At 45.6% G+C, this 72,089-nt stretch overlaps 1 protein-coding gene across 1 annotated transcript; it reads right to left on the bottom strand.

Annotated features, from left to right (window-relative positions):
- Positions 1-15,826: 15,826 nt before the first annotated feature.
- On the bottom strand, positions 15,827-54,500 carry FAM98A (family with sequence similarity 98 member A). The gene is made up of 8 exons (XM_040429547.1): positions 54,324-54,500; positions 48,116-48,264; positions 45,863-45,997; positions 42,186-42,367; positions 40,953-41,033; positions 31,438-31,554; positions 28,947-29,114; positions 15,827-17,525 (listed from the first exon to the last, which is right to left on the bottom strand). The coding sequence occupies exons 1-8, from the start codon at positions 54,374-54,376 to the stop codon at positions 16,641-16,643; spliced, it is 1,770 nt and encodes a 589-aa protein (XP_040285481.1). The 5' UTR covers positions 54,377-54,500; the 3' UTR covers positions 15,827-16,640.
- Positions 54,501-72,089: the final 17,589 nt, after the last annotated feature.

Genomic DNA, 72,089 nt, shown 5'->3' with positions numbered 1-72,089 from the left:
AGAGCGGCGCCCAGGGATCCCCCTGCACTTACTGTTATCCCCGGGCGCCGCTCCGTTCTCCGGTTATAGGCTCCGGTAAAGTCACAGTTAGGCTCCACCCATTTGAGCCTGCCGGCGTCTCTTTCTCCTATGCTGTAGCGCTGGCCAATCGCAGCGCTCAGCTCTTAGCCATGCTATGAGCTGAGCGCTGCGATTGGCCAGCGCTACAACATAGGAGAAAGAGACGCCGGCAGGCTCAAATGGGTGGAGCCTAACTGTGACTTTACCGGAGCCTATAACCGGAGAACGGAGCGGCGCCCGGGGATAACAGTAAGTGCAGGGGGATCCCTGGGCGCCGCTCTCCATGTATGTATATTCAGTTTACTTACTTGATTCAGATGAAAGGTCCTCTTTAAATCTGTTGCTGTGATCTGGGTTAGATTTGGCCCACTGAAGTGCAAACAAACTTATTTTATTTCGTGTCACTACATAACCGTTTTGGTGATGCTCATTCACCATGTCTGCTACATGTTTTTCAAGTTCTGGCCAATGTGGGGTGCCTCTTCTAAATTGACACTTACCCCATGGCATACTATTTTATGCTTTTTCATTTGCTTTCCAGTCCCGAGCCATCTTTTCTGTGACTTCATATTGTCTTGTAGCAGCACAGTTATTATGTTCCATCGCAAAGTTTACAACTTTAAGTTTGAGACTGGCTTCATATTTCTTTCTTTCTGCTGGTAGAGCCATGATGGGGTATTGACTTTTAGCCATTTGTATACTATACTGTATGTACTGGTGCTGTACTGTATGAACCGGTACACATACTGGTGCTGTACTGTCTTCACCACCACATGTATCTGCTCCCCAGATAGACTCAGTTTTTTCACCACAGATAAGATGCATACCAAACTTCATTAGAGATCTGCCATTCGAACATTAGAATTGGCTAAAGTGCTGATGCTCCTGCTTCCCTAAGAATCGCCAATTCAACCCAGTATACAACAACCAGCCAATCACAGCAAGCGATGTACCGGTATTTTCTGTGCACACTGCATACAAAGCCTGCTTGGATTGGGTGGGTCAGCTCTCCCTGCCTGCCCAGTCCTCCCTTTCTTCAAGATGATCTGAGTGGTAGTACGCAATGTGATACTGTCAGCATGAGAAAACCACTGAGAGCAGGAAGAGGGGGCTGCTTCAGGAGCGGCTGGCCGGGATGCAGCGCATGGTGGCTCAGCTAGAGGGCGCCTGTCCCTGAAGCTGGAGAAGGACAGCTTCTCCAGTCCGGGTAGGAAGTAAGTTTCAGCACGCCGTATACCGGCATATAAGATGACACCCGGCGTATAAGACGACCCCCGACTTTTGAGAAGATTTTCATGTGTTAAAAAGTAGTCGTATACGCAGGAATGTTTTAAAAATACGCACATAGGAATACCAAAGTAATTCACTGAAGTCTCATGCCTCTGGACGAAGTTTCGCCCCAAGGAGGTAAAACATTTTATTTTATTTTTTATTTATTTTTTTGGTTTTAAAATATTTATTGTGAAATGATGAGCAGAGAAAATATAGAGAAGAAAACATTCCCCACAAGAGGGTACACTCATCACATATTTCAGTAATTGTCTGCAGTTACAGAAAAGTACCTACAATGGGGGGCAAGAGGATGGGAAGGAAAGGGAAGGGGGGGGGGGATGGGGGGGGGGGGTAACCTTCCTACTAGAGAAGATGCAATCTGGAAGCTTGTCATTTGAACGTTAAGAAGAAAACCCTCCGAATTTTTTCTATGGCGACCAGGTGGCCTCAAACATATAAGTTCTCTTGGATTCCCACCCTGCTATCTGTTCCATCCTATATATGGCGTCACATTTCGTTATCCATTGAGAACAAGAGGGGGTTCGTTTGACTTTTTCAATTGTACGCAATCAGAGCTCTAGCAGCCGCTAAGAGTTGGCCTAACAGAGAAGTGATTTGTCTGTTGCATTTGATATCTCCCAATAATCCCAATAAACATCTTTTTTCTGAAGGTAAGACCTGTGTGTTGCTTATTTTTGAGCATAATGAACATACTTGTTGCCAGAAGATGGTGATGCTAGGGCAAGACCACCAGATGTGGAGGAATGTACCTTCAGCACTAAGACACCTTCAGAACATAGGGTCACACTCAGGTTAAATGAGGTGTAGCCTTTGAGGTGTATAGTACCACCTAGAGGTCACTTTTTATACGTTTTCCCAAAGCTTTAAGCATCTGGATACTTTAGGTGCGTTGGAGCAAAGTTGTGAGATTTCTCTATTTGAGAATTGAGTGACTAGGTCTTTTTCCCACTTAAGGATGAAGCTATATGTGTCGGGTCTGGCCTGGGAGACCAGCAAGGAGTATATTTGTTCCACTTTCTTTTCGGGGGATGCTTTAGCTAGGATCATTTTTTCAAATTGTGTTTTGGAAGCGTTGGGCAAAGCTTTTCTCTTCCCTAGATATTGTTTGATGCACATTTTATGGATAAAAGTTAATGATTGCAGTTTAGGATGTGAGTCCCTGCTTTCTATGAGAAACCCTGCAGGGTCCAACAGGTCAACTACCGAAAGGGACAGGTCTAGAGTATCCTCTGGCAAGGTGGAGCTGAAGGCCCTCCCAGAACCCCATAAAATATCTCTCACCTGAAGCGCAGGTGAAATTTCCTGGGTGGAGAGTAATATTTTAAGCAGATCAGAATGCCATAATTTCATGGTGGTTTTCGCCATGTTGCTTAGTGAGTTAGTCTGCTGAATCGTGTCACTGGGTGGTGAAAGCAGGAAGGTTCTCAGAGGGGGTCTCATATCTCCTGATTCTGCTAGGATATCTAGTCTATCATCTGTGCACCTGATCCATTCTAAGCACTGCATCCCTTGTACCGCCCTATAGTAGACTGACATATCGGGCAGGCCCATCCATCCAAGCCTATTTGGTTGAATCAATGTTGAGTGAGGGAGACGCGGGTGAGATTTTTTTCCAGTGGAATCTTGAAAAGCATTGCCTTAGTTATGTGAAGAAGGCCCTTGTAAGGGAATGGGTAATGCTGACATGTGGTACAGAATTTTGGGTATTAATATGGACTTAATTAAGGTACGTCTTCCGAATCAAGAGGTAAAGGGGGTACTCCATGAATCTATGGTGGCTGTAATGTTCTTGGGAAGTTTTCGGAAGTTTTCCTCATACAAGTCGTTAGGATCTGAGGTTATGTTTACCCCTAAAAATGTAATTGATCGCATTGACCAATGGTACTGGTATTGTGATTCCAGGATCAATTGTGTGCTATGGTTAATAGTGACATTCAGAACTTGAGATTTAGTGGGATTGATAAGGAAGTTCGATAAATCCCCGAACCTCTGGAACAAATCCTGAATAGCCAGGAGCGCTTCTACAGGATTGGTTATAATAACCAAGAGGTCGTCAGCGAATGCCGCAAGTTGGTGATAAGTGTTTCTCACTTTTAGACCTTGAATCTTTTCCTCCTGGTGGATTGCCTGAAATAGACACTCCACCACCAGGATAAAGAGCAGAGGTGATAAGGGGCATCCCTGTCTTGTACCATTACCTATTGTAAAGCAGGGGGATAGAGTACCGTTGACCATTACTCTAGCTGTAGGGGATTCATACATAGCCATTATAGCTCTTATAAATTGGGAAGGTATTCTAAACTTTACCAGAGCTAGTTGCATAAAAAGCCAATCAATGCGATCAAACGCTTTCTCTGCGTCAGTTCCTAAAAGAACTAGAGGAATGGATTTCTCCCTGGCATGATGTATGAGATTCACTAGCCGAGTAGTATTCATTCGTCATTCCCTGCCAGCCACAAAACCCACCTGTTCTGTGTTGATAAGCCGGGGCAAAAAGGGCTGTAATCTTAATGCCAGTATTTTAGCATACAGCTTTAAATCCGCATTTAATAACGAGATGGGTCTGTAGCTGGCACAGGAAGATGGGTCTTTGCCCTCTTTCGGCAAAATGGTAATCAGGGCCGCTAACATCTGTGGTGGAAGCGAGTTGCCATTATACACCTCATTGTACACTTTAAGCAATTTAGGTAGTAATATCAAGGAGAATGTGTTGTAGTAACTAGAAGTTAAACCGTCGGGTCCGGGGCATTTATGATTGGGGACCGTTCTAAGAGCTTTATTTATTTCTTGCAGCGTAAAGGGTTTAGCAAAGAGCGTGGCCTGATCTCGTGAGAGAACTGGCAGTTGCAACTGGGACAGCCATTTCTCTGTTTTGTCTGATCTCTTTTCATTCTCTTTCGGGCTTCCCCGTTCCCTGAGATTGTATAGAGAGCTATAGAAATTGCTAAATTGTTTTGCTATAAAGTCTGTGGACATAAGTGACCGGGAAGATGAATCCTTAATAGAGTGTATGTATGATTTACCTTTACGCTTTTTTTTAGACTGGCCATCATAAACTCCGAGGCTTTATCCCCATGCGCATAATATTTAAATATTGCTGATAGATATAATTTGGCAACACGGGCGTTTAGTATATTCTTTAGCTTAGCTCTCAATCTATTTAGACTATCCAACACTTCAGGGGAAACTTGCTTTTTGTGTAATAGTTCCAGTTTTTGTATTCGGTCCTGTAGTGATAGTATTAAGGATTCCGTTTTTTTTTTTTATATGCGAATTTAGGGCAATGGAATGGCCTCTCACTACCGCCTTGTGCGCCTCCCAGACCAGACCCGAAGACATACCCACCGTATGAAGTACTCTTCAATGTGGTTTTGTATAGTATGAATATTCTCTTGTGCACTCAGTAGGGTTTCATCCAACCTCCATGTAAAGTGTGTCCATGTAAAGTGTGTTTTAGGAAGTGATTTCACTTTTATAGTTAAGTACACAGGGACATGATCTGATAGCAATATATTGCCTATTAAAGCCTGGGAGCATTTACCTAAAAGCAGCGGGGGGACAAATAGGTAATCCAAACGTTGGTATGAGACATGAGCCACTGAATAATATGTGTAGTCTTTTGATGTAGGGTTCTGTAGGATTGATAAGGTATTCTCCATCCAGACACCCTGCGCTACATTAGGCGTATATAAATTACCCAATGTTATTTTTTGAGTGGCTAAGGTCCCTTTTAGAAATAAGTAACGCCCCTCCTCATCTTGGAGAGTTGAATGCACCACCAGCGGAATATTTTTATGAATTGCTATAGAAACACCTCTCGAGGCTCCAGAAGAGGATGTACAGGGTGGGCCATTTATATGGATACACCTTAATAAAATGGGAATGGTTGGGGATATTAACTTCCTGTTTGTGGCACATTAGTATATGTGAGGGGGGAAACTTTTCAAGATGGGTAGTGACCATGGCGGCCATTTTGAAGTCGGCCATTTTGAATCCAAATTTTGTTTTTTCAATAGGAAGAGGGTCATGTGACACATCAAACTTATTGGGAATTTCACACGAAAAACAATGGTGTGCTTGGTTTTAAGGTAACTTTATTCTTACACGAGTTATTTACAAGTTTCTCTTTGTTTACAGCCATTGACATGTCACCGAGGTTAACATGTGAGGGGCAGATAGAAATTGTATTGATGTCTGGTGAAAGCAGTAACCGGGTCATTGCAGCAGATTTCAATGCAAGACACCCTACGAGACCACCCATCTCCCATGCTACAGTTAGCAAACTGCTTGCTAAGTTTCGTGAAACTGGTTCAGTGTTGGATTTGCCAAAATGTGGACGCATGAAATCTGTCTCTAATGAAGAATCATCAGTGGCTGTCCTAGCTTCATTCAGCAAGAGCCCACAGGGTAGCACTAGCCGCATGTCACTGGAGAGTGGTATTAGTCGAACATCCCTTCGGCGGATATTAGCTACTCACAAATGGCACCCTTACAAACTCAAGCTACTGCAGCATCTCAACGAGGATGACCCAGATCGGCGCACTGAATTTGCAGAATGGGCAAAACAAAAATTGGAACAGGACCCTCAGTTTACGGAGAAGATTTTGTTCAGTGATGAGGAAAACTTTTATGTGAATGGTGAAGTTAACAAACAAAACCACCACTATTGGTCTGACACGAACCCACATTGGATAGATCCCTCCAAGACTGTTGGAACAAAAAAAATGATGGTATGGTGTGGTATATGGGGTACAAAGATAGTGGGGCCATTCTTCATCAATGGAAACCTCAAGGCCACTGGATATGCGAAATTGCTACATGATGATGTGTTTCCCTCTTTATGCACTGAAGCTGGCACGTTCCCTGAGTTTTTCCAGCAAGATGGTGCACCACTACATTATGGGTGTCAGGTCCGAGCATTCCTAGATGAACAGTTTCCTGGAAAGTGGATTGGTCGTCATGGGCCAGTTGAATGGCCCCCAAGGTCTCCCGATCTGACCCCCTTAGACTTTTATCTTTGGGGTCATCTGAAGGCAATTGTCTATGCTGTGAAGATACGAGATGTGCAGCACCTGAAACTACGGATACTGGAAGCCTATGCTAGCATTTCTCCTGCGGTGTTGCTATTAGTGTGTGAAGAGTGGGAGAAGAGGGTTGCATTGACAATCCAACACAATGGGCAGCACATTGAACACATTTTATAAGTGGTCAGAAACTTGTAAATAACTCATGAAAGAATAAAGTTACGATAAAACCAAGCACATCATTATCTTGTGAAATTCCCAAAAAGTTTGATGTGTCACATGACCCTCTTCCTATTGAAAAAACAAAAGTTGGATTCAAAATGGCCGACTTCAAAATGGCCACCATGGTCACCACCCATCTTGAAAAGTTTCCCCCCTCACATATACTAATGTGCCACAAACAGGAAGTTAATATCACCAACCATTCCCATTTTATTAAGGTGTATCCATATAAATGGCCCATCCTGTACTATGAAACCACTGGTTATATATCATGTGGGACATTCTCTTTTCTGAAGTGAGTTTCTTGCAGAAATGCAATGCTCACTTTCTGCTCATTAAGGAGCTGACAGATTTGGGTTGGCTTGGGTGGTGCATTCAATCCCCTAACATATTAAGTGCATAGTTTTATCTCTGCCATAGTAATTCAAGATTGGGAGCTAGCTTCCAGATAACATTAGGTCTATCCTGTCTTATGTCAGTGCTAGTAGTAGGTAGAAGGGGAGGAAGGAGGGGGAGGGAGGGTACAATACGTGCATTACATGTTAACATCTTTAAGTCTAGACTTGTTAAAGCGTTGATGACCTGTAGCATGAAACCAACACTGCATTTCCGAGACATAAATGCTATCATGTTCATCTAGCGGGGTGAAGAGGACTAAATACCGGGTCCTTTGTGTGGAGAACGAGTAGATAGATATAAATGAGGATAACTGAGCTGTAAACCATCTAAATATGACAGTGTGAATTATCCAACTACCGCTAAGGGCTATTAGAGGCGGAATACAGAAAACACATCCTGCCGTAATAGAAAAGCCGTCCCAAAATTAACGTGTGAGACTAAACTTGGGTAACTTAACTCTCAACTGTCCAAGTGACTGGGCGACTTACGGAACTTCAGGTCCGATCCAGACAATGTCGAGTCGGTAGTACACCTACAACGGGGGATTGTCCCACTTCTGGTAATAGTCGGATCACTCAATTTCCAATCTTGGGTTGTTCGGCAGGGGGTCACCCGACTTCCTCCCCCTGCGACGATCCCTCAAATGACTAGTGGGTATCCACAGGTCCACTCCTGGCAAGTCCGGAAGGTCTGTCAGGTCTTTTGCCGAGTTCCAGTCAGGAATGTCCAAGGAGGCGATTTCCAGAACATCACATACCAGAAGTATGTCAGCTGGTGAACGCACTGTTATTTTCCGACCCAGGGCATTTATCAGTAGCCCAAAAGGGTGAAGCCAGCGATATGTTATATTTAGGGTTGAGCGAACCCAAACTGTAAAGTTCAGTAAAAGTTGGGGTTCGGTGTTCGGGTAATATCAATATACCATCGGATCGGAGTTTTCTCTAATCCGATGGTATATTTTAACTTGAAGTGTCCCCATCACCATGGGAACGCCTCTATGTTAGAATATACCATCGGATTTGAGTTAGATAGTGAAAACTCAGATCCGACAGTATATTCTAACACAGAGTCGTTCCCATAGTGATGGGAACGCTTCAAGTTAGAATATACTGAGAACTGTGGACATAACGACCCCCTGCTTCCTGGCAACACCTGATCTCTTACAGGGGGCTGTGATCCGCACAATTAACCCCTCAGGTGCCGCACCTGAGGGGTTAATTGTGCAGATCACAGCCCTCTGTAAGAGATCAGGTGTTGCCAGGAAGCAGGGGGCCAGACCCCCCTCCCTCCTCAGTATTAAAATCATTGGTGGCCAGTGCGGCCCCTCCCTCCTCAGTATTAAAATCATTGGTGGCCAGTGCGGCCCCCCCCTCCTCATTAAAATCATTGGTGGCTAGTGCGGCCCCCCCACCCCCTATTAAAATCATTGGTGGCTAGTGCCGCCCCCCCCACCCTCTATTAAGATCATTGGTGACTAGTGCGGCTCACCCACCCCCTATTAAAATCATTGGTGTCCAGTGCGGCCTCCTCTCCCCCCCCTAATTAAAATCATTGGTTAACAACCTCCCTCCCCCCATCATTGGTGGCAGCGGAGCGGCAGTTCCGATCGGAGTCCCAGTTTAATCGCAGTAGCGTCCTGGCTGCCATGGTTACTTAGCACTTTTAGCAGCATTATACTTACATGCGCTGTCTGTGGCCGGTGCTCCTCCTACTGGTAAGTGAAAGGTCTGTGCAGCGCATTGCTTATAGCTGGTAAGTATAATGCTGCTAAAAGTGCTAAGTAACCATGGCAGCCAGAACTGCAGTAGCGTCCTGGCTGCCATGGTAACCGATCGGAGCCCCAGCGATCAAACTAGGACTCCGATCGAAACTGCCGCTCCGCTGCCAACCAATGATTTTAATTAAGGAGGGGGAGAGGACACCACCAATGAATTTAATAAGGGGGGGGGGCGCACTAACCACCAATGATTTTAATAGGGTGGGGGGGCCGCACTGGCAACCAATGATTTTAATACTGGGGAGGGAGGGGGCCGCACTGGCCACCAATGATTTTAATACTGGGGAGGGAGGGGGGTCTGGCCCCTGCTGCCTGGCAGCACCCGATCTCTTACAGGGGGCTAATTGTGTGGATCACAGCCCCCTGTAAGAGATTGGGTGCTGCCAGGCAGCAGAGGGCAGTTATGTACACAGTTCTTAGTATATTCTAACTTGAAGCGTCCCCATCACCATGGAAACGCCTCTGTGTTAGAATATACTGTCGGATCTGAGTTTTCACGATCGTGAAAACTCAGATCTGAAAAGCTAATACTATTATTTTCCGTTATAACCATGTTATAACGAAAAATAATAAAGTGAAGTTCGGGTTCCCATTGACAATGGGGTTCGGGTCCAAGTTCAGATCAAGTTCGAGTCCCGAACCCAAACTTTTTTTTTAAAGGTCGGCCGAACTCCCCGAACATCTAGGTGTTCGCTCAACTCTAGTTATATTCTTTCCCCTCAAAATGTCCAAGAGCGGCTTTAACATCCTACATTTTTGGAGGGTAATAGGAGACAGATCTTGAAATATTAGCACTTCTGTATCTCCGAAGGGGATGGATTTTTTGGCTCTAGACGCCCTCATTATTTGATCTTTAGCCAGGAAGCTGGACAATCGGCAGATCACATCTCTCGGGGGTTACCTCTGTTAGGGTAGGGGGGCGCAGGGCCCTATACACTCTGTCCATGGTGAGATCTCCCACAGAGTCGGAGCCTACAAGCATTGTGAAAAGTTCAGTTACTGAACCACGCAGGGCATCCGGCCCTATTGCTTCTGGCAGGCCTTTCAGCCTTAAGTTGTTGCGGAGCCCACGGTTATCTTGATCTTCCACCATATCGTATAGGTGATTGATATGTGCCTGGGTTCTGTCCAGGCTACTAGCCACTGCCGAACTGTGATTTATAATGGATTCTTGTTGGCCCTCCACCACATCCACTCTTTCCTTCATTTGCCTGAGGTCACGCTTAAAGTCCTGCAGGTCTTTGCGGAGAGGAGCTATTGTGTTCACCAGGAGATCTTTCATGAACTTTCTGGAGATTGGCAAGTTCTCTCCCTCATGTTCACTTTCTCTGTCTGAGTCTGCGGACATCTCCGAAGCTGCAGGGATTTCCGCTCTATGCGCCATCTTGGAAATCTGTTTTCCCTCGGCGGCGCTCTGCTTTCGGACAAATGTGTCCATTTCCCCATGTCCGGTATCAGGTTTGTTCGGTCCTAGAATGTCTTTGGACCTGTCTCTCAGGGTTTTGCCCATTTTCTGGTTTGTTGAGGTATCAAATTAAGCTTGTTTCCACTAGACCTAGAGCAGAGCTCACAGCGGCATGTGTGTCTCGCTCTGCTGCCAATTTCCGCCCCCCGAGGCAAAACATTTTAATGCTGTATGAAAAGAGCATTAAAGCTTAGCGAATCGAGCTTCGGATTATAGATCTAGACTACTACCTACCCATTGAAATGAATGGATCTGTGTTCAGTCCGGATGCTGACCAATGTCAAACTGAACTCTATCGGGATACAAACTGCAAAGAAAAAGGGGGTCAGTCAGCACATTCCAATGCGCAGGGGCACGTTGCTATGCTACTGTCAAACAAAACATGCAATGCAACAGCTCTCTGCAAACCAAATAAAGTACAAAAATGCATAATAATTGCTAGTGCTATACCTATAAATTAGAGATGCTTGGCAAATACATTTTGTACAAAATTATTTGATCCCGTCTGCCGCACGTCAAGGCGATCTCTGTAAGACGGGTTCCTAACACTAAATTCTACCTGTTATGTGCCATGACGGCTATCATACAATTCAGGGAGTGTAGGTTCCACATGCATGCTGGGCCTGCTTTAATTTCTGTCATCTTTGGTCCCAAAATGGCCTCCATTATATCCAAGGAATACAGGTACCAACATGCATGCCGGGCCCACTCCACACCACTCCTGGTGCCAAATGGCCACCAAAGAATGCAATGAGAGTCCACACTATATCTCTCCTGGCTTCCAGTGAATGAGTGAGAGCAGGCCAAGCTATATACTCACACTAATTAAAATCAGCCTATGGGGGCAGACGAGTTGGTCAGGAGTGCACGACTGAGCTGTCAGCCACACGTCCAGTACAAACTGCAAAGAAAAAGGGGGTCAGTCAGCACATGCCAATACGCAGGGGCACGTTGCTGTGGCTGAAAACTGTATTTGTACTAAATGTATTTGCCAAGCATCTCTAATTTATAAGTATAGCACTAGCAATTATTATGCATTTTTGTACTTTATTTGGATTGCAGAGAGCTGTTGCATTCCATGTTTTGTTTTACAGTGTATCAGGATACAAACATCGCCCGTGTGAAATGAGCCTAATACCACTGCCCCTTTACTCCTGATCATTGTTGCACCAGATTCTACAATCATTTTTAACTCTCTTGTTTAATATATTACCATGGAATAATGAAAAGAAATAAAGAGCAATCATTCAGGAACTTTATTGCTCATCCTTCATACAAATCAGCATTCTTTGACAAGGCTTTTTTCACAGCTTCGCAATGCCTTATATACAAAGAAAATCCAGCAAAAAGCATTATGTAGCTCTTGATAAAGGCTTATTAAAGATTACAAACCCACACAGGCTTTGAATCCTGCAGCATTTGTCGAGAAATTATACAGGCATAACCCCCTTTTCCCGAGTAATAGTGCATTTCTTTAGGGGGGAAAAAAAACAATTAAAAAGATGTTAAAAAAAACCTCAAAAAAAATTAATAGGAATAAGGCCTCTTTCACATGGGCGTGTGCGCCCCGTGGTCGTGCTGCGGCCCGCAATGCACGAGCACAGTCCGTGGGGCAGCCGCATCGGATCGCGAACCCATTCACTTGAATGGGTTCGCGATCCGGCCGTTCCGCAAAAAGATAGGACATGTTCTATCTTTTTGCGGAACGGAAGTACGGGACGAAACCCCACGGAAGCACTCCATAGTGCTTCCGTAGGGTTCCGTTCTTCCGTTCCGCATCTCCGGATTTGCGGACCCATTCAAGTGAATGGGTCCTCATCCGTGATGCGGAATGCCCACGGAACGGCACCCGTGTATTGCGGATCCGCAAATGCGGTCCGCAATACGACCACGGGGCGCACATGCCCGTGTGAAAGAGGCCTAAGTGGGATGAGACTGAGCACAAACTTCAAAGTAAGAGGTCTAATGAGAGAGATTTTCAAGTAATATTACCCAACATAAACTGAAATGAGCATTGTGTTAAATTTGAATTATTTGAAATATTTGATAACTGCACTTAAAGAGGCACTCCCACACAATTTTTTATTCTCTGGTTCGTTAGAAAAGGTACATGATGTAAACTGTAGTGAAGGTAATCTTCTTATCATTGACTGTATTTGTGAGTTATAACCTCCTTTCTGATCCTCAGCTGTGTCATTTGACCAGCACTCCGACTCTCCAACTGACAAAGCATTTTATGTGTGGACAGGAAGTCAGTTTCTCTGTTCATTCCTATTATAGTCACATGGAGGCTCCCACAGCACACTGCACTGTCAGCTGGAGAGTCAGAGTGCTGGTCACATAACACAGCTAAGGACCACAAAGAAGTGGAATACTCACAGATATAGTCACCGGTAAGAAGACTACCTTCACTACAATTTACATCATGTATGTTTCTAATAGGCCAGAGAATAAAAAGTTGTGGGAGTGCTTCTTTAAAAGTTTGAAACTGTTAATCCCAGATATGCCATGCTAAAGCAGCATTGTCCTCTATGGTTAAAACAGAATGCGTTTTAGTGATGTTTTCTGGACTGCCTTTCTACCCGGGTAGAGCTCATGTAATAATGTTTGTACCATCAGAAAAGACGTCACCACAGTGATATTCTATACAGAAGTGCATTAGTAAGGAGTTACCCTTTATTGGACGCTGTAGCACAACCTGCATAATACACGCGCACACCTGCATAATTGTGAGTGAAGATGAGGCACATGTGTAAATTTTATGGAAAATTAAATTAAAGGGGTCATTCACTGCGTTATAAAAGGGCGAAATGAGTTAAAAAAAAAATAAAAAAAAGAAGAACTAACTAAAATATGCATCACTTACCAGTCCCCCGCTGTGACCGTTCAGACGCTTACTGGGTCCCCGGGTCTATACTTCCTGGTGCCTCTCGACCGGTTCAGAGAATCACTGGTTGAGGCGGGTTACTGCTAGGACCAGTGATTGGCTGAGCGGGTATTTCTGTGCATTGAAAGGTACCAAGAAATAAAGACTAGTAGGGGACTCTGCAAGCTCCGGAATTGCCGCTGAGGGGCATTGGTGAGTGTTCCCTTTTTCAAGAATGTTTTCTATGGCAGACAACCCCTCTAAGAGCTGAAAGTGAATTGATGTTACAGGAGCATATTTTAGAACCATACCACTCAATATATATTGTCAAAAATAATAATAATTTTAAAAAAAAAGGATCCCAGCAGAAGGAACAAAGGAAAACACTTGCTTTATTACAGTGTGGAAGTCCCGTAGACATTTTCTCTCCACAGTACAAATCATTATAGTTATGAAGGTGCCCTTCACATGGTGCCAACAGTAGCACCACAAACCACCTGCTGAAATGGGCCAGCAAAAACCACCTGTAGCTCATGAGAGCAGGTCCTCTTGCTGGCTTAGGACTTCTCTGGGCACCCTTTGATCAACCTCGAATATTGAACTACTGGTGGTGAGCTGCCTTTGGATTTACAGCTCATGACAGCACTTGACTTCTGCACACAATCACTGCCTAGAACGCTGTGATTTACCTAGCCTTCTGACAGCAAGTGAGAGGCAGCAGAAGTGTACATTGTGCTTATGAAAATAAATATTTCAAAGTACAAAAAAAAAAAAAAATTTAAATAAAAAAAGGGCCAAAATATAAACTGTCCTCCTTTGTGCATAGGATACAAAAGACGAGAGCAGGTGACTATGCTGGGCAGTGATGTCACTATTAAGGGGTTGTCAAAGTTGAAACTTTCTTGGCAGCAGTACATGTACTAAAATAAAAAAAGAAGTGAACCTCACAATTTTTCTACCCTGCTGTTTCCAGTATTGTGCTACAATCCTGCTACGATGACTTGTCCCATACAAATCGCATCACTATGCAACTAATCACAGGCCTCAGCAGTGTGATGTTTCATACCCATGGTGTGTATGGAACATCACCCTTGCATGTGACTCCCGAGGCCAGTGATTGGCTGCAATAGTGACATGGGTAGAACTAGACAACAAAGCAAGGAGCTGGAAAAAAATGTATCACTTCTGCTATTTTAGTACATTTTTTATTTAACTTAGACAAGCCCTTTTAGGCCTTTCAATATGTCCCTAATGGTATCTGCAAAGACAGTGATTGGCAAGACAGTGATTTTTAGGTTTTGTCAATTTTTTTTAAAGTCCCTTTAACTACCCTTTGACTACCATTGTTCTCAAGGATCTAGGTCCTCCACAGGTAATTATAGACCAGTTAGTTTAACTTCTGTTGTGGGAAAAATGTTTTAAGGACTCTTAAGGGACTATATACAGGAGTATGTGGCTGTAAATAATATTATAAGTGATAACCAGCATGGGTTTACCAAGGACAGAAGTTGTCAGACTAACCTGATTTGTTTTTATGAGGAGGTGAGTAGTAGCCTGGACAGAGGGGCGGCTGTGGATGTAGTGTTTCTGGATTTTGCAAAGTCTTTTGATACTGTCCCTCATAGACATTTAATAGGTAAAGTAAGGTCTATAGGGCTTGGAAAGTATATTTTGTAATTGGATTGAAAACTGGCTGAAGGACCGTGTCCAGAGAGTTGTGGTCAATGATTCCTATTCAGAATGGTCCCGGGTTATAAGTGGTGTACCCCAAGGTTCAGTGCTGGGTCCTCTATTATTAAATTTATTTATTAATGATATTGTGGACAGGATTAATAGCACCATTTCTATTTTTGCAGATGACACTAAGCTATGTAGTACTGTACAGTCTATGGAAGATGTCCATATACTACAAGCTGACTTGAACACTTTGAGTGATTGGGCATCAACTTGGCAAATGAGGTTCAATGTGGATAAATGTAAAGTCATGCATTTTGGTAGTAATAATCTCCGTGCTTCAGATGTCCTAGGTGATGTAACACTGGGAGAGTCACTTATAGAGAAGGATTTGGGTGTTCTTGTAGTTAGTAGATTAAATAACAGCATACAATGTCAATCAGCAGCTTCTAAGGCCACCAGGATATTGTCATGCATTAAACGAGGCATGGACTCGCGGGGCAGGGGTGTAATACTACCACTTTACAAAGCGCTGGTGCGGCCTCATCTGGAATATGCAGTTCAGTTCTGGGCACCAGTCCATAGAAAGGACGCACTGCAGCTGGAAAAAGAACAGAGGAGAGCGACCTAACTGATTAGGGGCATGGAGGGTCTTAGTTATGAAGAAAGATTAAAATAATTGAATTTATCTAGTCATGAGAAGAGACATCAATGGGGGGACATGACTAACCTATACAAATATATAAATGGGCCATACAAAAAATACGGTGAAATGCTGTTCCATGTAAAATGCGCTCAAAAGACAAGGGGGCACTGCCTCCAACTGAAGAAGAAAAAGTTCAGTCTCCGGAAGCGTCAAAGCTTCTTTACTGTAAGAACTATGAATCTGTGGAATAGACTTCCTCAGGACGTGGTCACAGCAGGAACAGTAGACAGTTTTAAAAAGGGTTTAGACTAATTCTTAAAAGTAAAAAACATTAATGCTTATGAAAACATGTAGAAATCTGAGTCAATTCCTTTTGGGATTCGCATCCCCACCTATCCCTTGGTTGAACTTGATGGACGTATGTCTTTTTTCAACCGTATTAACTATGTAAGTAAATCAGTGAAGCTGTAGATCCACCAGAAGTCTACCCCAAACATGTTTAACATGCAAGCCCCTGTCCAGACACAGTAACCTGATCTTTGTGAGCCTGGTTCCCCAGATCCAAGTTGTCTTTGCTCAGGGAAATGCAGTTTACAGATGACCATTGTAATGAGTGGCTATCTCTGTAATAAACAGACTGATCAGGTTCAAGAGAGCACAGATTTGTTAGAAACTCTGAACTCTGGTTCCTATAGATGATATCTACCATATATGTTCTAATAGGACCTATGAAAAAAGGGTCGTCAACAACCCCTTTCAGTACCAAGCTCCACTATAAAAAGAAAGGTCAACCAGAGTATTAAACCAGGGATGTACAAAAAGTGTCATTTCCTACAAGCCTTGGAGTCAAAGAGAAATTTGGAGCCATGGAACATGTACATCCATTGCCAGAAATGTCAAAATATCTTTTGCAAGTCCTGAGTTTTAGTATAACGCTGTAAAGTGGGCCATTTTTTGTTACAATTATATTGTCAATGGAAATATTACTGCGCTTGATGAACTAGTTGCTGTAGTTTTTAGACTGAAAATTACTTAGAAAAAAAATTTAAAAGGAAAAAAGTTTTCAGGAACAAGGATTTTATTTTTGGACTCTACACATGCAATGTGTCAGCTGGCATAACCCAAACGAAAAAAAACAAACAAACCAAAACATCTTTTCTGATCAGTATCACTCTTATTACCTGAGCTCTACTATAATCATAGCTGGAATAATCTCAACTGGTGTACTGCCTTCCTTGTCCAAAACCAGACTGATTATATTGATAGCCTCCTTGTTGAAAGTGCTGCTCAAACTGCCCCCCTTGGTTATAGCTCTGTGCTCCCCGACCACCCCAACCACCACCATGTGCTCCTCTTCCACCACGGCCACCCCGCCTTTCTCTGCCACCTCTGGGGCCACCACCTCGATCATTCTGATGGCCACCATCTTGATATCTGTTGTCTTGTTGATAGCCTCCACCCTGAAATCCACCTCCAGAGTAGGATGAGCCTTGGTAGCCACTATATCCTCCTCCTCCTTGGTAGCCACCTGAACTTTGGTAACCACCACTGCTTCCTTGATAGCCACCACCTTGGTAGCCCCCAGTTTGAAATCCAGAATCTCTAAAGCCACTATCTTGATAGTGTCCACCAGTATTACTGCCACCACCATCTGTCCAGCCTCCTTGAACTTTGCTTCCTCTGCCACCTCTGTTACCACCTTGATCATAGCCTCCACGTCCTCCCCCTCGCCCTCCACCATGTTCATAGCCGCCCCGACCTCCACCATGTTCATAGCCGCCCCGACCTCCACCATGTTCATAGCTGCCTCGACCTCCACCATGTTCATAGCTGCCCCGACCTCCACCATGTTCATAGCCGCCTCGGCCTCCACCATGTTCATAGCCGCCTCGGCCTCCACCATGTTCATAGCCGCCTCGGCCTCCACCATGTTCATAGCCGCCTCGACCACTGTAAGACTGTTCATAACCACCTCGTCCTCCACCTCTACCACCTTGTGAAGGTCCATCTTGTCTCTTCTGCCAAGGAGGCATTTCTGGGGGAGGGGCCTCTATTTCATTTGGTCGGCCACCTCTATCAGGAACTCTTCCCATTAATACCTGTGCATAAAGACACACATTACTTACATAAGTTATGGATCTTTCAGAAAAAATATGCAAAAAAAAGGAATCCCATACATTGTACCATACTATTAGCAAAAATATTTCAGGAATAGAAAACTCAGATGTAAAGATTAGACAATTATTAAGCAATAGGCTTTTCTTCCTGGCAACATATGCTGCAACTTCTACAACAATACTGAAGAAATACACATACATGTTAAAACGGGTTTTCAGAGTTTAGGAAAACAATTGACTATGGGGAAGAAATTACATAAAATAACAAAAGAACAATTATTTTCCTAACAAATCGCCTGCTGCTCTGTATGCTTCTCGATGGTCTCTATTTACTTGGCCTGTATACCCACATGACAGCTGCAGCCAAATACTGGCCTCAGTGCTCATGTGCCATTTAGGGTTGCACCGGGTATCAAATTTTCAATACCCAACTAAAACTTTCGTACCCGGATCGATACAATACCGGGATTTGCTATTTTCCGATACTAGGCTGCGGCCTAATATCCCTTAGAGAACATGGCACGTTCCCTCAGCGCGCACCATGCTCTCCTCAGCCACACAGTGGAGAAGGAGGGAGTCCCTCCCTACTCACTGTGACGTGGCTGCCACTGGCCACCAATGAAAACAGCAGTGAGGAGGAGGGGAGGGACTGTGGCCACTGCGCCACCAATACATATAATTTACTCCTAAATACAAATGTAGGTTGTGTGTGCCGGGAGTATCATACAGCCGGCACCCGGCCTCAATGACTGGGCACAGCGATCCGCCGAACTGCTTTAAAGAGGACCTTTCACTTGGAAAAACATTGTGAACGAAGTATGCTGACACGGAGAGCGGCACCCGGGGATCTCACTGCACTTACTATTATCCCTGGGCGCCGCTCCGTTCTCCCGTTATGCCCTCCGGTACCTTTGCTCTGTAAGTTATAGTAGGCGGTGTCTGCCCTTGTCCTGTGGGCGTCTCCTTCTCCTAGGCTGTAGCGCTGGCCAATCGCAGCGCACAGCTCACAGCCTGGGAGAAAAAAAAACTCCCAGGCTGTGAGCTGTGCGCTGCGATTGGCCAGCGCTGCAGCCTAGGAGAAGGAGATGCCCACAGGACAAGGGCAGACACCGCCTACTATAACTTACAGAGCAAAGGTACCGGAGGGCATAACGGGAGAACGGAGCGGCGCCCAGGGATAATAGTAAGTGCAGTGAGATCCCCGGGCGCCGCTCTCCATGTCAGCATACTTCGTTCACAATGTTTTTCCAGGTGAAAGGTCCTCTTTAATTAACCCCTCAGGTGCGGCATTTATATTCATTGGTGGCGAAGTGCGCCCCCACCGCATTATTATAATCATGGGTGGAAGTGGCCACAGGGTCCCCCTCCTCTCCACCTCAGAATATTCATTGGTGGCTCAGTGGCAACTTCTAATCAGAGCCCCAGCAGTGAAATTGCAGCTTCAAGCAGTTAACATGGAAAAAAAGAACGCCACTGTTTTAAATCACCCCCTTTCCAATTTAACATATAAAAACATAAACACAAAAATAAAATAATAATATATACAGCAAGGTCCATAAATATTGGGACATCGACACAATTCTAACATTTTTGGCTCTATACACCACCACAATGGATTTGAAATGAAACAAACAAGATGTGCTTTAACTGCAGACTGTCAGCTTTAATTTGAGGGTATTTACATCCACATCAGGTGAACGGTGTAGGAATTACAACAGTTTACATATGTGCCTCCCACTTGTTAAGGGACCAAAAGTAATGAGACAATTGGATTCTCAGCTGTTCCATGGCCAGGTGTGTGTTATTCCCTCATTATCCCAATTACAATGAGCAGATAAAAAGGTCCAGAGTTCATTTCAAGCATGCTATTTGCATTTGAAATCTGTTGCGGTCAACTCTCAAGATGATTCACAGAGCTGTCACTATTAGTGAAGCAAGCCATCATTAGGCTGAAAAAACAAAACAAACCCATCAGAGAGATAGCAAAAACATTAGGCGTGGCCAAAACAACTGTTTGGAACATTCTTAAAAAGAAGGAACGCACCAGTGAGCTCAGCAAAACCAAAAGACCCGGAAGACCACGGAAAACAACTGTGGTGGATGACCGAAGAATTCTTTCCCTGGTGAAGAAAACACCCTTCACAACAGTTGGCCAGATCAAGAACACTCTCCAGGAGGTAGGTTTATGTGTGTCAAAGTCAACAATCAAGAGAAGACTTCACCAGAGTGAATACAGAGGAGAGGGTTCACCACAAGATGTAAACCATTGGTGAGCCTAACAAACAGGAAGGCCAGATTAGAGTTTGCCAAACGACATCTAAAAAAGCCTTCACAGTTCTGAAACAACATCCTATGGACAGATGAGACCAAGATCAACTTGTACCAGAGTGATGGGAAGAGAAGAGTATGGAGAAGGAAAGGAACTGCTCATGATCATAAGCATACCACCTCATCAGTGAAGCATGGTGGTGGTAGTGTCATGGCGTGGGCATGTATGGCTGCCAATGGAACTGGTTCTCTTGTATTTATTGATGATGTGACTGCTGACAAAAGCAGCAGGATGAATTCTGAAGTGTTTCAGGCAATATTATCTCCTCATATTCAGCCAAATACTTCAGAACTCATTGGACGGCGCTTCACAGTGCAGATGGACAATGACCCAAAGCATACTTCAAAAGCAACCAAAGTATGTTTAACCACCTCCCGACCGCCTAACGCACGGATGCGTCCGGAAGGTGGTTGATTCATTCCTCCTGGACGCATCCGTGCGTCATCTCGCGAGACGCGAGATTTCCTGTGAACGCGCGCACACAGGCGCGCGCGCTCACAGGAACGGAAGGTAAGAGAGTTGATCTCCAGCCTGCCAGCGGCGATCGTTCGCTGGCAGGCTGGAGATGTGATTTTTTTAACCCCTAACAGGTATATTAGACGCTGTTTTGATAACAGCGTCTAATATACCTGCTACCTGGTCCTCTGGTGGTCCCCTTTGTTTGGATCGACCACCAGAGGACACAGGTAGCTCAGTAAAGTAGCACCAAGCACCACTACACTACACTACACCCCCCCCCGTCACTTATTAACCCCTTATTAGCACCTGATCACCCCATATAGACTCCCTGATCACCCCCCTGTCATTGATTACCCCCCTGTCATTGATCAACCCCCTGTAAAGCTCCATTCAGACGTCCGCATGATTTTTACGGATCCACTGATAGATGGATCGGATCCGCAAAACGCATCCGGACGTCTGAATGAAGCCTTACAGGGGCGTGATCAATGACTGTGGTTATCACCCCATATAGACTCCCTGATCACCCCCCTGTCATTGATTACACCCCTGTCATTGATTTCCCCCCTGTAAAGCTCCATTCAGACGTCCGCATGATTTTTACGGATCCACTGATAGATGGATCGGATCCGCAAAACGCATCCGGACGTCTGAATGAAGCCTTACAGGGGCGTGATCAATGACTGTGGTTATCACCCCATATAGACTCCCTGATCACCCCCCTGTCATTGATCACACCCCTGTCATTGATCACCCCCCTGTAAAGCTCCATTCAGACGTCCGCATGATTTTTACGGATGCACTGATAGATGGATCGGATCCGCAAAACGCATCCGGACGTCTGAATGAAGCCTTACAGGGGCATGATCAATGACTGTGGTGATCACCCCATATAGACTCCCTGATCACCCCCCTGTAAAGCTCCATTCAGATGTCCGCATGATTTTTACGGATGCACTGATAGATGGATCCGATCCGCAAAACGCATCCGGACGTCTGAATGAAGCCTTACAGGGGCATGATCAATGACTGTGGTGATCACCCCATATAGACTCCCTGATCACCCCCCTGTAAAGCTCCATTCAGATGTCCGCATGATTTTTACGGATGCACTAATAGATGGATCCGATCCGCAAAACGCATCCGGACGTCTGAATGAAGCCTTACAGGGGCGTGATCAATGACTGTGGTGATCACCCCATATAGACTCCCTGATCACCCCCCTGTCATTGATTACACCCCTGTAAAGCTCCATTCAGACGTCCGCATGATTTTTACGGATCCACTGATAGATGGATCGGATCCGCAAAACGCATCCGGACGTCTGAATGAAGCCTTACAGGGGCATGATCAATGACTGTGGTGATCACCCCATATAGACTCCCTGATCACCCCCCTGTCATTGATCACCCCCCCTGTCATTGATCACCCCCCCTGTCATTGATCACCCCCCCTGTCATTGATCACCCCCCCTGTCATTGATCACCCCCCCTGTCATTGATCACCCCCCCTGTCATTGATCACCCCCCTGTCATTGATCACCCCCCCCTGTCATTGATCACCCCCCCTGTCATTGATCACCCCCCCTGTCATTGATCACCCCCCCTGTCATTGATCACCCCCCCTGTCATTGATCACCCCCCTGTCATTGATCACCCCTCTGTAAGGCTCCATTCAGACATTTTTTTGGCCCAAGTTAGCGGAATTATTTTTTTTTTTTCTTACAAAGTCTCATATTCCACTAACTTGTGTCAAAAAATAAAATCTCACATGAACTCATCATACCCCTCACGGAATCCAAATGCGTAAAATTTTTTAGACATTTATATTCCAGACTTCTTCTCACGCTTTAGGGCCCCTAGAATGCCAGGGCAGTATAAATACCCCACATGTGACCCCATTTCGGAAAGAAGACACCCCCAGGTATTCCGTGAGGGGCATATTGAGTCCATGAAAGATTGAAATTTTTGTCCCAAGTTAGCGGAACGGGAGACTTTGTGAGAAAAAAATTAAAAATATCAATTTCCGCTAACTTGTGCCAAAAATTTTTTTTTTCTATGAACTCGCCATGCCCCTCATTGAATACCTTGGGGTGTCTTCTTTCCAAAATGGGGTCACATGTGGGGTATTTATACTGCCCTGGCATTCTAGGGGCCCCAAAGCGTGAGAAGAAGTCTGGTATCCAAATGTCTAAAAATGCCCTCCTAAAAGGAATTTGGGCACCTTTGCGCATCTAGGCTGCAAAAAAGTGTCACACATCTGGTATCGCCGTACTCAGGAGAAGTTGGGGAATGTGTTTTGGGGTGTCATTTTACATATACCCATGCTGGGTGAGAGAAATATCTTGGTCAAATGCCAACTTTGTATAAAAAAATGGGAAAAGTTGTCTTTTGCCAAGATATTTCTCTCACCCAGCAAGGGTATATGTAAAATGACACCCCAAAACACATTCCCCAACTTCTCCTGAATACGGCGATACCACATGTGTGACACTTTTTTGCAGCCTAGGTGGGCAAAGGGGCCCATATTCCAAAGAGCACCTTTAGGATTTCACAGGTCATTTACCTACTTACCACACATTAGGGCCCCTGGAAAATGCCAGGGCAGTATAACTACCCCACAAGTGACCCCATTTTGGAAAGAAGACACCCCAAGGTATTCCGTGAGGGGCATGGCGAGTTCCTAGAATTTTTTATTTTTTGTCACAAGTTAGTGGAAAATGCTGATTTTTTTTTTTTTTTTTTTTTTTTTATACAAAGTCTCATATTCCACTAACTTGTGACAAAAAATAAAAACTTCCATGAACTCACTATGTCCATCAGCGAATACCTTGGGGTGTCTTCTTTCCAAAATGGGGTCACTTGTGGGGTAGTTATACTGCCCTGGCATTCTAGTGGCCCAAATGTGTGGTAAGGAGTTTGAAATCAAATTCTGTAATAAATGACCTGTGAAATCCGAAAGGTGCTCTTTGGAATATGGGCCCCTTTGCCCACCTAGGCTGCAAAAAAGTGTCACACATCTGGTATCTCCGTACTCAGGAGAAGGTGGGGAATGTGTTTTGGGGTGTCATTTTACATATACCCCTGCTGGGTGAGAGAAATATCTTGGCAAAAGACAACTTTTCCCATTTTTTTATACAAAGTTGGCATTTGACCAAGATATTTCTCTCACCCAGCATGGGTATATGTAAAAAGACACCCCAAAACACATTCCCCAACTTCTACTGAATACGGAGATACCAGATGTGTGACACTTTTTTGCAGCCTAGGTGGGCAAAGGGGCCCATATTCCAAAGAGCACCTTTCGGATTTCACAGGTCAATTTTTACAGAATTTGATTTCAAACTCCTTACCACACATTTGGGCCCCTAGAATGCCAGGGCAGTATAACTACCCCACAAGTGACCCCATTTTGGAAAGAAGAGACCCCAAGGTATTCGCTGATGGGCATAGTGAGTTCATGGAAGTTTTTATTTTTTGTCACAAGTTAGTGGAATATGAGACTTTGTATGAAAAAAAAAAAAAAAAAAAAAAATCATCATTTTCCACTAACTTGTGACAAAAAATAAAAAATTCTAGGAACTCGCCATGCCCCTTACGGAATACCTTGGGGTGTCTTCTTTCCAAAATGGGGTCACTTGTGGGGTAGTTATACTGCCCTGGCATTCTAGGGGCCCAAATGTGTGGTAAGGAGTTTGAAATCAAATTCAGTAAAAAATGACGAGTGAAATCCGAAAGGTGCTCTTTGGAATATGGGCCCCTTTGCCCACCTAGGCTGCAAAAAAGTGTCACACATCTGGTATCTCCGTACTCAGGAGAAGGTGGGGAATGTGTTTTGGGGTGTCATTTTATATATACCCATGCTGGGTGAGAGAAATATCTTGGCAAAAGACAACTTTTCCCATTTTTTTATACAAAGTTGTCATTTGACCAAGATATTTATCTCACCCAGCATGGGTATATGTAAAAAGACACCCCAAAACACATTCCTCAACTTCTCCTGAGTACGGCAATACCAGATGTGTGACACTTTTTTGCAGCCTAGGTGGGCAAAGGGGCCCATATTCCAAAGAGCACCTTTCGGATTTCACAGGTCATTTTTTACTGAATTTGATTTCAAACTCCTTACCACACATTTGGGCCCCTAGAATGCCAGGGCAGTATAACTACCCCACAAGTGACCCCATTTTGGAAAGAAGAGACCCCAAGGTATTTCGTGATGGGCATAGTGAGTTCATAGAACTTTTTATTTTTTGTCACAAGTTAGTGGAATATGAGACTTTGTAAGAAAAAAAAAAAAAAAAAAAAAAATCATCATTTTCCGCTAACTTGTGACAAAAAATAAAAAGTTCTATGAACTCACTATGCCCATCAGCGAATACCTTAGGGTGTGTACTTTCAGAAATGGGGTCATTTGTGGGGTGTTTGTACTGTCTGGGCATTGTAGAACCTCAGGAAACATGACAGGTGCTCAGAAAGTCAGAGCTGCTTCAAAAAGCGGAAATTCACATTTTTGTACCATAGTTTGTAAACGCTATAACTTTTACCCAAACCATTTTTTTTCTACCCAAACATTTTTTTTTTATCAAAGACATGTAGAACTATAAATTTAGAGCAAAATTTCTATATGGATGTCGTTTTTTTTGCAAAATTTTACAACTGAAAGTGAAAAATGTCATTTTTTTGCAAAAAAATCGTTAAATTTCGATTAATAACAAAAAAAGTAAAAATGTCAGCAGCAATGAAATACCACCAAATGAAAGCTCTATTAGTGAGAAGAAAAGGAGGTAAAATTCATTTGGGTGGTAAGTTGCATGACCGAGCAATAAACGGTGAAAGTAGTGTAGGTCAGAAGTGTAAAAAGTGGCCTGGTCTTTCAGGGTGTTTAAGCACTGGGGGCTGAGGTGGTTAAGGGAAAGAAGCGGAATGTTATGCAATGGCCAATTCAATCACCTGACCTGAATCCGATTGAGAAAGCATTTCACTTGCTGAAGACAAAACTGAAGGGAAAATGCCCCAAGAACAAGCAGGAACTGAAGACAGTTGCAGTAGAGGCCTGGCAGAGCATCACCAGGGATGAAACCCAGCGTCTGGTGATGTCTATGCGTTCCAGACTTCAGGCTGTAATTGACTGCAAAGGATTTGCAACCAAGTATTGAAAAGTGAAAGTTTGATTTATGATTATTATTATGTCCCATTACTTTTGGTCCCTTAACAAGTGAGAGGCACATATGCAAACTGTTGTAATTCCTATATCGTTCACCTGATTTGGATGTAAATACCCTCAAATTAAAGCTGTCAGTCTGCAGTTAAAGCACATCTTGTTAGTTTCATTTCAAATCCATTGTGGTGGTGTATAGAGCCAAAAATGTTAAAATTGTGTTGATGTCCCAATATTTATGGACCTGACTGTATATATATATTTATTTATTAGGTATCACCACGTCCGAAAAAGTCTGAACTATTAAGATATTAAAAAAATATCTCCTATGCGGTGAACGCTGTAACAGAAAATAAATAAATAAAAAACGCGCAATTAACCATTTTTTTGTCACCTTGTTCCCCCAAACAATAGTATAGCACTGTTCTATTATGGACCGGACGTTCCATAAAATGCGGAATTAATGCGCCTTTTTTGGTGTTTTCTTTTTTTCGCATGGTATCGAGTATTGCAAAACTTTTATATGGTATCGAAATCTTGTATAAAATTTTGGTATCGTGATAACCCTAGTGCCATATATCACCGAGGCCAGTAATTGGCTGCAGCGGTCACGCCATCTCTGCAGCCAAGAAAACAAAGATGATGGGGCACACCAGAGCAGGAAGAGATTTATCAGTAAATATATTTATAAATATATTTTATGGCATTTTCTCATCATTTCCTGAACTTGAAAAACCCATGTAAAGCAATTCCTTAAACACATAAAGGTTAGATGGTATCCAAAGAACACCTGGGAAGGTACACAGATTATCGATCTTCCTGAGCCAAATGCATTCTACATGATACATGTCATGATCTTACAGGCACTTATTCCCCACACAGGAAACCAATTCACAGCAGTAGGAATACTTTGTTAAAAGATGCTAATTAAAACTCCAAAGTTTATGCTGAGAATTTCATTACTTGATAGAAAATTCAATTTACACTTTAAAAGTCAGTCTTCAGGATGTCTGGAGCCCATTGTAAACATCATACACCAAAAAAATAAAAAATTAGGGTGCCTACCATGAATAAATATTCAACGCGACGCAAACGGAAACACATCTAACTAGACTAAATAGCTTGCAACTTAGAAATGAATGTGTGTTCAGACGTTGGCCCTGAGCTATGGGGACCCCTTATAAAATTGGGTGTTCACATGAAGGCTTATCATCAAATTAGGTGAAAGGTAATGTGTCATCAGAAAAATGACTTAAAAATTATATTTTTAAAGAATTTCGGATGTTCTTTTTTAAATTTTCCATGTCAATATTTATATTTAAACGAAAAGCATAAAATCCAGCAGTTTTTGCACTGCCCACTAAGCCTGTGCTGCCGCTGCCAATGAGGAGAGAGGGGCGGAGGAGGGGCGGGCGCACTGCGCCACCAATGAAAGTAAACTTCTAATACAAAATACAGGAGGCGGCAGATTCACATAGCCGACACCCTGCGTCTATGACAGGGTGCTGCGATCAGCCACAGTTAACTGGGGTTAACTACCGCTGATCGCAGCTCCCTGTCAGAGGCAGGGCACCGCCTCCTGTATTAAAGGTTAATTATCATTGGTGCCTCCCCCCTTCCTCCCCAGTATTAAAAACATTGGTGGAGCAGTGCGCTCTCCCCAGTATTAAAATTACTGGTGACAGTGGCCACAGGGTCCCCTCCTCTTCATTGGTGGTACAGTGGCAGTTGTGATCGGAGCCCCAGCAGTGTAATCTTGGGGTTCCGATCGGTTACCATGGCAGCCAGGACCCTACTGCCCTTGCTGCCATGGTAACCTCCCTGCTGCTTTGTGCACAGGGCAGCAGGGAGAGTGTGAAGTCCTATTCACCCTAATAGAGCTCTATCAGGGCGAATAGGACAAGGAATGAAAAGATCCCAGGTTCTAGCCCCTAAGGGGAAAAATAGTTAATAAAACATAAAAAAAAAACACCAAAATATTAAGTATAAATCACCCCCTTTATGTATTTTATATGTAAAATTGGCAAACAATAAATAAACATATCACATATTGCCACATCCGAAAAGTCCAAACTATTAATTTAAAATATTTAAAAAAATTTTTTTTATAAAAACTGCACGATTCGCTTTTTGTTAGTCACCTTGTGCCCCCAAAAAAGAAAAACCGGACTGTTTGATTATGAGCCGGACGTTCCATAAAATGCGTAATGCACGCGGCTTGTCTTGGTCTTGTTTTTTTGCGTGGTATCGAATGGTATCGAGTATCGCAATACTTTTTTATGGTATCGAAACCGAATCAAAATTTTGGTATCGAAACAACCCTACTCTGCACAGGTCAATGAGGTTCCCTCCTGACCATCGTGTCTACGGCCCATGGGGCTGCCGTAAAGCAATTCTTTAAATGCTTTCTAAATGCTGTTAAGAACAGCTCAGGCAAGATGACCGCCCCATAATAATGTTCAGGAAATAAAAAAATCTGCAATCAGAAAATAAAAAAAGATTAGAAAAAAAAGGATATCTGCTGCCATTTGATTTTAAATAGCAAAAAAAAAAAAACTTTGGGTGACACATTTTGAGTTTTCAAATCAGTAAAAGACACTATCAAATGTAAGCTCATAAACCAGGCCACTGCTTTCATTTCCTGAAGGGCCTTTGAAAATAACAGCTTAGGAACTCATGCACACAGCCGTTGCCAGCCGTGGCCCGTATTGTGGCCCGCAGCGGTTCCGCAACATGCGGGCACCAACCGTGTGCTCACCGCATCACAGATCACTAGAATGGGTCCGCAATCCGGAAGGTACGGAACAGAGGCACGGAAACACTACGGAATGCTAGGACGCTACTGAAGCCCTGCTGCTGTGTACACAAAGCCCGGGGCAGCAGCGAGAGTGTGAAGTCCTATTCACCCTGATAGAGCTTTATTAGGGTGAATAGGACAAGGGATCAAAAGATCCCAGGTTCTAGCCCCTAAGGGAAAAAATTGTTAATAAATAAACAGTGTAAAAAACAAACAAAAAAAACAAACAAATTGCGGGCACCAACTGTGTGCTCATCGCATCACTAGAATGGGTCCGCAATCCGGAAGGTGCGGAACGGAGGCACAGAACGCTTCCGTGGGGTTTCTCTCTGTGCCTCCGCACCACAAAAACATAGAACTTGTTAAATTTTTTTGTGGTGCGGCTGGATTACGGACCCATTCAAGTTGAATGGGTCTCGACTCTCCGCGGCAGCCGCACGGATAGTGCCCGTGCAATAGGGACTGCAAATTGCGGCCCGTTGGTATGAGGCCTAATTCTGAACAGTTGTTTTTATTTCTAATTTTCAACCAACCAAATAATTAGTGAAAAATGTAAAATCTATCCTAGAAATTAGAAAAAAATAATCCTAAATGAAATATTTATAGCAGGTACATATAAGTTCTGTATACAGGCCTGAATCATTGCCGTGGTACCTACCTTATTAATGGCACAAGCCGTTTTCTCCCTTATTGAACCGCTGCTAGTTCTCAAGATCTTCGAAAGATCGTGCCGGGCTGCCAACAGATGCGCAACAGAAACGGAGCTTATACTTGATAAGGCCGCACGCCTGGGCTGGTAAACCTTTGCCAGCTTTTCAGAATGACTCTGTTTAAACATGTAATTCAGAGGTTATTGGAAGGAATGATTGGCAGTGTGTAGAGAGTCTCGGCATTTACATGGGTTAAAAGATCTGATCACAGAAACATCACTACGAATAGATGGACAATTTTACATCCACCGACGCTCTCTAGTGGTAAGACGTTCTGTGTGCCGACTTTCACTGGAAACTCTTCCGTTTTGTCCCCGTTTATTGTCAACGGGGACAAAACTGAACTGAACAGAGTGCACCAGAATGCATTCCATTCCATTTCATTGCGTTCCCATGACGCACACAAAAGCGATGAAAGCAGTGTTTATGAGTAAGTCCTGAGATGCGGATCTGTTTTCTGGGACACAAAAGAAAAAACGGATCCAGTCACCCATTGACTTACGATGGTTTTAGTGACAGATCTGGTTATGGCTATATTAGAGATAATACAAACGGATCTGTTCATAATGGATGCAGACGTTTGTATTATCATGACGGAAGCGTTTTTGCGGATCCCTGCTGGATCCAGCAAAAACGCAGATGTAAAAGTAGCGTAATGAGGCGCCATCTGACAGTAAAATGTTTTTTTGTTTTTTTTTCCCAACCACTTCACATCCGGTCCATTTATCCCCTTCCTGACCAGGCCTAATTTTGCAATTCTGACATATGTCACTTTATGTGGTAATAACTTTGCTTTTACTTATCCAAGCCATTCAGTGATTGGACTTTATGACAATATGATTATGATTGTACTTTATGGCACCAAGAAGGTTAGTGCAGCCCCTTGGGGACCTTACCAGGCTCATTTACATATCTATAAAATCATTTTTTGAACACAATAAAAGCACACAGCCCTATAGGACAGGTATATTGCGGACATGCTAGCGGCGATCTAGCCGTACATGTCCGCATCTCTATAACCTAAAACGAGGTGACAGAATCCCTTTAAGAGTTGTTACCTCTAAAGGGAATGATGAACTCCGGTTAACCAAAATAACTGCACTTTGTAAGCAATCACTATTTAAAGGGGTTATCCGGGTTGTGCCGTGATCCCGAGCGGTGGCCACTTCTGGGATCACATGCCATACCTCGGGTACATGATTCTAGCTTGCAGTAGAACCCACAGCGCATGCACAAGTCTAAATCTCTCACTAGCGCTATGGCAAGAGATTCAGACTCGCACATGTGCTGCAGGTTCGAATCGCAGGCTAGGATCAAGTGCCTAACGTATGGCACATAATCCCGAAACTGGCCATTGCGCTGGATGGCGGTGCAACCCATAGAACCCCTTTAAAGGCGCTGTGTCACTTCAGGAAATAGCATTTATCATGTAGAGAAAGTTAATACAAGGCACCTACTAATGTATCGTGATTGTCCGTATTGCCTCCTTTGCTGGCTTCATTCATTTTTCCATCACATTATACACTGCTTGTTTCCATGGTTGCGACTAGGGATGAGCGAATTTCATATTTTGAAGTTCGTGTGCGGGTTCATGTTGTGGTATTTACTGAATTGCATAACGGGAACCGGACGGATTCGTTATGCAGGCCGTAGACTTCTACTATAACGGAAGGAATAACGGAATGCCTCTAAAGACATTCCGTTATGCACTCAGTCATGGAATTGCGTTATGGTCTGTGTTTACGGAATCAATAACGCAATTCAGTAAATACCACAACACGAACTTTAAAATATTAAATTTGCTCATCTCTAGTTGCGACCACCCAGCAATCCATCAGCGGTGGTCGTGCTTGCACACTATAGGAAAAAGCGCCCCCCTCTGTGGTGGCCGGGACCGTGGGAGCGCATATAGGCTGGTGCTCTTTTTTTTTTTTTATAGTGTGCAAGCATGACCACCACTGCTGGATTGCAGGGTGGTCGTAACCATGGAAACAAGCAGTGTATAATGTGAAATAATGAATCCAGCCAGCAAAGGAACCAATATGGACAATCACAATACATTAGTAAGTGCCTTGTATTACCTTCCTCTACATGATAAATGCTATTTCCTGAAGTGAGACAACATTTGAGGGTTTTCCCTAAGCATTGGTAGAGTTTTATAAAAAAAAGGTCATTCTCAGTCAGCCAAACGTGAAACACGGCTGAAATGTGAATGGCCATTGTGTCCTCTAGCCACCCTGGCCATTGGCTGGAGTTACGGCAACAGCAGAGTAGGCCGTGGTACACGGTTTCTGTAACTCCGGCAATGGCATACAATGGTTATTCCTATCTCAGCCAGGTCTGGCTGGGGTATATTCAGGCTTAGTGTCTACGGCAGCATGAGTCCTGATGATGTCCTGACCTCAGTGATGAGATATGAAACACTGAATTACAATTTACCTTTGCCCTGTCGGACCAGCCAAATGACTGGACTGTCACATCCAGACGTTTAACTAACATTTTCCTCCGGACGTCATATTCATTGGTTATGGCTTGATTAATTGCTTCAATTTTCTCCTGGAAAAATGACAAATTAAGATGTATGGTTAATTAATGGAAAAATAGCAAGGGATACAGGAATTACTATCACGTAATATGACCATAATCATTAGATATCCATAAAGGATTTTGAAGCACTGAGTGTGCCCTGCCGCCTTCCCAAAAGAGGTGAGAGGCTTCCTAGCGCTACCACATACTTGCTGAGAGGGCATGCTTTCCATCTCTACTCTTGGCAACATGGCACCAGAATGAGCTCTGGTGACGGTCTATGGGCAGCACGGTGGCTCAGTGGTTAGCACTGGTGTCTTGCAGCGCTGGGTTTCTGGATTCAAATCTGTCCAAGGACAACATCTGCATGGAGTTTGTATGTTCTCCCTGTGTTTGCATCGGTTTCCTCCCACACTCCAAAGCCATACTGATAGGGAACTTGGATTGTGAGCCCCATTGGGGACAGCATGATGCTAATGTCTACAGAATATATCAGCGCTATATAATTGCATAAAATAAATGATAATAACATTAAGCACATATGGGGCAATTTATCAAACTGATGTAAAGTAGAACTGGCTTAGCTGCCTATAGTAACCAATCAGATTCCTCCTTTCATTTTCCAAAAGGAGCTGTCCAAAATGAAAGGTGGAATCTAGTTGGTTGCTATGGGCAGTTCTACTTTACACCAGTTTGATAAATGACCTCAATAGTACATATCAATAGAAATGGCAATTAAACACTAAAAGAAAACTTATATATATATATATATATATATATATATTTTAACCCCTGCACTGCCAGTCTATATACACTACTCACAAAAAGTTAGGGATGTTTGGCTTGTGGGTGAAATTTGAGGATGAACCTAAAATGCACCCTAACCTTTACAGTTAAACTTAATCTAAACTTCTGAATGCACATGTCCAACTGTTCAATGTGTCAGTACTTTTTGCACAACTTGCTGTTCTCTAACAAGGAGCTTAGCGGCAAAATTCAAAAAAGGTGTTTGATCCATAAATAGCCCAATTAATTTCCTGGTTCAATTAGAATTGGTATTTAAACAGTCCTCCTCATCATGCTGTTCACATTTTGACATCATGAGACCAAGACGACATCTAACAATTTATCATCAGTACCTCGCCATTGCTAGGCTTCAAGCAGGATGTTCTCAAATAGAAGTGGCCACTGAGCTTAGAGTGTCACAGAGTGTCATCAGCAGGTTGCAACAGAGATACAGAAAGACTGGAAGAGTCACAGAAAGGCATAGAAGTGGACGTCCTTTGGCCACACTAATGACCGCTTCATTGTGAACAATGCCCTGTGGAACCGGATAATGAATGCAACACAACTCCAGGCACATTTAAGGGAGGTGAGAGGCACCCAAGTCTAACGTCAGACCATTCAAAACCATTTACATTAGCGTGGTCTGCGTGCCAGGCGACCTGGAAGGGTACCTGACCACACCACCAGGCACTGGCGTCATTGTCTTGCATAGGCCAGGGAGCATCTTTGCTGGATGAGGAACCAGTGGGGCTCAGTGCTCTTCGCTGATGAAAGTGGATTCACACTGAGCAGAAATGATGGCCGCCAATGATGTTGGAGACGTCAAGGAGAGCACTATGCATCAGCCACAGACGAGCCTTTGGTGGTGGTGGTGGTGTTACAGTGTGGGCAGGTGTGTCTAGTCAATACAGAACTGCCCTACACAAATCCAGTCATTGTGCCTCTGCATGAGCAACACAGGCCTAATTTCATCTTCATGGATGATGATGCACCAGCTCATTTAGGTCGCATAATTAGGGAACAGCTTCTGGAGACTGGGCTACCTTAAATGGAACAGCCTGCACTTTCTCCAGACCTGAATCCCATTGAAAACTTATGGGATCAGCTGGGTTGATGTGTAGAGGCTCCCCAGAACCTCAATGACCTGAGAGCCACCCTTTAAGAAGAGTGGGATGGCATGCCTCAGCAGACAATAAGTTGACTTGTGAACAGCATGAGATGTCGTTGTTAAGCTGTAATTGATGCACAAGGCCCCATGACAAGCTTTTGAGATTTTTTTGTGAGGTATACCCACCACTGTTGTTGGCTTATGGTTCAATAAATTGTTTGAGATGAGGAAATCACCATTGCTGCTACTACTTAAATGCCCTACTTTCATGATATAATATCACTGTAGTGTGAACTTTTTACGTTTTGCATAAATTTCACCTGAAACCCAAAATATCCCTAACTTTTTGTGAGTAGTGTATATAGTAACCCCTGCACTGCCAGTCTATATAGTCTTGGGATTTTTTCAGTTTAAGTTTTAAACAGCGTCTTACGTACATTGCATAGCAGCTGTGTTTGGTAATATAGCTCAGCCCCATTCATTTCTATGGGGATGAACGTGTCCTCAGTGGCCTAGAAAAAGCTGTGAGAAGGCCGCAGCACTCACAGGAGAGACAGTGTCTTCTCAAACATCTAATTTTCCTAGGCCAGTGACGACACGTTCATCGGATACTAGGGCTGAAACAATTACTCGATTGAATTGAGTAATTCGACACAAAAAAATCCTCAATGCAAATTTTTTGCATTGAAGATTCATTTGTGTCATGTTATGCTATTAATCCCGCTCCGTGGTCTCCCGCTGGCCCGCAATACTCACCTTTCCAGCAGGGGGCCTCCGGACACTCCACAGCACATCCATGGTCCCGCGTTGCACTGACCTCCTGACGTACGCACACCGTGACCGGACGTGCTGTGTGACGTCAGACGCAGAGCAGCGCGGAACGATGGAGTGTCGGCGGCGCCCCTGCTGGAAAGGTAAGTTGGTGCGACTAAGGCCGGGCACCTGGAGTGCACAGCATCATAGCAACCAATGACGATGTGCACTCTGGGTGTCAGGAGGAGCAGGGGGGAAGGGGTGATAATTTCACAAGGGGGGAGAGCTGCTGGCACAAGGGGGGGGTGGGGGAGAGCTGAAGGCACTGGGGGATAGTGGAGCCGATGGCACTGGGGGGAACTGAAGCACTTGGGATGATCACACAGGGGGGAACAAAGGGTGTTGGGGACTGACGGCAGGGGGTCCGACGAGTTTTTATAAAGGAAAACAGTCTATTAATTCATTTTTTCTTATTAGAGTACTCGATTAATTATAAAAATAAATCAATAGAATACTCGATTTCTAAAATAATCGTTTACTGCAGCCCTATCGTATACTGATGACCTATCCATCAGTATAAAACTACCTGAAAACCCCTTTAAGTTCATTTTAACCTCTTTATGATGTAACTAATTTTAGCCTTAAAGGGGTTGTCTGGTTTCCAATATTGATGACCAAATCAGCTGTTTGATGAGAAAACAGTGCTCATCTGAGTGCTGGGTTATCTTCACTCTTTACCTGCTCGCCGTTGCCATTGCAGGAGCGGAGCGGTGTAATTACAGCTGCTCCATCCCATTCACTTGACATTTATAGTACTGAATACCTACTGTTATGGTAAGACGTCTGTGGCGAAACCAACCTCGCCACTGGGTTTCGGAGGGGCCTGGCTACCAGCCTCTTGCCTCAGGATTATGGCCTATACTAACTTTAAAGGAGAAGACAGACCGGCTACACAGCTTAAATCTGTCTTTGGAATTGTATTTTATGTTATGTGAGGGTACCCAGATAGCTAATTTTATTGTATTCGTGTAGTCTGAGTGCCATTCACCTAATAATATGCACTCAGACTTGAGCTATCTGGGGATATGTTAAATGTCTGTGTTTACTGTAAGGGTTGTGACATTGTATGTTTAAATGGTGATTTCTGTTCTGTTGTCCCCACATGTGTATTGGCGATTTCCCTTTGTCTTGAGAGATAGTTGAATTACTCCTCGGGTGTCTCCAGGGCAGAGAGGAGGAAACCATGATGCATTGTGGGGATGTATTGTGTCTGTGTATCCTGAATTGCTGCATATCTGTCCTGTGTAACAGTCTTCCTTCTGGTCCCCTAGGGGCGTGTCCACCAGATGGGGACCTGCATAAATACGGGCGGGTAGCCCTCAATAAAGAGTGCCTGTTTTATCCTTCATCATGTTGAGGCTGGTGTTTGGGTAACTGATCAACACTGGGGGATTGCTATAAGCTGAAGATTTGCTATACTCCCCTGGCTTTACTACTAGCTCTTGTAAGAGCTGTTCCTGCTCTCTGGTTTTAGGAGAGGTTCACCCACTGGAGCCTGGAGCCTTTTCGTAGGTCTAGGGTGGGTAGGAGACGGTGAGACCTCAACCAAGCTTCGGCGGTTTGTGGGGTCGGCAGTGCGTACAATGTCAAGTGGAGTGCTTGGAGTCCTCGGAAAGCACTAGGAGCACTATCAATGGAGGTACCCGGTCGGGGTGCCAGTAGATCCGTTACAACGTCAATATCAGATAGTTAGGAGTCTGACTCTCGGCACCCCAGTTATCACCTTGTAGGAGTCATGGCACTTGGGCGAGCACTGCAGCTTCTTCACTGGTGCACACCATCTAAGGTTTGCTCCATTACCACACATGGGACAAAGCTACACCACCTTGAACAGCCGCAACTAATTAGAAAGCGTACCGCGTAAACAACGAGGCCGAGTGCTCGTCCAAATGCTGGGAGTCAGACCCCACTAATGTGGTTAATATTTTGACCGTTTTAACGCCGGCTAATTGCTGGAGGTCCTGAATGAGTGACACCTTCTATACCCAAGTAGAGTATTGGAAAATGGATTTTGCTATCCAGATAACCCCTCTAATACTAACCTGTACAGGGTTTTGTAACACTTTTCTCTCAATGAGGTTATAATATTAATTTAACCAAAAACTAAACATTCCACTTTCGGCCATTTACTAACAGCACACAGAAATGCTTCTTCTGTTTATTCCCAGGGCTAGAATTGTGCACTCCAAATTCACCCCGACAATGGGCTAGTGGCTAAGAGAAGACCGCTCTTACATAACTGAAGTCACAGACATTACTGGTCACAAGGCTGACGAACCATGAGAAAAGCACTGGAAGACGGACGCACTGTGTAGAAGGGGATGACACTTGAAGTCTTCACATTCTTACATTTACCAGCAATAAGTGCTGGTCAGACAAAGCCAGAAAATAACAGCAACGTCTTTTGCACCTACAGTCATTTCCCCGGAAACAATTATGTCTCGGGGGAAATTTACATATCAAGCAGAAATTATTTTATTTTTGAAAACACGATCCAAGCCTGGTAAAGTAGTGGTAGTGATCCTACTGCCAGTCATGGTCTGCAATATAGCATCCACACAGCACGCCTCATCATGCATAAAACCCTTCTGTTCTGGTACCAAAGGCACATGATTAGGATTGCGTGTGGAAAATCCGCACCATGGGTCATGTACATTGTATTCTATGAGAATTTGAAATTCTCATGTACACAGTACAGATTTTTTCCGTCCGGATTTTAAAATCCGCTGCATGTCAATTTATTTTATTTTTTCTGACCGTTTTTTCTCCATTAACTCCAATGGGGAGAGTAAAATCCGCACCAATTGATGCGGATTGTCCGCACGGGATTTCCCTGCGAACACCTGCGGATTGCAGTGCGGATTTTTCGCACATAAATCCTGAACGTGTGCATTTACCCTTAATGGAATGGACAGAGAAGACCACAGGTTCACAACCTTAGATACCATGTATGTAGCCACTGATCCAATTTAACCAGTCAGGGTGCTAAATTAACAAGCAGGGCGCGTTGCGGTGCCACTGAGCAAGCGCAGGTTCACCCCAATGGTCAGTTTTTCTTGAAACATCTGATGGATGCTTTAAGTTAGTTACAGGAGTTTTCCACTGTAACAGATTACTTTAAGGGTCCATTCACACGTCCGCAAAGTGTGCTGTCCGCATCCTCACTTCTGTTCCACGGCCCTGCAAAAAAATAGAACATATCCTATTCTTGTCCGCAGTCACGGACAAGAAAAGGCATTTCTATTATAGTGCCGGTCGCAAAATGCACATGCCCGGTATCCGTGTTTTGTGGATCCGCAATTAGCAGACCGCAAAACAGTTGCGGACGTGTGAATGGCCCCTAAAAAGTTTTTCCCAGACTGTAATGGTCCCTATATAAGGGACGACAATTTAGCAGATTGTCGGCAAGGAAGCTCTCCTTCCCGACAATATGCTGATCGCTAGCGGAGGAGACCGATACATGACTCCTCCAGAGTATGGGGAGGAGTGATCGCTAATGCCATCACTCCTCTCCATACTGTCTCGTTTGATTCCCCGGAAGAAGCCAGGTTACTGGCGAAACAGCGTTGGGTAAGGAGGCAGCTGAGAGAGCGACACACCATCCAGGGTATGAATATTTTTTTCTAACCACCAAGCTTTTGCCCTCATATTTGCCTCTGTTGCAGCTTTTGCCCGGGGCTTACTGCTTACAGGCGTCTTGGTGCTTTTCATTTGCATTATCCTTTTCCCTGTTTTTGGTGTGCTGACCTCGCGGCCCCCTCTTGGGTCCTTTTCCTCATCCTTGTGTTCCACCTTTGTGCTGCCTCTTGTTACTATGCATGTACTTATTATACATTGTCAATAAAGTTTTTTCGATTTTCACTTCGTGAAGATTGTGGTTCAATTTTTGGGTGATATTGGTGGCTCCATGTTGTGAGTCAATATTTTCGTGATTTATTTCTGTCCGGTAATAATTGGGTGGTCGTTGTTTCCTGGCAGCAGATCGTATTTACACGGCACAATCCACCACTGGGGAACAATGATATTTTGTGCTGCACAAAAAATACAATTACCCAATGGAAGAGCATAATTAAGTGTTATTAGTAACGCTGGTTAGCGGTGATCTTTTCAATTGTCGGCCAATGTAAAGGGCCCTTAAAGGGGTTGCCCCACAAAAAATATTCTACAGTTTTCAAACCAGCACATGGATCTGAATTCTTTTGTAATTGCATGTAATTAAAAATTTGGCATAGTCACTGAGTTATTCAATAAAACGTATCTGTATAGCGCCACCTGCTGTTTGTTCTTTTTCTTATTTCTTTGACCTGCTCACTGAGAAGGTCGCCCATGCTCAGTTTCATCCTTCAACTGTCTCCTGAGCCGCGATAGGGAGAGAATGGACACGCCCCCTTAGCGCCAGCAGAAAAGACACTCCCCTGAGCTGTCAGCTTGATATAAATCCAGCAGAGCAATGAATGTGGAGATCTCTGGATCCATGTGAGATACAGGGCTGGTTCTAGCTTTGTTAGAAAGAGGTCGTCATGTAGTATATGATGTCTGATTTAATTTTTTACATTAGTCATAGGATAACCCCTAACAGTGTTTAATCTGTTATTTCCATCAGTGATTGTGAGCCCAAACTGGGTGCGGATCAAAAACACAGAACAGGTGCAGTTCTTTCCCTTATACCTTATGTCTGTGGAGTAGGGCTGCAGTAAACGATTATTTTAGAAATCGAGTATTCTATCGATTATTTTTTACGATTAATCGAGTAATCTAATAAGAAAACATGAATTAATAGACTGTTTTCCTTTATAAAAACTCATCAGACCCCCTTCCATCAGTCCCCAACACCCTTCCCCCCTGTGCGATCAGCCCAAGTGCATCAGTTCCCCCCAGTGCCATCAGCTCCGTTTCCCCCAGTGCCTTTAGCTCTTCCTCACCTCAGTGCCATCAGCTGCCCCCCTAGTGCCACCAGCTGCCACCCCAGTGCCACTAGCATGCCCCCTAGTGCTAACTGCCACCAGGTTGCCCCCAGGTGCCACCAATTGCCCCCCAGTGCCACCAGCTTGCGCCCCCAACTGCCCCCCAGTGTTACCAGCTTGAGCCACCAACTGCCCCCATCTCCCCCTCCTAGCCATGTCCCCAGCGACAGTACTTACTTTTCCTGTAGGGGCTCCACAGTTCCTCCATCTTCTTCTCTGCGCGCTGCACAGACGTCCTGACGATGTGTCAGGAAGAAAGTGCAGCGCAGTGCAGGCCGGCGGGTGACCATGGAGCGGTAAATAATAGCAAGCGCTTCACTCCCGCTCCGTGGTCACATGACACAAACGAATCCTCGATGCAAAAAATTTGCATAAATGATTTTTTTGTGTCGAATTACTTGATTAAATCAAGTAATTGTTTCAGCCCTACTGTGGAGGCTCCACTCCTGGGTTTGGCTCACAATCACTGATCAAACACGGACTGTGTGAAAGTGGCCTAATATCGATGACCTAGATTTTACTGAATGTAATAAGTGCTGAAGTAACATTCAAACCCACCATCCAGTGTATGAAGCTGTGCTGCTCCACAGCCGGTTCAGTGTGCAACATGCAGGGAACTGGTCTCCGACCGACCTGATACTGATGACCTGTCCCAGTGGCGGTGAACCTATGGCACGGGTGCCAGAGGGTGCACTCGGAGCCCTCTCTGTAGGCACGTGCACACTGGAAAAAGTCTATGGTGTACCAATATGGCTAACAGAAAAGATCCAGCACCAAGGAAAATGTAAACCATTTAGGGGAGGAACCTCAACAGAAATTTCCTTTATAAACCCAGCTATGGAGATAAATCCCACAAGTCATGATTAAGAACAGTTTTGCTTGAAACGCGTTGACTTAACAGATGGATGTCGTTGATTTGCTGCATGAATTTTACCACTGTAATAAAGGAACGCACAGCTTTACATTTCCTTGGTGCTGGATCTTTTCTATTAGCCAAGTTTCCCAAGGTCTTACCTTTTCCGCGCACTAGGAGTTCATTGTGACAGAATGCCTTAAGCAGGTGAGCTGGACTCGATCTACTATTTTGGTGTACTAATATGCCTTAGACCAGGCATTCTTAAACTGCGGCCCTCCAGCTGTTGCAAAACGACAACTCCCACAATGCCCTGCTGTAGGCTGATACCTGTAGGCTGTTCGGGCATGCTGGGAGTTGTAGTTTTGCAACAGCTGGAGGGCCGCAGTTTGAGGATGCCTGCCTTAGACTCTTCCTGTCATTCATCAGCGCAGGGCGCACTATGAACGCAACAGGCAGCGCACTGAATGTAGGCAGGCTGTTATAGATGAATGATAACGTAAATGGAAGATACACCATATTGGACTGTAGTATTCCGGGTTACATTGCCGAGTTGGTACTTTGTGATTAAATAAGTGGGTTTTGGGTTGCAGTTTGGGCACTCGGTGTCTAAAAGATTAGCCACCACTGACCTATCCTAATCTACTCAGTTTACAAGCCGCCCCAGTTACTGTCAGGTACCCCGTGAAGGGCAGTAAGGGAGCGTTTAAAATATGTTTAGAAGTCAAACATTCTTCCATTTTAAGCATTCTCCCTCCTTTAGATGCCTTTTCAGGAAATGTGTTTTTCTTGTGGAAATTGAAAGTCAAAAAATGCAATTTCTCTAGAACTTATTTTTTTAATACAGTGTCAACAATACAAATGGAAATATAACATTTGAATAGGTAAACTGAGAACTACTCACCCAGTGAGATGGCCCCAAGGTCTTGCCCAGTAGAGGCTTTCCTAGGTGACTAGGTGGCACTTTTGCTAAAGTTTCTTTTAACTAGGAAAAAAATGGGCAAGATAAAACATTTGGAGAAATTAATAACTATATATACATACATACATACACTCACTGACAAAAATAAATCTATAAATAATGCACCAAGAAGGAGTTTTTGGAATTAAATGAAACTTTATACGTTTGAATGTAATGATGATTTATGTAAGTAATAACAATATTAGAGCGAAAGGATAGGTTTATTGAAAGAAGGCTCTAGGTACCCTGTTGAGCCATCTCTAGCCTGGATACAAGATGAGATACGGTTGGGCATGGAGGCATCCAGGTTCTGTATGGTATCCTGCAGGACATTTGCCCACAGATGTTACAGCTGGGCCTGTAGATCCTGCACACGATTGGTGATACATTTGGTGACCGGGCAGGGCAAGGAAGTGTTGCAATCTGGTAGAGACATTCTTTGGAAACCCTTGCTGACTACTTGTATCACTACTAGGGGTGACTGACTGTCGTATGCGTTGGGTCCCCCAAGATTATCACAAAAGCAGTTGGGGCAGTTTGTTGCTCAAACCAAAGGCAGGGTTACAGTTCTCGCCACAATTTGTGGAAATAACCATTCTGCTTCTCTCAGTCCAATGATGCGCCCCCTCTCAAAGTCTGTCAGGTGGGCAAAATGTCTTTGAATGTGCGTACAGGCATGTCTAGCAGTAATCTCCCACCAAGAGGTACACAACCCAAAAGTGGCCTCTGAGAGCTTTTTTGATAGGGCAGAGGGGAAGCACTTTTACGCCTTCTTGTGGCAAGAGCCGGTGTCTAATCAGACCACGACTGCATGGTGAGTTTCATACCGGGCCCTGGAATCAACAGCATTAGGCCTCATGCACGCGACCGTTGTTTTGGTCCGCATCCGAGCCGCAGTTTTCGCGGCTCGGATGTGGACCCATTAACTTCAATGGGGCCGCAAAAGATGCGGACAGCACACAGAGTTCCGTAGCCCCGCAAAAAAAAATACAACATGTCCTATTCCGCAAAAAACGGAACGGTCGTGTGCATGAGGCCTAAGAACGTGACACCAATTTTGAGTTAACATGTCAATTCACCCCACTTATTGGGACTAGTGTGGATTCGGACGCATTGCAAACTACAAAACCTCTGCAGGACTTTCCAAGAAAACTTTCATGGTTGAGTAGAACTTACTTTTTTCTCAATTCCACTGAAAAACTGGAACATAGTTATATTGGCTGGAGGTTTGGACATGCCCAGGGTCATGCATATAGACTTCAGTTCCTTGAATACATCACTGCCGCCATCTTGCTCTTTTTTGGCCGGTATATTTACACACAACATTCTTGCAGCTTCAAGTTCTGATATCAAATATGCTGTGGAGAGTCAGGATCACACTCATAGGTTAGAAATTTTTCATACTATTTCTATCTCAACCTCAACGTATTTGCCTTAGTATAATCACAGGATACCACCTGCCATAAAACGTAGCCTTTATTGTAGAATACGTCTAAAATAACAAACTCCCATAAAGACAAACACAAAAAGAAAAATCGACACTTCATGAGTGGAAGTGCAGTTATTGCGCTCTGAAGAATTATTTCTGTTTCTCAGTGAGATTCCTAAAGAACACTGTGTTCTAGGCAGGATAATGGCTTCTTATTTGGGCCTGTCCCTAAGTATGGCCCTAAGATATTTATTCCTGCCTACAAAATGGAATGGCCGCCCCGATAGGGACGATCCCGTGTTCAGGAACCTCCTGCAATGCCCTGGACTGCCCCTATCCGGGGATAAATTGGGCTGGGTCTAGTCAAGGCCCAATTAGTAATGACCTAGTCTAGGTACAGAAAATAATAAAAAAATATTTTTTCGGATAGGGGCAGTCCAGGGCACCCTGTGATTATACAATTTATACATAACATCCGTGTTTATTCTCCCTCTGACGGGATATCGTCTTAGCTGTGATTACGTATTTGCCTTAGTAGTCACAAGGTGTTATAACAATATATACAGCGCATGTTACTGTCATATTGTGTATGGGGAAAAACAGCTAATCCCAGTAAATATCAGCAGGGGAATCTGTAGACGCCCATGTCCGCACACTTCAGGGTAATGTGTGTAGGATTACAATAAACGTATGGGCAGTCTTGCACCGAGTCTGCTCTTTGGAGTGGCTATTAGGGGTGGGTGGGGGTGGTTCCAGAGCAAAGGGCATCTCAATTGTGCCCATATACCCTAACTGCCATATGAAAAGGGGGGCTCCATTTAGAACAAACCCTTTAAAGGGAATCTGTCACTAGCATATTAGCAAAAAAAAAAATTTCATGAGTCCATGTGTATAAAGTACCTTATATCCATATGTCTTGTTCTTTTTATTGTGAGTCTTGTCATTTCTTCAAAAAAACGCTTTTTATGATATTCAAATGAAGCTGTAAGGAGCCCAGAGGGGCGTTATTCTTTGTCCACGGTGCCCAGGAACGCCCCTCTGAAGTGCCGTGCCCGCCTAAATTGGAAAACTAATAACTCCTCCAAGTTCGCCTAAATCGCCTCCCAGAGGCGAGGCTAAGTGCTCTGCGGCAAACACCCCCGATCCTCCTCTCGTCTGCAACCGAAATCCCGCGCAGGCGCAGTGACGGCGATTTAGCTGGCTGAGGAAACAGCGAACACGTCACTGGGATCGGCGCATGCCCAGTGACGCTGTTGAAGCTGTTGCCCTCAGTCGTCCTATCATCGCGCAGGCAATCGCCGGCATTGCGCCTGCGCAGGATTTTGGTTGCAGGCGAGAGGAGGATCAGGGGTGTTTGCCGCAGAGCGCGGCGCTGGGGGGGGGAGCACTTAGCCTCGCCGATTTAGGCGAACTTGGAGGAGTTATTAGTATTCAAATTTAGGCAGGCACGGCACTTCAGAGGGGCGTTCCTGGGCACCGCAGACCGGTAAAAATGTGTAAAAAGATACAAGACGAATCCGTCTGTCCACATGACAAGCGGAGAGACGGATCCGTCCTTGCAATGCATTTGTGAGATGGATCCGCATCCGGATGCGTCTCACAAATGCTTTCAGTCACATCCAGATCGACGGAACTGCCCGCTGGATCACACTGCCGCAAGTGTGAAAATAGCCTTAGTGTTTTTTTTTTTTTTACTTACTATTAGCCCCCATAGGCTGGAACCCTTGTCCTATTCACCCTTAGGCCCCTTTCACATGGGCGAGATTTCTGCGCGGGTGCGATGCGTGAGGTGAAAGTATTGCACCCGCACTGAATCCGGACCCATTCACTTCTATGGGATTGTGCACATGAGCGGTGATTTTCACGCATCACTTGTGCGTTGCTTGAAAATCGCAGCATGCTCTATATTGTGCGTTTTTCACGCAACGCAGGCCCCATAAAAGTTAATGGGGCTGCGTGAAAATCGCAAGTATCCGCAAGCAAGTGAGGATGCGGTGCGATTTTCACGCATGGTTGCTAGGATGAAAGTCTATTCACTGTATTATTTTCCCTTATAACATGGTTATAAGGGAAAATAATATCATTCTTTAATACAGAGTGCATAGTAGAAGGTCAATTGAGGGTTAAAAAATAAAAAAAAAATATTAACTCACCTCCTCCAATTGATCGCGTAGCTGCCGGTCTCCTGTTCTTTCTTCAGGACCTGTCAAAGGACCTGTGGTGACATCACTGTGTTCATCACATGATCCATCACCATGGTAATGGACCATGTGATGAGCTCAGTGATGTCACCACAGGTCCTGAAGAAAGAACAGGAGACCGGCAGCTGCGCGATCAATTGGAGGAGGCGAGTTAATTTTTTTTTATTTTTTAACCCTCAATTGACTTTCTACTATGCATTCTGTATTAAATAATACTATTATTTTCCCTTATAACCATGTTATAAGGGAAAATAATACAGTGAATAGACTTTCATCCTAGCAACCATGCGTGAAAATCGCACCGCATCCGCACTTGCTTGCGATTTTCACGCAGCCCCATTAACTTCTATGGGGCCTGCGTTGCGTGAAAAACTGCTGTTTATTATACTGGGGTGTTGGGGGGGCACTGCGCCACCAATGAAGATAACTGACCTGTTAATATAAATACAGGAGGCGGGTGCCGCACCTGAAGGGTTAACTGCCGCTGATCGCAGCTCCCTGTCATAGAGGTCGGGTGCCGGCTATTTGATTCCGGCACCCGCCTCCTGTATTTGTATTAACAGGTCAGTTATCTTCATTGGTCAGTTACCCCCCCCCCAGTATAATAAACAGCCCCTCCCCTCCTCCTCCTGTCTCTCTTCCTATTGGTGGCGGCAGCACAGGGGGAGGGAGAGACTCCTTCTCCACTGCGCTGCTGAGAAGAACATCGGCAGTGGGGCAGAGAACTATCATCTCCTGTGCCCGCCGCTGTATTAAGAGCTGCGGCGGCGGGTCTAGTCGCAAATGGCGACAAGACTAAAAAGTCTTGTCGCCATTTGTAAATTCTAAGTCGCATTGGCAACCATTTTGGTCGCCATCTGGAGCCCTGTAGGAGATGTTCTATTTTTTTTGCAGAATGTAAATATGGACATACGGAAACGTAATGCACGCAGAGTAACTTCCGTTTTTTTTGCGGACCCATTGAAATGAATGGATCTGCATACGGAACGGACACGGAAAGAAAATACGTTTGTGTGCATGAGCCCTAGTACAGAGAGTGGAGGGCAACACAGTGTTATGTATCACCATTGGAGCGGGGGGCACCTCATACAGGTTTACCTTCTCGGTCAGTGCTAAAACCATCTACAAGGTACATCTATCTAGCGCGGTCAGCAGTCTCGAAGGGTCAAAACTGCTGACAGAATCCCGCTAAGCATCAAAATAGTCACCAGTAGATCACTTACTTAGTAGGAGTAGACAGTTCTGCTTATCAAGGAGGCGTTTGTTGACATCTCCAGATGTCAAAGACACATACGGGCAGATCATCTCCGTTAACAGACCGCTCATCTCTAACTGAAACCCTTCTGCTTCGGCAGGGCCTGCAGTGAAAGCACATAAAACACAATAAGAAGAACTGAATTAAAAAGTACTTTACGCTCAGTGAGGCAAATCCACGCACCTCTTCCCAGGAAATGTGCCGCCAATCACTTCTTTCTTTACACAGGGAGATTTGCTACTGGGCGACCCGAGAAACGACCATTGGGCTTGTTTGTTGGGTCACCTGAACATTTATTTGTGACATGAAATCAAACAGGGATGTTCTGCCGACATATAATGAATCTGTATAGGCATGAATAATCGTAGTAATGATTGTTCATCTCCATACAGAGGGGATGATTGGTGCATGTAAATTAAGATCAGATGAGAGGGCAATGATGGGGAACAAACAGTTGTACAATGTAAACGGGGCCTTCACAGACTGGAAATCACTGAGGTATCTATGAGGAGAGCAATGCCTGGCTTAGTGCCCACTGACAGGCAGTATGTAGACACTGATGCAGAGCAGCCGGTTACTGCTGAGGGGGCATTATTTTCATGAATCCACTGGACATACCACTAGGAGTCTGCTTTTCTCTTTGTCTGCTCCTACACCCCTCAACATTGAAATTGCAAGACCAAGAAGAAAAAGTCATAAAGTCATGAAATTATGGAAACCATAGAATCGGTAGATATTTAAAAAGGTTTTCTGCAGTTTTTTTAAACTGATGATCTTCATCATCATCATCATCTGATCGGCGGGGGTCCGACACCCGGGACCCCCGCCAATCGGCTGTTTGAGAAGGCAGCAGCGCTGGCAGTAGTGCCCCGGCCTTCTCACTGTTTACCGCTGGCCCAGTGAATTCACAACTAGTATCACTGGCCTGGGCGGGGCTAAGCTCTGTTCACTTGAATGGAGCTTAGCCGCGCCCAGGCCAGTTGATGCTAGTCGTGACGTCACTGGGCCTGCGGTAAACGGCGAGAAGGCCGCGGCACTACTGCCAGCGCCGCTGCCTTCTCAAACAGCCGATCGGCAGGGGTCCCGGGTGTCGGACCCCCGCCGATCAGATGCTGATGATCTATCCAGTGGATAGATCATCAGTTTAAAAAAACTGCAAAACCCCATTAATGATATGCAAATTACAAAAATAACAAAAAAAAAAATAAAACATTCAAAAATCTTGATGTACTCAATATCAAGTATGAGCGTCACACGCAGAAATGCACGCACTTACACGACTTGGCATGTTATCAGTGAGGTTATTAATGTTTGTCTGGGGAACGTTCTGCCACACTGAATGCAATTGGGCATTTATCTGTTGGCAGCATCCTTTGCAATTGACGACTAATGACATCCCAGATGTGCTCGATGGGAGACAAATCCGGAGATGCTGCAGGCCATGGTGGCATGTTAAGGCTCAAAGTGGCAGGAGCAACATGCAGCCTGGTGTTGTCCTGTGGAAAAATGGCTCCTGGGACACTTTGGAAAAAATGACCGTGCCCCTAGCTCCACAAGCCGTAACGCTGAGCTGTTAGAGTACCTAAAACCTTTTTTGTAGACACTATTTGCCGCCCTAGGCTTGGATTGTGATGTCCAATTTCACTTGCAGTACAGAATGGATCAATATGCGCCATTCTTCTACTCAGATGATCCATCCGTGCAGTAGTTCACCGCTGTGCGCCTCTTGCTTCATTCCAGTTTGTCATTGCTCCTCCAGCCAACGGGACATGCAACCTTGAACAGAGGCGACATCTCGGCCTAGGCGAGTAACAATCTGCCAGAGTAATAAACCAAGGTCTCTGTGTTCAAGGATTTTGCACCTTAGTTCGTGACGAGTTGTGATAAGTGGCACGCCTATGAACAGAAGGCATCGCATAATCTTCCACACAACAAGACCCTATATTTTTTTTACAACAAGACCTCCATTCAGAATGCATTAGGATAAAAAGAATCAGTTTTTTTCCGGTATTGAGCCCCTGTGACGGAACTCAATACCGGAAAACAAAAGCGCCAGTGTGAAAGTATCCTTAGCCCGACAGCACAATTGGAGAACTGACCTATCCCTGTACCATACTGCCCTTACATATGGCAGGATCTTTATTTAGCAGATCCACATTAAAGACACGTACCGGCTGGATACAGCACGTAAGCTAATTTATCTACATTATCTACCACTTACTATTAGTGGCTTCTACATTTTCTTCCAATTTGCAGAACAACTTTAGCTCGGATACAAGCCATGCACAGAGCTTGGTGTATTCTGGGGAAAGAGCTCCTTGTGCGGCAGCTTGGATCAAGGCTCCCTCATCCATCAAGGATCCTTTGTACCTGTGGAGGATAGTGATAGGGTTAATAGAATGCAGAAAAGTACACAATAACGTAATATGACAGTGTATACGGACGTGTCTGCTAGAGGAGTTGTTTCTGCAGTTGGCATCAGACATGATTTCCACGAAGCTCCACTAAAAAGTCTTACTATAACTCATTATCAGAAATAGGCAAGTTTTGTCAGCCCTAACCGGTGACTCTCCAGCAGTTGCAAAACTAGAACTCCTAGCATGCGTGGTTAGAGCACACTGGGGGTTGTAGCTTTCAACAGCTAGAGATCAGGTGTAAGGGTGACCACACACAAACCTGATGGGACTGGCCGACTAATGTGTATGGGGTATCCCGACTCTTCCCTGGATGACAGATTTGGGGGGAGAAGTAATGGTCATGCTGGATTTCTTATGGGATCTAAGCTGACACCTCTCCCTACTAAAGAGAGCCTGTCATGTCCCCACAGCAGCACATCTTCCTCGCTCACTCCTCATGCGCTGTTTCAATGTCAATGGACCGTCAGCTCCGCCATGGGCAATGAGCAGTGGGGGCGGCGCCTACCGGACAATACACTGCTATGGGTGCAGAGGCCCGCAGGTGAAAGGTGTTCTCTCTGACAACCGTCTGAGGTATGGCCACCTTGCTGATCCCTCTCGGCTGAGTAGTTGTGCCATGTAAATTTAGGGTGAAGGCGAAGGGGTGAACAATAATTTCTAAACACACAGGGGGCATTGACCTGCACTGATGCAACCCAAATATTAGGAGGCATGTCGCATCAGATGTCAGCTGAGATGTGTAAATCGCCGGCCATGATAAGTGTCCCCCATGACAGGTAGACAGGGGATTCTCCGGGCAATGCTGGGTTAATCCTCTCTGCTGCAATTCCTAATCTGACAATATAACAGGGAAGAGCTAGTCAAGCATTCAGGGCCGGCGGAACCATATAGGCGAACTACGCGTTCGCCTAGGGCGCCCTGGTGGGCTCCCCCTGACTGGGGCTGCAGCCCTGGGCGAGCGGCTCTTGAGCCGCCCCCAGCGCCAATACAGGGGGGCCAGGAGGTGGATGTTCTTCTTAAATATGGCAGAGCAGGCATCTGCTTGCCCTGATGGCAGGTGCCTGCCCTGCCAGTAAATTACCAGAGGAGAGGAGGCGGGCGGCAAGGGAGGCTGTTCTAGCAGCTCCCCACTCCTCCCTCGTGCGCCCTCTGTGATGCCGGAATATGGCGTAATTCCAGCCCGGCCCCGGCATACTAAACGGCGCGCTGGAAGACTGAGGAGCTGCACAGCACTGGACCCCAGGGAGGTGAGTGTTTAAGTGTTTGACTGAGTGAGTGTCTGCCTGTGTATTTATGTCAGTGAGTGAGTGTATGTCTGTCTGTCTTTCTGTCAGTAAATGTATGTGTGTCTGTCATTGAGTGTCTGAGTGTGTATGTCAGTAAGTGTCTGTGTGTTTGTCTGCCAGTGAGTTTCTGTGTACGTCATTCAGTGAGTGTGTGTATGTGTGTCAGTCAGTCAGTGAGTGTTTGTCTGTCAGTCAGTCAGTCAGTGAGTGTGTGTCAGTCAGTGAGTGTGTGTCAGTCAGTGAGTGTCAGTCAGTCAGTGAGTGTCAGTCAGTCAGTGAGTGTCAGTCAGTCAGTGAGTGTGTGTCAGTCAGTCAGTGAGTGTCAGTCAGTGAGTGTCAGTCAGTCAGTGAGTGTGTGTCAGTCAGTGAGTGTGTGTCAGTCAGTGAGTGTGTGTCAGTGAGTGTGTGTCAGTGAGTGAGTGTGTGTCAGTCAGAGTGTGTGTCAGTCAGAGTGTGTGTGTCAGTCAGAGTGTGTGTGTCAGTCAGTGAGTGTCAGTCAGTCAGTGTGTGTCAGTCAGTGAGTGTCAGTCAGTCAGTGTCAGTCAGTCAGTGAGTGTCAGTCAGTCAGTGAGTGTCAGTCAGTCAGTGAGTGTCAGTCAGTCAGTGAGTGTTTGTCTGTCAGTCAGTCAGTGAGTGTGTGTCAGTCAGTCAGTGTGTGTGTGTCAGTCAGTCAGTGTGTGTGTCAGTCAGTGTGTGTGTGTGTCAGTCAGTGAGTGTGTGTCAGTCAGTGAGTGTGTGTCAGTCAGTGTGTGTGTGTGTCAGTCAGTGAGTGTGTCAGTCAGTGAGTGTGTGTCTGTCAGTCAGTGAGTGTGTAAGTCAGTCAGTGAGTGTGTCAGTCAGTGAGTGTGTGTCTGTCTGTCAGTGTGTGTGTCTGTCTGTGTCTGTCTGTCTGTGTGTGTCTGTCTGTCAGTGTGTCTGTCTGTCTGTGTGTGTCTGTCTGTCAGTGTGTCTGTCTGTCTGTCAGTGTGTCTGTCTGTCTGTCAGTGTGTGTGTCTGTCTGTGTCAGTGTGTGTGTCTGTCTGTCAGTGTGTGTGTCTGTCTGTGTGTGTGTGTCTGTCAGTCAGTGTGTGTGTGTCAGTCAGTCAGTGAGTGTGTGTCAGTCAGTGTGTGTGTGTCAGTCAGTCAGTGAGTGTGTGTCAGTCAGTGTGTGTGTGTCAGTCAGTGTGTGTCAGTCAGTGTGTGTGTGTCTGTCAGTCAGTGAGTGTGTGTCTGTCAGTCAGTGAGTGTGTGTAAGTCAGTCAGTGAGTGTGTGTAAGTCAGTCAGTGAGTGTGTGTAAGTCAGTCAGTGAGTGTGTGTAAGTCAGTCAGTGAGTGTGTGTAAGTCAGTCAGTGAGTGTGTCAGTCAGTGAGTGAGTGTGTCAGTCAGTGAGTGAGTGTGTCAGTGAGTGAGTGTGTCTGTCAGTGAGTGTGTGTCTGTCTGTCAGTGAGTGTGTGTCAGTCAGTGTGTGTGTGTCAGTCAGTCAGTCAGTGTGTGTGTGTCAGTCAGTCAGTCAGTGTGTGTCAGTCAGTCAGTCAGTGTGTGTCAGTCAGTGAGTGTGTGTCTGTCAGTCAGTGAGTGTGTGTCTGTCAGTCAGTGTGTGTGTGTCAGTCAGTCAGTCAGTGTGTGTCAGTCAGTCAGTGTGTGTGTGTCAGTCAGTCAGTCAGTGTGTGTCAGTCAGTGTGTGTGTGTCTGTCAGTCAGTGAGTGTGTGTCTGTCAGTCAGTGAGTGTGTGTCTGTCAGTCAGTGAGTGTGTGTCTGTCTGTCAGTGAGTGTGTGTCTGTCTATCAGTGAGTGTGTGTCTGTCTGTCAGTGAGTGTGTGTCTGTCTGTCAGTGTGTGTCTGTCTGTCTGTCAGTGAGTGTCTGTCTGTCTGTCAGTGTGTGTGTCTGTCTGTCAGTGTGTGTGTCTGTCTGTCAGTGTGTGTCTGTCTGTCTGTCAGTGTGTGTGTCTGTCTGTCTGTGTCTGTCTGTCAGTGTGTGTCTGTCTGTCAGTGTGTGTGTCTGTCTGTCAGTGTGTGTGTCTGTCTGTCTGTCAGTGTGTGTGTCTGTCTGTCTGTCAGTGTGTGTGTCTGTCTGTCAGTGTGTGTGTGTGTGTCTGTCAGTCAGTCAGTGTGTGTCTGTCAGTCAGTGAGTGTGTCAGTCAGTGTGTGTGTGTGTGTCAGTCAGTCAGTGAGTGTGTCAGTCAGTGAGTGTGTGTCAGTCAGTCAGTCAGTGTGTGTGTGTCAGTCAGTCAGTGTGTGTCAGTCAGTCAGTCAGTGTGTGTCAGTCAGTGAGTGTGTCAGTCAGTGAGTGTGTGTGTCAGTCAGTGAGTGAGTGTGTCAGTGAGTGAGTGTGTCTGTCAGTGAGTGTGTGTCTGTCTGTCAGTGAGTGTGTGTCAGTCAGTGTGTGTGTGTCAGTCAGTCAGTCAGTGTGTGTGTGTCAGTCAGTCAGTCAGTGTGTGTGTCTGTCTGTCAGTGTGTGTGTCTGTCAGTGTGTGTGTCTGTCTGTCTGTCTGTCAGTGTGTGTGTGTCTGTCTGTCAGTGTGTGTGTGTCTGTCTGTCAGTCAGTGAGTGTGTGTCTGTCAGTCAGTGAGTGTGTGTGTGTCTGTCAGTCAGTGAGTGTGTCAGTCAGTGAGTGAGTGTGTCAGTCAGTGAGTGTGTGTCTGTCTGTCAGTGTGTGTCTGTCTGTCAGTGAGTGTCTGTCTGTCAGTGAGTGTCTGTCTGTCAGTGAGTGTCTGTCTGTCTGTCAGTGTGTGTGTCTGTCTGTCTGTCAGTGTGTGTGTCTGTCTGTCAGTGTGTGTGTCTGTCTGTCTGTCAGTGTGTGTGTCTGTCTGTCTGTGTGTCTGTCTGTGTCTGTCTGTCTGTGTGTGTCTGTCTGTCAGTGTGTGTGTCTGTCTGTCAGTGTGTGTGTCTGTCTGTCAGTGTGTGTGTCTGTCTGTCTGTCAGTGTGTGTGTCTGTCTGTCTGTCAGTGTGTGTGTGTCTGTCAGTCAGTGTGTGTGTGTCTGTCAGTCAGTGTGTGTGTGTCTGTCAGTCAGTGTGTGTGTGTGTGTGTGTCAGTCAGTCAGTGAGTGTGTCAGTCAGTGAGTGTGTCAGTCAGTCAGTCAGTGTGTGTGTGTGTCAGTCAGTCAGTGTGTGTCAGTCAGTCAGTCAGTGTGTGTCAGTCAGTGAGTGTGTGTCAGTCAGTGAGTGTGTCAGTCAGTGAGTGTGTGTGTCAGTCAGTGAGTGTGTGTCTGTCAGTCAGTGAGTGTGTGTCTGTCAGTCAGTGAGTGTGTCAGTCAGTGAGTGAGTGTGTCAGTCAGTGAGTGTGTCAGTCAGTGAGTGAGTGTGTGTCTGTCTGTCAGTGAGTGTGTGTCTGTCTGTCAGTGAGTGTGTGTCTGTCTGTCAGTGTGTGTGTCTGTCTGTCAGTGTGTCTGTCTGTCTGTCAGTGTGTGTGTCTGTCTGTCTGTCAGTGTGTGTGTCTGTCTGTCTGTCAGTGTGTGTGTCTGTCTGTCTGTCAGTGTGTGTGTCTGTCTGTCTGTGTGTGTGTCTGTCTGTCTGTGTGTGTGTCTGTCTTTCTGTCAGTGTGTGTGTCTGTCAGTCAGTGTGTGTGTCTGTCAGTCAGTGTGTGTGTCTGTCAGTCAGTGTGTGTGTCTGTCAGTCAGTGTGTGTGTGTCTGTCAGTCAGTGTGTGTGTGTGTGTCTGTCAGTCAGTGTGTGTGTGTGTCTGTCAGTCAGTGTGTGTGTGTGTCTGTCAGTCAGTGTGTGTGTGTGTGTCTGTCAGTCAGTGTGTGTGTGTCTGTCAGTCAGTGTGTGTGTGTCTGTCAGTCAGTCAGTGAGTGTGTGTCTGTCAGTCAGTCAGTGAGTGTGTGTCTGTCAGTCAGTCAGTGAGTGTGTGTCTGTCAGTCAGTCAGTGAGTGTGTGTGTCTGTCAGTCAGTGAGTGTGTGTCTGTCAGTCAGTGAGTGTGTGTCTGTCAGTCAGTGTGTGTGTGTCTGTCAGTCAGTGTGTGTGTGTCTGTCTGTCTGTCAGTGTGTGTGTCTGTCTGTCTGTCAGTGTGTGTGTCTGTCTGTCAGTGTGTGTGTCTGTCTGTCTGTGTGTGTGTGTCTGTCTGTCAGTGTGTGTGTCTGTCTGTCTGTCAGTGTGTGTGTCTGTCTGTCTGTCTGTCAGTGTGTGTGTCTGTCTGTCAGTGTGTGTGTCTGTCAGTGTGTGTGTCTGTCTGTCTGTCTGTCAGTGTGTGTGTGTCTGTCTGTCAGTGTGTGTGTGTCTGTCAGTGTATGTATGTTCTGTCAGTGAGTGTATGTGTACGTCATTCAGTGTCTGTCAGTGAGTGTGTGACATGAGGGGGCGGCAAAATTCCTCATGGTTTTACAACACAGCATTGGATTTTTTTATCTAGCAGAGGGCTTTGGAAAAGAAATAAAGATCTGGGCCTGCAGTGCTCACATGGCGTCTGTCACTCATGTGAACTGCAAAACCAGCGATTGGCTGTAGCGGTCACATGGGGGCATTTAAAAGGAAAGTTTATTTTTTTTAAAAACTACTTTACACAGGGCCCCGCTCTGTGACAAATTTTCATAAAATCTGGAAACCCCCTTTAAATCTAGGTTTGGGGGAGAATAAAAATAAAATAAAAAACAACATGCATTATAGCTGTGATCCCAATAGACCAGGGCTGGATCATGTTCTGCAGATCCACTGGGAAGGCGAGGAGATTCCCAACCCCAATGATTACACTGTACGTGGTGCAGGCAGATGGACAGTGACCAGTCTACATGTTAAGCCTTCACTCATACCCCAAATCTTCCAGCGCCTCCAGAATGTCATTCTCCATCGTCTCACAGTCCATGGCGTCGGCAGAAGTGGTGCTGCACACCGATCACAGCTGCTCCAGGAACGCACGGGCGACAGCCGGCTGACACGGGAGATGTGGCAGCCTAGATCCTAGGGGGATAAAGGACCTTTGGTGACGTCACGGCCATGCCTCTGGTAGCTACTAGATTCTCCTGGGCTGAAGGACCTTTGGTGATGTCACGTCCATGTGATCGGTCACATGTGTGGGAGGAGTCAGGCCGCGGGCTCCGCCTGTGCTGCTTGCTTTCTTGGACTGAGGGAAATGAGCTGCTTAGTGGGTAGATGCTAGAGTGGAGCTGTTAGAAGGAGGTCTGTGACATCAGTGGTCACATGACCAAATGTGGGAAGTGCTGTGGAAGGAGGAGGTGCTGGGTGTGCCTGCAAGCACCAAGCAGCCCAGTGAGGTAGGATGTGCTGCAGTACACAGAGCTTCGTGTGGAGCAGGTGCAGCATATGGAGCGGGCAGGTGTTACGGGGGTTTAGTATAGATCCAGGTGTATTGTGGGGGCCATGAGGGTGCAGATCTGAGAGGGGGGGGGGGGCTTTATGGGGTGTAAGTCTGTGAGAAGGGGGCATGTGGTGTATTATGGAGGACATGAGGGGTAGATCTGGGGAGGAAGGCTTTATGTGGTGTAAATCTTTGAGGGAGCATGTGGTGTATTCTGGGGACACGAGGGTGCAGGTCTGTGTGTGTGGGGGCGGCTTTAGGGGCATAAATCTGTAAGGGGGGGGCATGTGGTGTATTCTGGGGCCATGAGGGTGCAGGTCTGTGGGGCAGGGGAGGCTTTATGGGGGTGTAAATCTGTGAGGGGGCATGTGATGTATTCTGGGGACATGAGGGCACAGATATTTGGTGAGGGTCTTACTGGGAAGTAAGGTGTGATGTCAGTGGTCACGTGACTTCAATGCTACTCACACTTTGGGGAGAGCTATGGGTAGCAAGCACAGATGGCGACCTGTACGCTGGGGGGTGCAGAGATGGCGACCTGTGCGCTGGGGGGGTGCAGAGATGGCGACCTGTGCGCTGGGGGGTGCAGAGATGGCGACCTGTGCGCTGGGGGGGGTGCAGAGATGGCGACCTGTGCGCTGGGGGGGTTGCAGAGATGGCGACCTGTGCGCTGGGGGGGTTGCAGAGATGGCGACCTGTGCGCTGGGGGGGTTGCAGAGATGGCGACCTGTGCGCTGGGGGGGTGCAGAGATGGCGACCTGTGCGCTGGGGGGGTGCAGAGATGGCGACCTGTGCGCTGGGGGGGGTGCAGAGATGGCGACCTGTGCGCCGGGGGGGGCGGTCAGAGATGGCGACCTGTGCGCCGGGGGGGGGCGGTCAGTGATGGCGACCTGTGCGCCGGGAGGGGCGGTCAGAGATGGCGACCTGTGCGCCGGGAGGGGCGGTCAGAGATGGCGACCTGTGCGCCGGGAGGGGCGGTCAGAGATGGCGACCTGTGCGCCGGGAGGGGCGGTCAGAGATGGCGACCTGTGCGCCGGGAGGGGCGGTCAGAGATGGCGACCTGTGCGCCGGGAGGGGCGGTCAGAGATGGCGACCTGTGCGCCGGGAGGGGCGGTCAGAGATGGCGACCTGTGCGCCGGGAGGGGCGGTCAGAGATGGCGACCTGTTCGGGGGGGGGGGGGGAATACTGTCTGTACCTGGGGAACAGTTCGCTGGAGAGGCACGAACAGCAGTCAGTGGATGTGGGGTGCAGACAATGGTGTGCATATCTTATGTCAGGTCTGTGTGAGAGAAGGGGCACATGGTGAGAATTTAGCGTTTTGTAGGACACCTGAGCAGACAGTAGTACTTGGGGGGAGCAGTCTAGCTAGACGGGGTGACCTGGGGTGCAGTACCTGGTCTCGGGGCATATGGGGTCAGAAGGGAGTATTGTGTGGAAGCAATTAAGATTAGACAAGGAGATCATGAGTGCAAGAGTGAGGTCACAAGTGGGGGCAGTGTGTTTGTGTGGGAAAAAAGGTCAGTGGGGACTACGGTGTGTGGGATTAGGGCCGGCTCCAGGTTCATGTCGGCTTTTGGGCGATAAAGTCTCAGTGGGCCCCCTTGAAACTGCATGTATTATACAGGGTGGGCCATTTATATGGATACACCTTAATAAAATGGGAATGGTTGGTGATATTAACTTCCTGTTTGTGGCACATTAGTATATGTCAGGGGGGAAACTTTTCAAGATGGGTGGTGACCATGGCGACCATTTTGAAGTCCGCCATTTTGAATCCAACTTGTTTTTTCAATAGGAAGAGGGTCATGTGACACATCAAACTTATTGGGAATTTCACAAGAAAAACAATGGTGTGCTTGGTTTTAACGTAACTTTATTCTTTCATGAGTTATTTACAAGTTTCTGACCACTTATAAAATGTGTTCAATGTGCTGCCCATTGTGTTGGATTGTCAATGCAACCCTCTTCTCCCACTCTTCACACACTGATAGCAACACTGCAGGAGAAATGCTAGCATAGGCTTCCAGTATCAGTAGTTTCAGGTGCTGCACATCTCGTATCTTCACAGCATAGACAATTGCCTTCAGATGACCCCAAAGATAAGTCTAAGGGGGTCAGATCGGGAGACCTTGGGGGCCATTCAACTGGCCCACGACGACCAATCCACTTTCCAGGAAACTGTTCATCTAGGAATGCTCAGACCTGACACCCATAATGTGGTGGTGCACCATCTTGCTGGAAAAACTCAGGGAACGGGTCAAGCTTCAGTGCATAAAGAGGGAAACACATCATCATGTAGCAATTTCGCATTTCCAGTGACCCCCTTAGACTTTTATCTTTGGGGTCATCTGAAGGCAATTGTCTATGCTGTGAAGATACGAGATGTGCAGCACCTGAAACTACGGATACTGGAAGCCTGTGCTAGCATTTCTCCTGCGGTGTTGCTATCAGTGTGTGAAGAGTGGGAGAAGAGGGTTGCATTGACAATCCAACACAATGGGCAGCACATTGAACACATTTTATAAGTGGTCAGAAACTTGTAAATAACTCATGAAAGAATAAAGTTACGTTAAAACCAAGCACACCATTGTTTTTCTTGTGAAATTCCCAATAAGTTTGATGTGTCACATGACCCTCTTCCTATTGAAAAAAAAAAGTTAGATTCAAAATGGCCGCCATGTCACCACCCATCTTGAAAAGTTTCCCCCCTGACATATACTAATGTGCCACAAACAGGAAGTTAATATCACCAACCATTCCCATTTTATTAAGGTGTATCCATATAAATGGCCCACCCTGTAGATTAAATACCTTACACAGAGCATGCTACAGAGCGGATATGTGTGAATCAGTCCTTATGTGCCTACTTTTATTTTCCACCCAGTGTTTTAGTCCCTCAGGTCTACTCACAGATAAGTGCCCCCTCACAGTAGATGTGCCAAGAAATGTGCCCCCTCACAGTAGATATGGCAAGAAATGTGCCCCCTCACAGTAGATATGCCAAGAAATGTGCCCCCTCACAGTAGATATGCCAAGAAATGTGCCCCCTCACAGTAGATATGCCAAGAAATGTGCCCCCTCACAGTAGATATGCCAAGAAATGTGCCCCCTCACAGTAGATATGCCAAGAAATGTGCCCCCTCACAGTAGATATGCCAAGAAATGTGCCCCCTCACAGTAGATATGCCAAGAAATGTGCCCCCTCACAGTAGATATGCCAAGAAATGTGCCCCCTCACAGTAGATATGCCAAGAAATGTGCCCCCTCACAGTAGATATGCCAAGAAATGTGCCCCCTCACAGTAGATATGCCAAGAAATGTGCCCCCTCACAGTAGATATGCCAAGAAATGTGCCCCCTCACAGTAGATATGCCAAGAAATGTGCCCCCTCACAGTAGATATGCCAAGAAATGTGCCCCCTCACAGTAGATATGCCAAGAAATGTGCCCCCTCACAGTAGATATGCCAAGAAATGTGCCCCCTCACAGTAGATATGCCAAGAAATGTGCCCCCTCACAGTAGATATGCCAAGAAATGTGCCCCCTCACAGTAGATATGCCAAGAAATGTGCCCCCTCACAGTAGATATGGCAAGAAATGTGCCCCCTCACAGTAGATATGGCAAGAAATGTGCCCCCTCACAGTAGATATGCCAAGAAATGTGCCCCCTCACAGTAGATATGCCAAGAAATGTGCCCCCTCACAGTAGATATGCCAAGAAATGTGCCCCCTCACAGTAGATATGCCAAGAAATGTGCCCCATCACAGTAGATATGCCAAGAAATGTGCCCCCTCACAGTAGATATGCCAAGAAATGTGCCCCCTCACAGTAGATATGCCAAGAAATGTGCCCCCTCACAGTAGATATGCCAAGAAATGTGCCCCCTCACAGTAGATATGCCAAGAAATGTGCCCCCTCACAGTAGATATGCCAAGAAATGTGCCCCCTCACAGTAGATATGCCAAGAAATGTGCCCCCTCACAGTAGATATGCCAAGAAATGTGCCCCCTCACAGTAGATATGCCAAGAAATGTGCCCCCTCACAGTAGATATGCCAAGAAATGTGCCCCCTCACAGTAGATATGCCAAGAAATGTGCCCCCTCACAGTAGATATGCCAAGAAATGTGCCCCCTCACAGTAGATATGCCAAGAAATGTGCCCCCTCACAGTAGATATGCCAAGAAATGTGCCCCCTCACAGTAGATATGCCAAGAAATGTGCCCCCTCACAGTAGATATGCCAAGAAATGTGCCCCCTCACAGTAGATATGCCAAGAAATGTGCCCCCTCACAGTAGATATGCCAAGAAATGTGCCCCCTCACAGTAGATATGCCAAGAAATGTGCCCCCTCACAGTAGATATGCCAAGAAATGTGCCCCCTCACAGTAGATATGCCAAGAAATGTGCCCCCTCACAGTAGATATGCCAAGAAATGTGCCCCCCTCACAGTAGATATGCCAAGAAATGTTCCCCCCCTCACAGTAGATATGCCAAAATGTTCCCCCCCTCTCACAGTAGATATGCCAAAATGTGCCCCCCCCCTCACAGTAGATATGCCAAAATGTGCCCCCCCCTCACAGTAGATATGCCAAAATGTGCCCCCCCCTCACAGTAGATATGCCAAAATGTGCCCCCCCTCACAGTAGATATGCCAAGGTGTGCCCCCCCTCACAGTAGATATGCCAAGGTGTGTGCCCCCTCACAGTAGATATGCCAAGGTGTGTGCCCCCTCACAGTAGATATGTCAAGATGTGTGCCCAGTGTCCCCTTCACAGTGGTTATGCCTAAATGTGCCCCTTTCACAGGAAGTGAAATAAACAATAAATACTCCTCGCCTCAGTCACCTGGCTCCTCCCACGATCTGCGCTCCCCATCAGCAGCAGCAGGATATTATTGTGACGGACCGACTGGGTACCCCCGTCAGAAAACGTCTTCCCCTCCGCTGGAACCCGAATTCCAGTGTCCTCAGCCCAAACCTGCCGAATAATTGGACAGAGCCAATATATGAGGACAGAACGCTAAACTCCTCAATCATCAGGCAACACCAATGTTGAAGAGTAAAATCAAGAACTGACTTTATTGAAGACCAACTCAGTATATATACAGTTCAAGAAGTCTAACAACATAACTCAAACATTAACATCATGCAAACAGACATACCCTCCCCAGTGTCTTAATGAAAGAATAGGGAGAGAGGAGACACATGTGATGGGATTATCTCCTGAGTGTATGATAGGGTGATCTATTCCTCTACACTGGAGTCGGCTACTCCTAGAGTCAGCTATCTTAATCCCATCACTAATACAATTGAACAAAAATACATAAACTAACTAGTTACAAGAATAGGTGCACTACTGTGGTGGATGCAAACAGTAACATCTGACTAAACCCTCACACTGATGTTAAAAATGAGACTTTAGCCAGTATATCCTTATATTAAGGACATACGTGAGCTCATGCACCATGCCAAGGTTTCTTAAGTGGCACGGGACCTAACACTAAACCTACCTGTACCGTACCCACTGGCTCCTGGTACTACCCATATGGTACAGGTATGTTTAGTGTTAGGTCCCGTGCCACTTGAGAAACCTTGGCATCAGTCCGTTACATTTCTCCCCTCCCAACACTAGACTAACTAGGTACCAGACCTCCACCTGGTCTGGACCTATGTTAGCCGGACAAGATAAATCCGAAACCTCTTCCAACTGGTCTGCTTGACTCTGCTGCAGGAGAGTGATGCCCCCCACGTCATCTCCTGGTTAAACACACTGACGCTGGGGAGTGAGGTTGGCTACCTCTTCTCCCTGGAATGCCCTCTGCCGCTGGGGGAAAAGGTCAGCTACCTCTTCTCCCTGGGCCTCCATCTGCTGCTGGGGGAGAGGTCGGCTACATCTTCTCCCTTCGACCCCCTCTGCCGCTGGGGAGAGAGGTCAGCTACCTCTTCTCCCCGGGTCTCCATCTGCCGCTGGGGGGAGAGGTCGGCTACCTCTTCTCCCTGGAACTCACCAAGTTTCTGGGCAAAGAGGCCATCTGCCTCCTCTTCCTGGAACCCCAGGGCTGTACCAGGTGCTGGACAGAGGCTTGTGGCACCCTGCCCTGTTGTCAGCCCCTCACCTGGGGACTCGGCGAGCTTTACAACCTCCACAGAAAAGTCAATTAAATCCACAGTCTCTGAGCATATGGCTTCCACTGGGTCTGAGACACTGCTGGATGCATCCTAGCAGCTCCTTGTATGCCTTTCCCAGTAGCCATTCTTGTTTTACCACGTACTCCAAATCAGCTCTCTGAAACTCTCTCCAAACCAAGCAAGCCTTCCCGGTATGCAAAAGGGTCCCCCTCATCCCCAACTTCAAACATATCCATCAGGGTGTCCCACAATAGTCCAGGGTCATCACAGTTGTAGCCCTCAGAATATTCAGCTGTAAATCCTGGCTTTGTTCGTTCTGCATACCAACGCAGGAGCACGATACCATTCATCTAGGTTTACCTCTTGCTGAACCAACTTGTGCAAATCAGCCACCAAATGCTCCTGAGACTGCTCTCCCAGGATACCCATTCGCAGGCCCATCTGATCCCGGACCCTTTCTTCTGAAAATGGATGAAACCGGCCACTGTGTGCCTTAGTAATATTCCATAGAGCTGTCCGCGCCGTCTGCCTGAGGGCTAAGTAGTCTTCCACAGACAGACCCTTTGCTCCCTTTGGACAGATGATCCACAACCATTTGGAGTACTCCACTGCCAGGGTCAAGGCTGCTTGAGTCAGTTCTCCTCAGCAGGCTGAGAAATAAATCCTGGTAGTGGTTTGGACTGCTCCATAGGGAGGAAGCAAATCCCACTGCTGGCCACCAATTGTGACGAACTGCCTGGTACCTCTGTCAGAAAACAGCTTCCCCTCCGCTGGAACCCGAATTCTAGTGTCCTCAGCCCAAACCTGCCGAATAAACGAACAGAGCCAATATATGAGGACAGAACGCTAAACACCACAATCATTAGGCAACACCAATGTTAAAGAGTAAATCAAGAATTGACTTTATTGAAGACCAGCTCGGTATATATACAGTTCAAGAAGTCTAACAACATAACTCAATCAAACATGAACAGCATGCAAACAGACATGCCCTCCCTGGTGTCTTAATGAAAGAATAGGGAGAGAGGAGACACATGTGATGGGATTATCTCCTGAGTGTATCATAGGGTGATCTACTCCTCTACACCAGAGTCAGCTACTCCTAGGGTCAGCTATCCTAATCCCATCACTAACACAATAGAACAAAGGGACAAATAAACAAACACATTCATTGGGAGTCTCAGTGCAGCGTTAACTCTTTTTGTGTTGTGGGATTCACACTCTGGACCTTTTAATGGGCAATAGGAAAGATGTGGCCCATGCAGACCAAACAAGGGGTTCTTGTGCTGCTGTCTGTGGAAGAGGGGTGGCATGACAAGTGGCTCTGGCAATGTGGGGGTCAGTGGAGTATGTGTGGGTATATGGGACCCATGCAGGGGTTCTTGTCCTGCTGTCGAGTGGCATGAGGAGTGGTCCTAGGACTTTTTAGTGTAGTCAGGTGGCCATCAGTTGTAGTATGTTTATGGGTATAGGAACTACTCCGTCTGGAGTAGGGGCTGTTGTTTTGAATTAGCTCAAGGCAATTACAGGGAATTGTACGGCATGTATGTCTGGAATGTAACTCCTAGGTTTGGGCTTCATGTGGTGGTTTGGAGTTTAAAGAGGACCTTTCACTTGTAAAAACAATGTGAACTAAGTATGCTGACATATAGAGCGGCGCCCGGGGATCTCACTGCACTTACTATTATTCCCGGGCGCCGCTCCGTTCTCCCGTTATGCCCTCCGGTACCTTTGCTCTGTAAGTTATAGTAGGCGGTGTCTTCCCTTGTCCTGTGGGCGTCTCCTTCTCCTAGGCTGCAGCGCTGGCCAATCGCAGCGCACAGCTCACAGCCTGGGAGAAAAAAAACTCCCAGGCTGTGAGCTGTGCGCTGCGATTGGCCAGCGCTGCAGCCTAGGAGAAGGAGACGCCCACAGGACAAGGGAAGACACCGCCTACTATAACTTACAGAGCAAAGTGCCCCCAGTAATAGTAATGCCCACATTAGTGCCCTCAGTAATAGTAATGCCCCCATTAGCGCCCTCCAGAACTAATACTGTCCACATTAGTGCCCCCCAGTAATATTAATGGCCCCATTAGTGCCACTCAGTAATAGTAATGGGCCCATTAGTGCCCCCCAGGAAGAATAATGCCCCCTTTAGTGCACCCCAGAATTAATGCCCCCCATTAGTGCCCCGCAGGAAGAATAATGTCCCTATTTGTGCCCCCAGGAAGAATAATGTCCCTATTTGTGCCACCAGGAAGAATAATGCTCCCATTAGTGCCCCCAGTTAGAATAATGCCGCCAGTTAGAATAATGCCCCCTATTAGTGCCCCCAGTTATAATAATGCCCCCATTAGTGCCCCCAGTTATAATAATGCCCCCATTAGTGCCCCCCAGTTACAATAATGTCCCCATTAGTGCACCCTTCTCTGTTTCTGCAAAAAACAACAACACTCACCTCCTCCATTTGCTCGCGCTGCTGTGAACGCTCCCTGCTGACTGGAAGCTCAGGACACGACCTGCGCTCCAGCATGATGACGTCTCACAGGTCCTGTCCTGATCATCCAGTCAGCAGCCAAGCAAATGGAGGAGGTGAGTGATTATTATTTTTTATTAAAAGGGGGGGGAGGCTGCACTAATGAGCGCTCCGCAATGGGAGCGCTCATTAGTAGCAGTCCTGTAAGGAAAATACAGGCAATTAACTTTGCTAATAGAAAAAAATTACCAGCACCAGCAGGGCCACTAAAATACCAGTCTTGCCGGTGAGATACCGGCCGGGTGGCAACCCTATTCCTGGCACAAGAACTGGCATCAAAGTGGGCAGGCACTTTTAACTAATTTGAGTAAGTAACAGGTGCTTTTTTAAGGGTTAAATGACAAGTTCAGCTTGGACTGAACAGGCCTTGGGCACATGAACTGGCATCAAAGTGGGCGAATAGCTGCTTTTCACTGATTTAAATAAGCACCTGGTATTTTAAAGGGTTGAATGACTTTGGGCCGCTGATCTCACACCCCTTTTACACAGCCTTTACAAGTGTTTGTAGGAACGCTCATTAGTGATAATCTGCTGCTGTAAAGGTGCCACTAATTACCTGACAAACAAGCAAAACGCTTGTTCTTCAGGTCATAGGATCGTTCATGTGGTCACCTAGATCATCGCTTGCTGGCAGAAGATGGTGCCGGCAAACAATGATTCTGTATGACGAGTGATGACATTAGCGATCACACCTCCCCATACTGTGGAGGAGATTGCTGCATGTAAATGTCTCCACTGACAAGCAGGAAAATGTCGGGGAGGAACGCTTCCTTCCTGACAGTCGCCAGCCTCATCTATCAGTGTAAAGGGGCCTTGAGGGTGTTGTCTCATATCAACTTCAGTTAAATTCAGCCTGGTCCGAACAAGAACTGGCATCAAAATGGGCAGACTGAAACTTTTCACAGATTTTATATAGTGACTGTTATTTTTAAAGGGTTAAATGACTATGGTCCACTGATCTCACACTGCCCACATACAGAGGGTGGTTCCTCAAATCATTGTAAGCCATGTACTGGGGTTGGCTCCCCAGGATACAGTGAAGTCACGAACGAGGAAAGCAACCCCAACACCAGCTTTTGCCAAAACAGAATTTTACTTAAATGTGGCAATAAACACAACCACAAATGCTGAGAACATACAATAAATTTACATACACCCAGCCCGAAGGCTGAGACCCTTGTGCTGCACAGCATGGTGCCCTCCGATGGATGCAGGAGGAAAGAGCAATAATTTACCTACTGGCGGGCACAACTAAACTGCCACACCTTACCTGTTATTACCCTAAAAGAACAAGAATAACTGTATGGGTGTGTGGTACGGACTAGCCTGCGGTGCAGCACAACAGCTGACAATCTTACACAGGTCTACAGTATTCCCCCTTCCTTAACTGGTCCTGTAGCACGTGCCTGAGTATTCCTTCTGAGCAAAACGCCAGCCTGACTTGAGTTTGTAGGAATTTTATCAGCTCTCCAATGTGAAATGTCACTTTAAGTTATGGAGTCCTTGCAATAAACCAGGGCTGGCCAACCTGCGGCTCTCCAGCTGTTGCAAAACTACAACTCCCAACATGCCTAGACTGCTTACAGCTATCAGCCTACAGCAGGGCATGGTGGGAAATGTAGTTTTACAACAGCTGGAGAGCCGCAGGTTGGCCAGCCCTGCAATAAACAGTAGTAACACTTGTGGCCTGACACAAACAGAGACCCTAACTAACTAACTACAGGCCAGGTCTCAGTCTCTAGACGCCAACACTGTGATGAGGTGCGTGCACGATCTTACCGACCCGGGTCTGCTCTGCATCCGCTGGTGACTCTGAACAGAACAAATGCCTCTCCGACAAGCATGCAGTACCGCAGTCTATGTAGCTTTGCACCTTAGCTCTCATCAGCGTTCCTGGAAGCAATTCTCGTTCCTCTGGACAGGATCAGGGTCTTGAACACGATCAGCTTCACTTAGCTGCAGCTCTGGTCACTTTCACACCTGAATACAGTCGGATTCATTGCTCACACAGTTCCTCAGTGTCTCTCACAGCCTCACTCTGTATGCTCCTCACAAGATGTCTGCTGCCTTCCTCTCCAGACTTGTAACTCCACCCCCTGAGAGTTCCCAACATCACATGCAATGCAGTCTGTTTCTGTGCTTAGGAAACAGCAGCATCTTGTGGCCAAACAGCAGAATGTCAGTCCTGATCATTTAACTTCATTTAAACAAACACAATGTTCAGACAATGAGAGCTGTTTCCCCATCTCACATCATAGTTAGTTGAGTTCAGTCTGACCCAAACAGGTTCTGGGCACAAGAAGAGCATATGGACATTTTTCACTTAATAACATAAATAACAGGTGTTTTTGGACCACTGAGCTCACACAGAGGGTGGTACCCCACATCATATTCAGTTGAGCTGGGCCTAGCCAATGTGGGGCTGAGCATTAAACTGCACTGAATTCAACGTGGGCCATCAAACTCTGTTCACATCTCATTTTTGTCCCACATGTAAAACATAAGTTGGGAAAAAGAATGCAAAAGTGTAATACCCTGCACTTATACATCCCGCAGAGTGTGGCAGAAAAACTAGAAGATACCATATTTTTCTGCTTTATAATACGCACCTGATGTTAAGACGCACCCCAGGTTTTAGAGGAGGAAAAATATTTTTCATCAGACCTCCTATCAGATCCTCATATCAGACCCCCATATCATATCCTCAGATCAGACCCCCATACCAGGACCTCACATCAGACTCCCATATCAGGACCTCATATCAGACCCCCATATCAGAATCTCACATCAGACCTTACATCAGACTTCCATGTCAGACCCCCATCAGGCCTCATGTCAGACCCCCATATTAGGATCTCACATCAGACTTCCATGTCAGACCCCCTTCAGACCTTAGATCAGACTTTCATGGCAGACCACACATGGAGTACTGTGTACAGTTCTGGGCTCCTGTGAACAAGGCAGACATAGCAGAGCAGGGGAGGGCCACTAAAGTAATAACTGGAATGGGACAACTACAGTACCCTGAAAGATTATCAAAATTAGGGTTATTCACTTTAGAAAAAAGACGACTGAGGGGAGATCTAATAACTATGTATAAATATATCAGGGGTCAGTACAGAGATCTCTCCCATCATCTATTTATCCCCAGGACTGTGATGAGGGGACATCCTCTGTGTCTGGAGGAAGGAAGGTTTGTACACAAACATAGAAGATAATTCTTTACGGTAAGAGCAGTGAGACTATGGAACTCTCTGCCATCTATGACCACAAGGATGGCCCTCACTGGACAGATGGCATATGAAGACCAGGAGGATAACTCCAGCATACACCATGGCTGGAGTACCCCTCAGCTTCAGGCATCCAGCAGAGGCTAAATAGCCCAAGCAGCCACACCCACATAAACCCAGTGTTAAAACACTAGGAAGGGAGTTAACCCTTCCAACACCAGACAAGGGGAGGAAGCCACTTAAAGGGGAAGTGCACACACAAGCATGGAAAGCTACACGTTGCCGCAGGCAACAACATGCGTGGCAACCATGTCACAGCAATCACCCAGAAGGCCGAGACACTGCCACCGCATGCACACACAGCAACACGTTGCCGCGGGCAACTGCAAGTGTAGCAACAGTGTCACAGCGCACACCATAGGCCGTGACAATTACAGGCTATAGCTACTAGAGAGGGGTCGTTGATCCAGGGAGTTATTCTGATTGCCTGATTGGAGTCGGGAAGGAATTTTTTATTCCCCTAAAGTGGGGAAAATTGGCTTTTACCTCACAGGGTTTTTCTTTGCCTTCCTCTGGATCAACTTGCAGGATAACAGGCCGAACTGGATGGACAAATGTCTTTTTTCGGCCATATGTACTATGTTACTCCCATCAGACCTTAAATCAGGCCTCCATGCCAGACCCCGTCAGACCTCAGATAAGAGATAAAATAAATACATTAACTCACCTCTCCAGCTCAGCCACTCCTCTCCAGGTCTGGCGGTCTCTGCAGCAATCACACTCCCTTGTCTTCTCTAGCCCGTGCTACACTGTCACCTGCCTGCGTGCAGTGTCAGGTCATAGTTCACATACTACGCTTTGACGCTGTACGCAGTCAGGACAGTGCAGAACAGCCCCTAGGGATGAAGACCAGGGAGGGCGAGTACCGGCAGATCTCGCAGCGCTTCTCTCCCCGCACCTACTGCCTACGAGTGAGTGCTTCCATAGTGAAAGTGCTTACTTGTATTAATTTTATAAGATGCACTGCCATTTTACCCTCACTTTTGTTTGAAAAAAGTGTGTCTTTTTCCAACAGGATAGGTCATCAATATCACATTGGCGGGGGTCCGAGACCCGGCACCCCTGCCGATCAGCTGTTTGAGGAGATGGCATGCGCAGAGTGCATGTGCCGTCTCTCTTCCTGCTTGCTGCTGCTTTGCTCCTTCACTTGAACGGGGCTTAGCCATGACCAAGCCAGTGATACTAGTCGTGACATCACTGGGCCTGAGGTAAACAGAGAGAAGGCCGTAGCCCGCTGCCTTCTCAAACAGCTGATTGGCGGGGGTCCCGAGTGTCGGACCCCCACTGATTAGATGCTGATGATCTATCCACACGATAGATCATCAGTAAAAAAAAAATGGTGCAGAACCCCTTTAATATCTGTGTCAGCAAAATGTTTGCCAGTTTCCTGACATGCGTAGAATATCATAAATGTGACGGGCCACCCATGCTGGCCGCACAGCACTCGCTACTTTTGAAAGTGGCGAGCCGTGCCTGTACCCCCCAAACAGTTGTACAATTTTGTGCAATTGCAGCATGCGCCACACTTTGCAACTTTTTGGAACCAGTTTTCTTGTTCAAAAGGGGTGATAAATGTCCCCCTATGTGCCTCATAGAAGATCAAAGATGGAAGAAATTTAATGAACTGACTGGTTGCAAGGGTGGCATCCTATTACAGTACTACTCTGGAATTCAGTGAGATCTTTAGCACGACACATGGTTAGGTGCTGGATTTTATACATCTGTGATAATGTGACTGAATTCAATAAAACAATGTGTTTCCTAGTTTTCATGCATATAGGGTAAGTTGCTGTGTTCTCTCAGCTGCAAGAAGTGAACTGCAACAGACAGTATAGCACAACCATGGATTTGATTAGAGAACTCCACCTTACATTGTTTGGAATTTAGTATTTCTTTCGTCTGATACATTTGCAAAGTATTTCTACCTTTCTGCCTAGGCAGACAGTTTCCTTCAATGTCCTACTCTTCTGCCTGGCCCCGCGCACTTTTTCTAACATTTTCAAATTGTCCATCTGAATTGTAACTTTTCAGGTAAAATGTACTTTTTCCTAATTGTTGCATTGCACCAGAAATATCAAAATTAATCTCTATTGAAAAAGATGCTCCTTATAGAGTACTGTCCTGCATAACTTCTGTTTGAAATTTGGGCAGCTTTTATCGCATTCCACTGTGTTTAATGGTTTCAATTAAAGGGATTGGTGTGAAGCTCCAAGAATGACCCAGCAATGAGTGAAAACAGAGAAAAAGACATAAAGGCTTTGAATTGTGTTAATAAACTCCATAGCCTCGACAGGGACAGCTATTACATTGCTGAAAACAAGAGGAACATGAAATGTCATGGGTTTATTTGTTGCTAATGAGCTTATACCCAATTAATTCTACTTTTCATGTTGCCAATACCATTCTCTTGAAGGTATGGTAAGAATACTTTTGTCATACCATTTACTCTCGAGCCATCTGTTCCAATAAACCATTTTCATTGAAGAAATTTTCTTTTATTTTCACCTCAGATTGTTTATTTCCATAGCTTTCCTTGACTATATGAAATGTACCATAAAAATTCATTTCACCTATATATGTTTTATGAGGAATGCCATTCTGAAATACAGAATAATACGGTATATAGCTGCAGATAATGGCACTGGAATTTTCTTCTTGATTTGTGTAGCTAATAATTGATCTTACTTTGCATGCCACTTCCAAGATAGTGACTGTGAATGTTATGGTTGGTTATTCACTTGATGTATTTTTCAAGACCGGAATAAAAATCTGATATTGCCTCCATAAATTGCCATTTGCGGAAGTTGCTATTTGTTTCATAAAGCTTTTGAGATCTTTTGTGAGATGCGTTTTGAATTGCCATGGTTATGATGAGAATAATCAACCTTTTAAAAGCATTTTGCCCATTCTGGGTTTCAGATACACTACATTATTTGTTTGTATCTGGATTGTTTGTGCCAACTTTAGTCTAGTTTCTAGGGCCTTCCACTTCAAGAAAGCTCTCTTGTGGTAATACGTATTTTTTGACTAATGATAGTAATTGGGTTTGGGAGGCACTCATTATATATCTGGGGTTGTATGTATTAACCACAATATACGTGGTGTTATTAATAATTTATTATATTTACAGATGAGTATATATACAAACTGAAAGGAATGGCGTGGTATTATACAGGCAGGAAGTGCTTAAACCCACATGCAGTTGTGCATATATATACAGGGGAGCAAATCCTGCACTTGTGGCCCGTTGCTAATGACGATCCCCGATGCATACAGTAGAGGATGCCCGCAGCGAACCACAAGTACCACAATAGACATCCTACACAAGATAGCAATTATGTGGATGTGATAATCAATATAACAATATAATAAAATAATAGCAAAGACAGGTGCACTCTGCGTTCTTACTAAACCCTCAAACTGATTTTAAAATTGAGAGATTAGCCAACATATCCTACGGTGTAGGACATGTCTGAGCCCGAGCACCGCGCCAAGGTTTCTCAAGTAGCTCGGGACCTAACACTCACCTACCTGTGCCATGTGGGCAATACCAGGGGCCAGTGGGCAAATTACAGGAGCATGAGGCCGACTCACAGACAACTCACCAGTTACCTCCAGCATGTAACCATGCTAGCAATGGGAGGAGGGAGGAGTCTGCGAGTCCCACTCAAGACTGGCTGGTATGGCCCAGGCCTCACAGGTGAACCTAAATGTGACCTGTAGATGGAAAGCAGGCACATTTAAATTGGAGTTTATACACCTCCAGGCATCTCTATATATACAAACTGAAAAGAATGGCGTGGCATTAAAATAGAAGGAGGTGCTCAAACCCACATGCAGTTGTGCATATATATAGGGGAGCAGATCCTGCACTTGTACCCCATTGCTAATGACGATCCCAAGCAAAAATGCATACAGTGGAGGATGCCCGCAGCGAACCACAAGTACCACAATAGACATCCTACACAAGATAGCAATTATGTGGATGTGATAATCAATATAACAATATAACAAAATATAGCTAGCATGTTCTATGCATGCATGCCATTAGCTGATACATCTGAAATGTAGCCTTGAAGATGAATCTGAAATAGAAGTTTAGAAGTGGTAGATGCCAAGAATAGCAAATTTTATCCCTTCCATTCAGTACTGAGTAGTGGGTTGTTGAGTACATTAGTCATTGCCTTTTTTGTATCTCCCATTTCGACAGTTCTGTGCAATAATGCAACCAGTCAGATCTTCTATTGTGTTTGTCATTGGGAACCTAAACGACATAATTTGCTGTGAGCGATTCACAGTTAATACTCGTAACTTCTTGTTTATATTTACCCACGACAATGAATCTTGTAGAAGTGAATTTCTGTGTTCTGAGATTGCTTCAGATGGAGCTTGACCCTCTGTTACATTATCAGGGAGTAAAAAACAAAAACTCAAAAATGGAAAATCACCATGCCAGGAAGGGGTTAAAGGGTGCCATTAGAAAGTACAACTTGTCACGCAAAAAACAAAACCATTTATGGCTATGTGAACAAAAAAATAAAAAGGTATGGCTCAGAGAAAGGTCTGTAGTAAAACGAAATGAAAACACGAAAAATCCTCTGGTGCTCAGAGGGGTTAAAAAAGCAATTATAAAATTGTTCATTTTTCACCCTGGCCACAAGGTCTAAAATATGTCGAGACTTCCTGTTCTTTGAAAGCAGCTACATGCGCCATAGACACAGTGGACAGGAGCTAGGAGCTGACCCCACTGACTTCTAAGGGAGAGTTTTCTAGGCATGCTCTGTGACCTGTGAAAAGAACAGGATGAAGCATGTTATCTTTACAGAGGTGTTACTTGTTAATTGTAATTCTGCCTGTGGTGATAATGAGAACAGTTAATAAAAAGTTACCTGTATAGGACAGGAAATTATGACCTATTATTAGGCATAATGGCTAGTGGCTAGTGTGATAATTGCAAGATTATAAACATTTTAAAAAATATAGATAGTAACATGGACAATTAAAAAAAAGCCTCACCAAAATTCTGAAAAAATAAAAACATGATTGTTCATTTTCCAATTGACTTTAAAAGAAGGACTGCTTTGTAAAACATCACGTAGTCTTCGACTCTAAATTGTATGCATTAAATATCTCTTGTATGTCTCTCCAAGAATGTGCAACTCAAGTGCTCTGTTCTGTAATAAAAATCCCTTCCATTTCCTTAACTCTATGCTTCAGTTCCTGTCCAAATAAGCCTCTCCTCGCCTTAACCCGACTAATACGTTGAATTAGTATGCCCCAGAAATAAGCTTTTATAGCATCCCATTCAATGCCTTTCCTAACCG

This window comes from Bufo bufo, chromosome 4 (assembly GCF_905171765.1).
Source record: "Bufo bufo chromosome 4, aBufBuf1.1, whole genome shotgun sequence".
Taxonomy (NCBI): domain Eukaryota; kingdom Metazoa; phylum Chordata; class Amphibia; order Anura; family Bufonidae; genus Bufo; species Bufo bufo.
This window is presented reverse-complemented; position numbering and strand designations above follow the sequence as displayed.

What these genes read in the sequence shown, in the direction of transcription:
- FAM98A (XM_040429547.1), bottom strand. Translation starts at nt 54,376, where the DNA reads ATGGACTGTGAGACGATGGAGAATGACATTCTGGAGGCGCTGGAAGAT. An exon ending in GAACTGTCTACTCCTACTAA is followed by an intron (nt 42,368 to 45,862) that starts GTAAGTGATCTA and finishes GACTCTCCACAG; the next exon opens with CATATTTGATATCAGAACTT. An exon ending in CGGCTTGTGCCATTAATAAG is followed by an intron (nt 17,526 to 28,946) that starts GTAGGTACCACG and finishes CTTTATGCACAG; the next exon opens with GTATTAATGGGAAGAGTTCC.